This window comes from Molothrus ater, chromosome 33, assembly GCF_012460135.2.
Source record: "Molothrus ater isolate BHLD 08-10-18 breed brown headed cowbird chromosome 33, BPBGC_Mater_1.1, whole genome shotgun sequence".
Lineage (NCBI taxonomy): Eukaryota > Metazoa > Chordata > Aves > Passeriformes > Icteridae > Molothrus > Molothrus ater.
Genome location: NC_071660.1, coordinates 11,462 through 79,979, shown reverse-complemented (window position 1 = coordinate 79,979; position 68,518 = coordinate 11,462). Strand labels below are relative to the sequence as shown.

The 68,518-nt window shown below is 54.2% G+C and overlaps 4 protein-coding genes and 1 long non-coding RNA gene across 5 annotated transcripts; 3 read left to right on the top strand and 2 right to left on the bottom strand.

The window, feature by feature from the left end:
• Nucleotides 1-491: 491 nt before the first annotated feature.
• On the bottom strand, nt 492-3,038 carry LOC118700964 (class II histocompatibility antigen, B-L beta chain-like). Its single transcript, XM_036405558.2, has 5 exons — nt 2,928-3,038; nt 2,186-2,455; nt 1,482-1,766; nt 772-878; nt 492-671 (listed from the first exon to the last, which is right to left on the bottom strand). Exons 1-5 carry the CDS (start codon nt 3,010-3,012, stop codon nt 663-665), a joined length of 756 nt encoding a protein of 251 aa, XP_036261451.1. The 5' UTR covers nt 3,013-3,038; the 3' UTR covers nt 492-662.
• Nucleotides 3,039-5,821: 2,783 nt separating this feature from the next.
• LOC118700957 (class II histocompatibility antigen, B-L beta chain-like) lies at nt 5,822-9,305 on the bottom strand. The gene is made up of 4 exons (XM_036405548.1): nt 9,210-9,305; nt 6,811-7,033; nt 6,101-6,207; nt 5,822-6,000 (listed from the first exon to the last, which is right to left on the bottom strand). The coding sequence occupies exons 1-4, from the start codon at nt 9,303-9,305 to the stop codon at nt 5,992-5,994; spliced, it is 435 nt and encodes a 144-aa protein (XP_036261441.1). The 3' UTR covers nt 5,822-5,991.
• Nucleotides 9,306-21,477: 12,172 nt separating this feature from the next.
• On the top strand, nt 21,478-25,679 carry LOC118700967 (class II histocompatibility antigen, B-L beta chain-like). The gene is given in 6 exon segments (XM_036405560.1): nt 21,478-21,568; nt 22,043-22,117; nt 22,120-22,308; nt 22,955-23,239; nt 23,843-23,949; nt 24,050-25,679. Coding segments are annotated over 6 exon segments (750 nt in total). The 5' UTR covers nt 21,478-21,483; the 3' UTR covers nt 24,059-25,679.
• A 1,517-nt stretch (nt 25,680-27,196) lies between these two features.
• On the top strand, nt 27,197-65,558 carry LOC129047047 (uncharacterized). The gene is made up of 2 exons (XR_008509015.1): nt 27,197-28,240; nt 64,787-65,558. It is a non-coding gene; the product is annotated as an uncharacterized LOC129047047 (long non-coding RNA).
• LOC118700960 (zinc finger protein 501-like) lies at nt 44,180-48,177 on the top strand. The gene is made up of 3 exons (XM_036405553.2): nt 44,180-44,315; nt 45,593-45,658; nt 45,818-48,177. The coding sequence occupies exons 1-3, from the start codon at nt 44,226-44,228 to the stop codon at nt 46,985-46,987; spliced, it is 1,326 nt and encodes a 441-aa protein (XP_036261446.1). The 5' UTR covers nt 44,180-44,225; the 3' UTR covers nt 46,988-48,177.
• Nucleotides 65,559-68,518: the final 2,960 nt, after the last annotated feature.

The window sequence follows — 68,518 nt, the reverse complement described above, 5'->3', positions numbered from 1 at the left end:
TTGTGCCAGTGCCAAACCGTGACACCCGCTCCCCTTTAGGAACACAATTTTATTACAAGGGGTCAAAACAATTATTAACTACGATTAAAATTTTAAAAATACATAAATTTAAATTTTAAAACCATTGAATGATATTTTAATAAGTTATATAAATTTTAAATAATATTAAATTATTTTTTAATATTATTTAGAGATTCTTAACAAGGGCTGAGCTCGCCCTTCATGCTCACTGTGGGATGTGGGGAGGGGGCGATGCTGATGGAGCCGGGGGGGGCTGCAGCTCCGGGGGAGCAGGGAAACCGTGGGGATCTGGTGCTGCTGCTCTTCCTCCTCCTCCTCCTCCTCCTCCTCCTCCTCCTCCTCCTCCTCCTCCTCCTCCTCCGCTCCCCCCGGGCCCAACCCCCACCCTTTCTCCCCCTCCCTTTGCCCAAATCCGTCCCATCGCCCCCCCCCAAACCCCTCCCCATCGCCCCCCAATAAACGGCCCCGGGGCCAACTGGGAAGCTTTATTGGGAGCACTGGGAGCAGGCACTGGGCGGGGGCAGAGCGCCAGCGGGGCTGGGGGGGACACGGGACCCCCCCCAAAATCAGCGGAGCGGGGACGGAGCGGGGGGTCCCGGCCGGGCCCGAGCCCACGGGGAGGGGCTGCGGCCGCCGCCGGCTCAGGAGCTCTGTGGGCAGAGAAAAGGGGGTGACACCGGGCTGGGGGCCCCGGCGGGAGCGCACACGGTCCGCCACGGCCGGGACGCCACCCCCGGCACCCGCCCTGACCTTCTTGCGCACGTAGAAGCCGAGCCCCAGCGCCAGGAAGACGAAGCCCAAGACGAAGCCCCCGATGCCCGTCAGCATCTTGTTGCGGGCGGCGTCCGGCGGCATCTCTGGGGGGTCCGCAGGGCTCAGCGCCCCCAAAACCTCTCACGGACACCCCCAGCCCCTCCCAGCGCCCTCTCTGTGGCCCCCAGCCCAGCCAGGACCCCCTGAAACCTCCCCCCGATCCCTTTTTGTCCTGGCCAGGAGCCACCAAAGCCCCTCCCGTCCCTCTGAGGATCCCACAGCCCCCTCCCAGTTGCCCCCAGCGCCCCAGGAGCCCCAAAGCCTCTCGCAGTCCCTTGGCAGCCCCAGCAGGACTCAGCCAGAGCCCTCCCAGTCTGTGCCCAGCACAACCGAGCTCATGGCGAGCCCTGCTTTGCCATCGCCGATCTCCTTCCAGCCCCTCCGGGCTCACTGCGATCCCTCCCAGTCACACCCAGCGCCCCCAAACTCCCTCCCAGTCACACCCAGCGCCCCCAAACTCCCTCCCAGTGCCCACCAGGACCCCCCAACCCCATCCCACCCTCCCCAGCATCCCCCAAACCCCTTCCCAGCCCTTGCCCAGCCCCCAGGGCCTCTCCCAGTCCCAGCCCGGCTCTCTCCAGCTCCCTCCCAGTGGCTCCCAGCACAGCCCAGTGGCTCTGCCAGCGCCCCCAGGGGCTCCCCCGTACCCCAGTGCCGGCTCAGGGGCTGCTCCAGGCTGACGTGCTCCACCTGGCAGCTGTAGGTGAGCCCGCGCCGGGGCGGGGTTTCCAGCAACACCAGCAGCTGGTAGGTCCAGTCCCCGTTGGGGACCACGTCGGTGGCCACCACGTGCTCCGAGAGCTCCTGCTGGCCCTGGAACCACCTCACCTGGATGGCAGCAGGGTAGAAATCTATCACGGAGCAGAGCAGGCGGCCGGGGCCGGGCTGGGAGCTCGAGGGGGGCACCAGCGAGATGGACACGATGGGGGGCACTGGGGGAGAGAGAGAGAGCGGGGACACACTGGGATCAGCTGGGGGGCACTGGGAGAGAGAGGGGAGGGCTGGGCTGGGGAGGGACTGGGAATGGACTGGGAGGGCTGGGAGTGAAGTGCGTGGCACTGGGAGGCCGAGTCCAGCGCGGGGCACTGGCCGCTGCGGGTCTGCCTGGCAACAGATGAGTCATTGAAATTATGCGATCTCATTGGTTGCGAAGCGTCAGCTTCACGCGTCGCTGAAATGAACGCGCGGGGGGGACCTGGGATAGACTGGGAGAGACTGGGGGAGACAGGAAGCCCCTGGGATGGGCACAAGGAGGGCTGAGCATCCGGGGTCATTCCCTGGGAGGTTTTGAGGGGCTCCAGGCTCATTGGCAGGCCAGGGCCCGAGGGCACACGGTCTGCCCCGCGCTCACCTCTGCGCTCCACGCCGAACGGGCGGAACACTTCGTAGTTGTGCCGGCAGTAGGTGTCCACCGCAGTCCGTGCGCGCTCCAGTAGATCTGGCAGGCCATTTCTGTACCGGGCCTGTTTCTCCCCATAGGGGGTGAACCCCACGTAGTGCCCCACATCGCTGTCGAACATGAAGTACTGCAGCCGGTTGTACATTTGCCTCTCCACGAACCTCACCTTCTCCGTGCCGTTAATGAAATGACACTCGGACGTAGATAGGAGCTGGAACACCCCTGTGAGTGCAGGACACAGCTCAGTGGTGCCCCCCCAGCATCCCCCAGCAGCACCCCCAGAGCTCCGGGGGCCACCCCGGATCCCCACTCCGCACCCCCTGTGCCCCACGGCCGACACAGGACCCTCCTGCCCGCGCTGCCGCTTCCTCTTTGCCGCCCTTTCCCCATTTCCCCTTCCACATCCTCTCCCCTCCCACCTCCATCCTCTCCTGATACGATTTTGGAGGTCCCATTTCCCCCATTTTGCCTATTTTCCACTCTTTAAAAAAATCCCCTAATCCCCAGCCCCCTCGGGCTCGGTTTTGGGGTCCCCACCATCTCCCACCCCTCCCTCCCCTCCCCCCACCCCTCAGCCCCTCCCGCTCTCCCTTTGGGGGGTCCCCTCCTCCTCCCCCTCCATTCCGGGCTCCCCCCTTCGCCCCCTTTTCCCCCTACTCCCCCCCTGTCCCAGCGCCTCCCGCCCCCCGCTCACCCGAGAGCTCCGCGCCCGCAGCCGGGGGGGCTCCCAGCACCACCAGTGCCACCAGTAGGGCCCCAGCTGCCGCCCCTAGCCCCATGGGCAGCGACCTCCACCCCAAACCAACCGCGCTCAACTGGGAGAGCCAGCCCGAGCAGCGCGGGGTCATGAGGGACGCGCTCCCTGATTGGTCGGGCGTGGTTTTTGGCCGCGCTTTCATTGGTTGTGGGGTTTTTTTGGCTCGCTTTCATTGGCCGAAGTGATTTTTGCGCTCTCTAATTGGCCGGTTTCTTTGGGAGCCCGATTTCCAGAGGCTCTACCCAGCACCTGAGGCGTCATTTCCGCTCCTTTTTCTGATTGGTCGGAATTTCTTAGGGAGCTCAATTTTTGAACGCTCCACCCGGCAACAGGTGACGCGACATACACCCCGCTCTCCCATTGGCTGAGCGCTTTTTGGAGTGCTTCTCGCCGTTCCCAGTCCCCCCAGTTGGGATCCGCGTTCCTGGCAGCAGCACCGACCCTTCCCGGTGTGCCCGGAGCGCAATGGACGGAGCGCAGAGCCTCCCCCGGCTGCTGCCGCTGCTGGCCCTGACCCTGACCCCAATTCTGGGGGTCCAAAGTGGGGTTTGGGGGGGTCCCGTATTTGGGATTCGCTGGAATATTTTTTTAATTTTGGAAATTAAGGGGCTAAAGGAATCCATCTCAAATTTTTGGGGGGGCTTTTGGGGATTTTTTGTGACTTTTTGTGGATATTTTTGATTTTATGGGGTTTTTTTTTCAGGAATTTTCCCCCCTTTTTCGTCATTTTGGGGTGTTGGCTGTGGTCGAATTCTCCTTTTTCCAGGATTTTAGGTGTCTGGATGTTCCTAAATCCCCTTTTCCCGGGATTTTTGGAGATTCCCAGAAGCACCAGCGGCTGATAGGTCCAGTCCCCGTTGGGGACCACGTCGGTGGCCACCACGTGCTCCGAGAGCTCCTGCTGGCCCTGGAACCACCTCACCTGGATGGCAGCAGGGTAGAAATCCATCACAGAGCAGAGCAGGCGGCCGGGGCCCGGCTGGGAGCTCGAGGGGGGCACCAGCGAGATGGACACGCTGGGGGGCACTGGGAGAGAGAGAGAGAGAGAGAGCGGGGACACACTGGGATCAGCTGGGGGGCACTGGGAGAGAGAGGGGAGGGCTGGGCTGGGCTGGGGAGGGTCTGGGAATGGACTGGGATGGACTGGAAGGGCGGGCTGTGCTGGGCCGGCCAATCAGAGCTGCTCATTTCACATTTAACCCCGATTTTCTGGGACTGAGCTTGTTCAGGATTTTCTGTTCAGATCCCTTTGTCCCACTCCACTTTAGAAACAAAATTTTATTAACAAGAAAGCAAAGAAATTATTAACCCTTATTAAATTATATTATAAAATTATATACATTTTAACTATATGGACGTTTTAATAAATTTCACTAAAGTTTTATTAAAATTTAAAATTATTCGTTATTTTAAATCATTTAAAGACCCCTAACATGGGCTGAGCTCCCCCTCCCCACTCACTGTGGGATGTGGGTGTGAGACTCTGCCCGAAGTTTCCCTCATGTGCCTAACGATCGTCATTGGGGACCACTGAAGAAAAGCCCCCCACATCCGCAATCTCTGACCCTGTAGGAGAAAGGTCCACGCCGAGGGCCCCGAGACCTGAGAGTGTTGCTGTGCTGTTGTTCCCTGGTGTGTTTGCTGTGCTACAGTGAGCCCAATGAAAAGAAGAAGGGGGCATTGTGAAAAATTCTGGAATTTTTCCCCCCCTCTGCCTGGCTGGACTTCTCCTGAATTTCTGGGTGGTCCCCCAGAGAGGACCCTCACTCGTTTATAGTCACTGTGACAGACAGAGATGTGAGAAGCCTCCATCAATAACTGAGACATGAAACCCCCATGTGAAAAGACCCCTCTCACTTTTTCCAGGGATTGGGACTGAAACCCCCAACCCGGGGGGGTGTGGGGGAGGCAAGCTGGCCAAAGTGAGATGGATGTTGCAGGGGTGAGCAGTAGACCAGAAGACAATGGCTCTCGCCCACTGCTGAACATGGACTGTGTGCACCCTTCCCCAAATACCATTTTTCCCCCTGAAAATACAATAGACTGCCGTTGATTCGGTTTCAAGATTCATCCCCTTCCCCCATCAGAACAGAGGATAATTAGAGTTGGGATGAGCTGCACCCCTGAGATCTCCCCAGATGTGACCTGGTGAGCTCCATGGGCTGGACATTGAAGGACTTTGCTGTTCGATGTTTGGTACCTATAAACCTTTCTTTTCTCTCCCTCCCTCTTCTCCTTATTTTTCCCTTTTTCCCCAATTCTTCCCCAACGCATTTCACTGTGGTTGTTTCAATAAAGGTGCATTTGTTTTGATTATCACTGCAAACCCCCCATGCCATGTCGGGTTTTGCACTCTCAGATCCCCCATCAGGAAAACCATCCATGAGGAGGGATCGTGACAGAAACACAATTTTATTATCAAGGGGTCAAGGGAATTATTAAGCACTATTAAAATTATTTTTAAATGATATAAATGTAAAATATAGAGATGTTTTCATATATTAAAATAAAATTTTATTAAAATTAAAAAGTATTAGTTATTTTAAAGTAATTAGAGATTCTTAACCAGGGCTGAGCTCCCTCTCCCCGCTCACTGCGGGATGTGGGGAGGGGGCGATGCTGACAGGGCCAGGAGGGGCTGCAGCTCCGGCGGGGCGGGGAAACCGTGGGGATCTGGTGCTGCTGCTCTTCCTCCTCCTACTCCTCCTCCTCCTCCCGCTCCCCCCGGGCCCAGCCCCCACCCTTTGTCCCCCTCCCTTTGCCCAAATCCGTCCCATCACCGCCCCCCCCCCCAAATCCCTCCCCATCGCCCTCCAATAAACGGCCCCGGGGCCAACTGGGAAGCTTTATTGGGAGCACTGGGAGCAGGCACTGGGCGGGGGCAGAGCGCCAGCGGGGCTGGGGGGGACACGGGACCCCCCCAAAATCAGCGGAGCGGGGACGGAGCGGGGGGTCCCGGCCGTGCCCGAGCCCACGGGGAGGGGCTGCGGCCGCCGCCGGCTCAGGAGCTCTGTGGGCAGAGAAAAGGGGGTGACACCGGGCTGGGGGCCCCGGCGGGAGTGCACACGCTCCGCCACGGCCGGGACGCCACCCCCGGCACCCGCCCTGACCTTCTTGCGCACGTAGAAGCCGAGCCCCAGCGCCAGGAAGACGAAGCCCAAGACGAAGCCCCCGATGCCCGTCAGCATCTTGCTGCGGGCGGCGTCCGGCGGCATCTCTGGGGGATCCGCAGGGCTCAGCACTCCCAAAACCTCTCACGGACACCCCCAGCCCCTCCCAGCGCCCTCCCTGTGGCCCCCAGCCCAGCCAGGAGCCCCTGAAACCTCCCCCCGATCCCTTTTTGTCCTGGTCAGGAGCCACCAAAGCCCCTCCTGCCCCTCTGAGGATCCCACAGCCCCCTCCCAGTTGCCCCCAGCACCCCAGGAGCCCCAAAGCCTCTCGCAGTCCCTTGGCAGCCCAAGCAGGACTCAGCCAGAGCCCTCCCAGTCTGTGCCCAGCACAACCGAGCTCATGGCGAGCCCCGCTTTGCCATGGCCGATCTCCTTCCAGCCCCTCCGGGCTCACTGCGATCCCTCCCAGTCACACCCAGCAACTCCAAACTCCCTCACAGTCACATCCAGCGCCCCCAAACTCCCTCCCAGTGCCCACCAGGACCCCCCAACCCCATCCCACCCTCCCCAGCATCCCCCAAACCCCTTCCCAGCCCTTGCCCAGCCCCCAGGGCCTCTCCCAGTCCCAGCCCGGCTCTCTCCAGCTCCCTCCCAGTGGCTCCCAGCACAGCCCAGTGGCTCTGCCAGCGCCCCCAGGGGCTCCCCCGTACCCCAGTGCCGGCTCAGGGGCTGCTCCAGGCTGACGTGCTCCACCTGGCAGCTGTAGGTGAGCCCGCGCCGGGGCGGGGTTTCCAGCAGCACCAGCAGCTGGTAGGTCCAGTCCCCGTTGGTGACACCGCCCTGGTCCAGGGTGTTCTGGGGGTGATTGGTGAAGCCCTCTAGGTCCGCGTGCAGGCACTCTGGGGTCACGTCCGGCACCTCACAGCAATCGATCTTCAGTGTTGCAGTGTGATGTCATTTCCTGTTTCACCTATCCCAACCCCCCAGGTGTGCCAGTCTCTCCTTTCCCCTCCCCCTTTGCCCTCCTGCTGAGAGATGTCCATCAATCTTAACATTCCAGCAAGGGCGTCGTGCAGTTGGCAGAAGTTCAAAAGATGCCCCTCAGGTCCGGCCTCATTGGCCTGTCCAAGTGTCTTTATCCCTTGAGCCTTCCCCTCCTCCCACCTGGTTGGTCCTCACCTGTCCCTTCCCCTCCCCCTGTCCCCGGGCTTAAAAGGAGACAGGACCATGCGGTCGGGATTCGATTGGGAGCTGTTACCACATTCAGAGGTCTGTCATCCTGGAATAAAACTCTGGATTAAAACTCTATGATACAATCCTCTCCTTTCTCTTCACCGTCCCCTGAACCTTTTCCATCAGAGGTAAACTGAGTTCCTGCTATGCCTGGGTTTGTTCTGAGTGCCCAGCTGCAGCATCCAGCCGGCCAAATGTGTCTCTGAGGTGAAACATCACAGCTGCTGCCTTTGGCCCAGCAGCAAGGGTCAGACGGGGCCAGGCACGTCCCACCCAGAAATATTTGGATTAATATTCCATACTTCAGCATGGATGTGGTGGCTGCCACCTCATTCAGGGCGGTCACCACGGTGACCAGTGACTCTAGCAGGGATGGGAACAGCCGAGGAGGGGACAGGGGAGGTGTCAGGGACCTGGTGGCACTTGTGACATCCTGCGGTGGCAGCTGTGCCCTCCCAGGGTCCCCTTTGTCTCCTCCCTAGAGGTCTGTGCTGTCCCCTCTGCCCCTTTGTCACCCCCTCATCCCCTCTGCCACCGCGGGCAGGGCCAGCAGCAGGTGACCGTCCTCAGCCACCGCCAGGCACACTGTGGGGACATGGGGACACCGCACAGGTGGCACCAGGGACATGGCAGTGCCACCAGCCCAGTGCCACCAGTTCAATCCCAGTGGCACCAGTTCCATCCCAGCATCCCTGTGCCACTGCCACCAGCCCTGTCCCAGTGTCCCCAGTTCCATCCCAGTGCCACCAGCCCAGTGCCACCAGTTCAATCCCAGTGGCACCAGTTCCATCCCAGCATCCCTGTGCCACTGCCACCAGCCCTGTCCCGGTGTCCCCAGTTCCATCCCAGTGCCACCAGTCCAGTGTCCCCAGGGCTGCCTTACTGTCACCACCCCAGTGTACCCAGTTCAATCCCAGTGCCACCGGTTCTGTTCCACTGTCACCACCCCAGTGTCCCCAGGGCTGTCCCAGTGACACCAACCCAGTGTCATTATTCTAAGTGCCACCAACCCGCTGTCCCCAATTCCATTCCAGTGTCACCAACCCAGTGCCACCAGTTCTGTCCCTCTGTCACCACCCGAGTGCCACCAGCCCACTGTCAACAACCCAGTGCCAGTCCAGTGTCCCCAGTCCTGTCCTAGTGCCAACATCCCAGTGTCCCCAGTTCCATCCCAGTGCCACTGCCCCATTGTCCCCAGACCAATGTCACCATCCCAGTGTCACCAGTCCCATCCCAGTGTCCCCCATCCTGTCCCAGTGTCCCCATCCCAGTGTTCCCAGTTGTGTCCCAGTAATCCCAGTTCCATCACAGTACTCCCAGTTCCATCTCAGTGTCTCCAGTCCTGTCCCATTGCCACCAGCCCAGTGTCACAAGTTGCATCCCAGTGCTCCCAGTTCTATCGCAGTGCCACCAGTTCTGTCCCACTGTCACCACTGAGTACCATCGTGTGGAGAGCTTTGTGGACAGCTGGCCAGCTGAGAAAGGTCACGTCGACATAATAGCGTTGGTTAAGTTAGAAGGAGGCAAGTCTAGGATTCAGCAGTCAGTGTCCAACCACTGACAAGGACATTGTGCCCTTGGTGCAACAACTGGAAAGAGGAGAGGATCTCATGCCAACAATATGAGGATAGTTTCAGCAGAATAACCACAAGAATGTAGAAGTAGTAACAAAATAACCATAAGAATATAGAAGTAGACGTAGTTGGCCAATAAGTAATTAACGAATAATGAACTCAGCTTTGCAATATGTATAAGCCTCATTAACACCAATATAAATATGTGTGAACTATCAATAAAGTTGGAGACTTGCTGATCACTCATATTGTGCACTGCATTTCTTCTGCCCATCCAACCAATGGCGACCCCGACGTGATACCGGCAACGGCAACCACAGTGGATCGGTGTAGGAGTTTGGGTCCTGTCGCAGCAAGGACGGCGAATAAGCACCGCTGAAAAAGGGAAGGTGCCGCATCCTGGGTGACCTCAATGGAGAGCTCAGCTGATACGTGCTGCCAAGACCTTGTAGGGCTGCAACAGCGCTGACGTTCTTAAAATGGATAGAGAAAGGCAAGCAGCATATGATTTATTTACTAGCTTTTTACAAAAGCGTCAGATTAAGGGTATAGATTTGCAGAAAGAGCTTCCTGGGTTGTTAGCTTATGTGTGATAGGCAAGGGATAGGCGTTCAGAAGATTTCGGGCTGTGACAGAAAATTACAGGAATCCTTCTGCCCCCTCTCCCCATAGATAAGGATCACCCTTGGAATGTAGCCAAACATTTAGCCCCCCTAACCTATGCATGCCAGTAACTTTCCACTCCATACTAACCCTAGAAAGTATAGCCAAACCCCTGTCTGACATAGAGAAACCCCTTAGTCCATAAATACCCTTGAGACCCCTCAATAAACGCCTTTAACCGTCCACCACATTGGTGTCAGCGTCCGTTATTGGCCACGAGGGATCCCAAGGAGGAGATCGCCGTGCTGGACTCCGAAACCAGGTCATCGCGGCCTTCACAAGAAGGCAACATAGTGGTGCCGAAACCCGGGACGACGACATGTCCGGGCGACGGGGATACTCCTGGCCAGGGGACAGCGTCCACAGCGCTGGAACGACTGTGGCGAAGCAGGGGGATGCCTCGAGACACGCGATTCATATGGAAGCGATAGCAAAGGTCGTAAGTTCGATACATATGCAATGGGGAATCAAATGTGAGCTCAGGAATTTTAATCTCGCTTTAACGAGACTCCTCGAGCTTGGGGTCATTGACCGACCCATAGATATATTGCATTCTGAGGCGTGGAAGAAATGCACTGTCGCATTAGCAGAGGACACAAAAGCCACGGGCAGCAGCAAAAGCCTGAAAGCGTGGGGAAGGCAGAAGCAGCCCTACGCAAAGCATTAGAAGAACGGGAGACGTGGAACGCTGCGCGTTCCCGTCTGTTAATCACGCCACAGCTGGGGGAGGGCGCGATGGCACGAACCCCTCCTGGTGGCGACCCGATTGAAAGCGGGGAGACGCGGGGGCTGGGCACACCCTATCCCTCCCCGAGCCCAGAGCCCCCAGAGCCCCCGGGGGACCCCCTGACCCTTTCGGGGGACCCGCCAGGGCCCAGACCCCCTCCGGAGCCCCCCGGGGTGCCCGTGGGCCCCTCGCCCATCCCTTCCCCGCCGATAGCCGACTTAGCGCAAGAAGCGGAGGGACTCACACGGTCCTTTTGGGAGGGGTTGACGGCAGAAGCCCGAAATATCGAGAGGGCTGGCGCGCAGACGAGCGGCGGAGGGGATCTGCCGCCCTACCCGTTTGAATATGGCACGGGTGGCCGGGAGGAGGGGCGGAGCCCGCCAGCCCGCGGCGGGAAGAACCCAGAAACGCGGCCAGCCGCGGACACGCATGCGCGGGAAACCAGCGCTGAGCCCATGCCCAGCCGGGAGCTGTGGATCCCAGCAGACGCGCATGCGTGGGGGTGCGACAGAGGGCGGGCACTCGCTCGGGAACCGCGCCCACTGATGCCACCATATATGGGAGAGATCCCTCCCTGCGGGAGGCAGGGCGAGCCCAGGGGGCGGGAGCGGCACCGCCCCCGAGGGGAGGAGCGGGGCCGAAGCCGAACAAAACGGCAGCAGAGACCGGAAGTTCATTGGCAGTCGACTTCCGACTCTGAAGGGAGCCACAGCTCCTCGGATTGCTCTACAGAGCCCACCGAGTCCAGCAGCAACTCAGAAGCAGAGAAAACAGAATCAATGCGGTTTCAGACAAAACCAAATAAAACTTTTAACACAGTCGGGAACCAGCCCCAATACGAACTCACCGATTGGGGCAAAATCAAAATCGAATGCGCGGGATGGGCGCCCGCAGCATCGGTGCATGCCCTCCCGGTGAGAATTACAGGACCCCAGGGGAACCAGCAAAGAACGTATACTCCCGTTAATTCCAAAGACGTTCAGACAATAGTAAAAGCTATTTCAGAAAAAGGAATTAACTCAGGGGTGGTTTCCACTCTCGTGGACGGTCTTTTTAGCAATGATGATTTACTCCCTTTTGATATAGTGCAAATAAGCCGTGTGCTTTTTGAGAGGGAGGGGACGTGTGGGATTCAGCCCCCTCCCGCTATGGATGCGAGACGGCCCATCTATGCCAACCCATAGTGGGGCAGGGGATCTTCATACCCTATGCTCCCACAGATAAAAGCACACAGAAAGGGAGAAGCATGACCTACCCCAAAGCCTTGCCCACAAGGGTCACCGACGTCCCGACTGGCGATGAGGAAGCCTTCCAGATAAGCCGCTCAGCCAAGTCAAGCTCGGACCCAATCCTTCGCATGTTAGAAGCTACCTTTCTATCCCTGAATGAATCTAACCCTAACCTAACCGACTCCTGCTGGCTTTGCTACGATGTTAAACCCCCCTTTTACGAAGGAGTCGCTTTAGATACCCCCTTCAGCTATTCCACAGCCGATGCCCCTCGCCAGTGCAGATGGGACACACCCCGCAAAGGAATTACCCTGAGTCAAGTCACAGGTCAGGGCAGATGCTTTGGCAATGCAACCCTAGCTAAGCGGAAAGGCGACGTTTGCACCGAAGTAGTTGAGCCTGACAGGAAGAATAATAAGTGGGTAGTCCCATCCGCATCTGGAATGTGGGTTTGCCAGAGATCTGGAGTGAGTCCCTGCGTGTCTCTTGCCAAATTCGATAACTCTAACGACTTTTGTGTTCAAGTTCTGATCGTCCCTAGGATCCTGTACCACTCAGACGAGGAGGTGTACCACCTTTTCGAAGAAAACAGCCGGCTCCACAAGAGAGAAATACTAACAGGCATAACTATCGCAATGCTGCTCAGCCTAGGAGCAGCTGGAACGGCAACAGGTGTCTCAGCCCTAGCAACTCAACACCAAGGACTGTCCCAGCTGCAGATGACCATCAATGAGGACCTGCAGAGGATCGAGAAATCCATTTCCTTTCTAGAAAAGTCAGTCTCCTCTCTCTCAGAAGTGGTCCTGCAGAACAGGCGAGGACTGGATCTCCTGTTCATGCAACAAGGAGGCCTGTGTGCTGCCTTGAAAGAGGAATGTTGTTTCTACGCTGACCACACAGGAGTCGTTAGAGACTCCATGGCAGAACTCCGAAACAGACTGGCTCAGAGACAGAAAGACAGGGAAGCCCAACAGGGCTGGTTTGAATCCTGGTTCAATCGATCGTCATGGCTAACCACCCTAATTTCTACCCTAATAGGTCCATTGGCAATGCTGCTTTTAGCTATTACCTTTGGGCCATGCCTGCTGAGCAAGCTAGTCTCATTCGCTCAGGCCCGCCTAGAACGGGCTAGCATCCTGTTCGTGGGACAGCAACAATTACTGTGAATTCAACAGGGAACACTGCCAGTCACAAGAGACTTGCCTGACAGAAACTTACTCAGGTTTCCCAAGACCCTTTTCCCTAGTCAGATCTCAACCTCGTACCTCATTTCAGTGCCTATGTATAAGACTACCTCATTCATTTGTGAAAGAGGGGGGGGAAGTGTGGTAGGCATAGGGACAGGCGTTCGGAAGATTTCGGGCTGTGACGGAAAATTACAGCAATCCTTCTACCCCTCTCCCAATAGATAAGGATCACCCTTGGAATGTAGCCAAACGTGTAGCCCCCCTAACCTATGCATGCCAGTAACTTTCCACTCCATACTAACCCTAGAAAGTATAGCCAAACCCCTGTCTGACATAGAGAAACCCCTTAGTCCATAAATACCCTTGAGACCCCTCAATAAACGCTTTTAGCCGTCCACCACATTGGTGTTAGCGTCCATTATTGGCCACGAAGGATCCCAAGGAGGAGATGGCCGTGCTGGACTCCGATACCAGGTCATCGCGGCCTTCACAAGAAGGCAACACATTAATGCCATCTTCCCTCTCTGGGGTGTTTTAACTCTTGGCAAGATGCGTTTGCCTCTTGCTTGCTGGAAGATTCTCTGCTCCGGGGCCGGCACCGAGCTGGGCTGTGCGGGCCGGGCAGCGTGGAGAGTCCTTCCCCAAGCACTTGGCCGGGCTTGGGGAGTGTCCGGGCTTGCGTCAGACACTCGGGGCAAGGGATTCCGTCCAACCGGGGCCACCTTGGGTGGGGAGGGGCTGGCCCCGGGGCACATGGCAGCGTGTCCAAGGGCCCTTTGTGACACGGTGCAGCAGGGTCACCGAGTGGAACGGGGCGTCCGAGCAGCCCTTTGTGACACGCGCTGACATAGGTGCCGGCGGCGCCGTGGCCAAGCCACAGTGCTCGGTGCACGCAACGGGACAGGACGGGACAGAGCGGTGCTGTGAGGAGCCCCCGCACAGCCGGCTCATTCCTTGCTGACCCGGAGCTTTTCCGAGGCGTTCCTCCTGCGGCTGGCCTCACGGCCAGACCCTGGGACTCGGTGACTCGGAGCTTTTCCGAGGCATCTCCCATCCCTGCGGCCGGTGCCCTCGTGGCCAGGCCGTGGGACTTGGTGACCTCCAGCGTTCCTGAGGAGTCTCCTGTCATTGTGGCAGGAGCCCTCGAGAACAGAGTGCAGGACTTGCTGTCCTGTAATCTTCCTGAGGCTCCTCTGTCGCAGGTACCTGCAAGGCAGGACTGCGGCACTCGCTGACTTGGACCCTTGACGGGGCATCTGTGTCCAAGGTGCCCTCGAGGTCAGGCAGCGGGATGGCAGGCAGACTGCTCGGCCTGTTCGAGGGGCTTCGGGGCAAGAAAAGCAAAGGCCCTGCAGCTGCCCTAGCACAGCAGCCTGCAGAGCCGGAGCAGTTGCAGCCGCTGCAGTACGGTGAGTGGCGGAGCTGGGCCGCAGGGCTGGTGCCTGCAGCCAGTCTGGCTCCATCCCATCCCATCCCATCCCATCCCATCCCATCCCATCCCATCCCATCCCATCCCATCCCATCCCGTCCCATCCCATCCCATCCCATCCCTGTGGACATGCCCACAGACAGGATGGGACAGGGGTCGGGGCAGCCCCCGCCGATGGCCGTGCTCCGGCCCCCGGAGCTGTCCCTGCCTGGGCAGCGCAGGGCTGGGCTGTGTTCTCCGGCCTCTCCCGCCGCCCCTCAGCTCTGGCTGCGCTCGCTCTTTGACAGATGCAGCCAGGGACCGGACTCAAGTGCAGGAGCCCACCCGTGGCCGCTTCCGCAGAGCAGCACAGGTACCTGCGGCCGTCCCCACCTGGGCCGGGCCTGCTGGCACTGCCCGGCCCACCCCCGCGCTTGGAGCAGGCCATGGAACGTCCCTCTCTTCCCGCCCTTCCTTCTGCTGCAGACACTGTGGAGGCTCCTGCGCCTTCGGCGCAGAAACACCGGCGGCACCAGCACCGAGGGCACGGCCCAGCCTGACTCCAGGCCCTGCCAGCTGCAGCCAGAGCCTGCTCCCAGCTCAGCCTCCTCTGATCTGGCAGCAAGCTCAGACTGGGAAACAGACAAGGACGGCTGGGCGGAGGCTGACATGCCTCTGACTCAGGGCAGGACCACCACACACACCCAGGCTCAGGGCATCCCAGAGACCGAGGCCATGCCCACACTGACCATGACTCCTGCACCCGCTCCGGAGTTTTTCCAGCAGCGTGCTGCTTCTCTGCAGCAGGTAAGCAGCCTGGGACCAGGGCTGAAGTCCTCCTAGGATCACATGGCCCCTCAAGCTCCGTCCGCTGGCTCTCCTCAGCCTTTGAGGCCATCACAGCGGGGTGGGAAGGCAAGCACTTCTTTGGGCAAGCTGGGGAAGTTGCTCCCTTGGACAGCACTCCAAGTCTTCCCCATGCCGCCTCCTCCAGGTGCTAGCCATGGTGAGGGGCATTCTTCAGAGCCTGGCGTCCTGTGTCACCGTGGACGCCAGGCTGCAAATGCAAATTCTGGCCCTGACTGAAGAACACCCTGATCTCGTGGTGATGAGCCTGCTGTACTGCGCCCCAACGTGTGACAGGTACGGGGCACAAGTGCCTCGAGAGTCCAGTGCTCACCGGCCCGTGGGGCCCCTGGCCCTGTACAGCCTGTCCGGCGGGCTCTGCCAGACAGGCGGAGAGCTGCGGGAGCCTCGGGCCCCTCTGTTTCCTGCGCCTCTGCCACGCTCCCTCCCTGCCCCTCAGGGCACCGGGGCTCTGTCACCCGGCGCCACGCAGCCCCACGGGGCGCGGTGCTGACGCACAGCTCTGCTCCCACAGAGCCGCCGCACTGATGTGGAGAGCCATCGGCACCTCGGAAGTGGCCGCCGAGGAGGTGCTTCCAGCGCTGCTCTCTGCCGTGGAGGAGCAGCCCCCTTTCAGCAGCGTCTTCTGCAGCGGGGACAACGAGGCCATCTTTGCCCTGGCTGTGAGTTTCTGGAGCTGGCCTTTGCTGGCCCTCCAGTTTGCCTCTCCAGCAGTTCTCCATGCTCTCCCCCAGCCTGCAGCTCCCTGCCTGGGCTGAAAGCTGGCCTAGGGGCAGCAGGCTGGGTGACCCCCTGCCTCTCCCCTCGGGCCCTGCCTCAAGGACACCCTGACACGGAGTGCTGCCTCAGCGTGCTTTGTCTCTTGCAGGCAAGTCTGGTGCTGTGGAGGATCACCCCCATGTCTGAGTGGCACTATGCCCTTCTCCTCCATTCGCCCCAGCTGTTGGTGGCTCTGTTCCTGCAAATCGTTACCACCACAGAGCGCATGCCAGAGGACGATGAGGCGCAGAGCTTCTGGGGAGCGTGCCGGGAGGAACACGGCCTTCCCAGCGAGCCCAACAGGTGCCAGTTGCCCTGTCCTTCCCACGCCCTCGTGGCCAGGGCCAGCGCTCCCAGCGTGACCTGGCCTTTGCTCGGCATGCAGGTTTGCAGTGCAGACCATGAAGGCTCTGCTCTCCAGACTGGCCTTTGACAACAAGCTGGTGGCTCTGGAGCACAAGCAGCTCTGGGAGAAGCTGCTCTCTGCCGACACGCAGCAATATGCAGCAGGTCTGCTGGCAAGGTGAGATGCCCTACTCCCCACCACCACCGCCAGCATTTGTGCCCTGTGCCCGGAGTGCCCCACACAGTCCCTGCGGTTGGAAGCGAGAGGGCCTTGTCACCGAGGGAGGCTCGAGCACACTGGAAGAGGTTGGGAGAGGAGGATGCCCAGGAGCAGCCGCCTCCCAAGGGGCCCATGTGCCCTTGCAGAGCGCTGGGGAAATACCAGACCTCTGGGAGTCACTCCTGGGAGAGGTTTGCCCACCAGCTCAGGGACTTGGTGCCTTTTTCCCCTGCCAGGGAGATGCGCCATGGCTTGAGGCCCTTGTGTCCCTTCATGGCCTCGCACCTGCTCAGCCTGCTCATCGGGAAGCGGCCACGCTGGCATCTGCCTGCCCTGGTCTTCTTGGTGGAGGTGAGCCTGATGGCCAGCGCTGCCTGGCTCAGCTGCCTCCCAGCTCTCGGGCCTCTGGTAGCTGCAGCCGCCTGGGATGCCGCCCGCCCCCGCTGCTGCTGCTGCCTGGGCCCGGCCCCGTGCGGCTCCGGGCTCCTGCCGGCCGGCTCCCCTGGCACTGCCCTCCTGTGCCTTTCAGCTCCTCGAGTGCCTGGACTTGAGCAAACACGGTCCCAGTGCCCTGGCGGTGGTATCCAGGCACCTGCCCAGCCAGTGCAGGGACGGGCTGCGCCTGGCGCTCCGAGGCCTCGTGGTGCTCAGCAAGGAGCCCTCGCTGGTGAGAAGGGGGCAGTGGCTGAAGCCGCGCTGGCAGCATCGTGTGGCTGGGCAATGCAGACCTCTGGGCTTGGCTGGCCTTTGGCAGCAGAGGCAGCTGCTCCCAGCTCTCCTGCCTCCCGCTTCAGCTGCCCCAGTGGCCCAAGCGGCTGTTGGTGCTGCGGCCAGTCACGGCTTCACAGCACAGCCCCGTCTTGCACACAGGCCGGAGGAATACGCGGCCTGTATCAACACCTGCTGCAGCAGCTGGCTGATCCAGACGCAGAGATGGTCTGGATGACCCTGTGTGCGCTCAGGGATATGCTCCAGGACAAAGACCTCAAGCCACCCAGCGTCACCGCCCTGAAGCTGGCTGAGCCCCTCCTGCAACACTTTGAGAACGTAAGGCTCTGCGCCCCCAGCCAAGGGCACTGGACGCTGCCTGCAACCTTTGCGCTCTGTGTGTAGAGATTTGGGCTTTTGGCCCAATGGGCCTGCAGTAGTTGGTGCTTAGGACTTTTCCTACCCTTCCAGGACAACAGCCACGTGCGGCTGCTCTCCATTCAGCTCTTCTGCAAGGTGATGGAGCTGGTAGAGGAAGAGGGGGAAAATCCTCCCATGACAATCGTGAGCCAGAGCCTGCTCCCTCTCTTCTTGCACTGGCACGATGAGAACCTGCATGTGGCCAAGGTGAGGTTTTCCGTGATGCAGCCGCATCCCTGGCAGGGGGCTGGGCCGCCCTGGCGCCTGGCGGGCTCCAGCCTCACCTGGCCTTGGCACAGGGTCACGGGTCCCGTGCCCTGGGCTTGGGTGCCACCTGCGGCTCTCTGCTGCTCTCCAGGGCTCTGGCGAAGCCCTGCTTGGTGCGGCACGCTTCCTGAGGAGTGACCTCGAGCAGCTGCTGATGAAGGGGCAGCGGATGCAGTTCGCCGAGCGCCTGGTAAGGACAGCCCGGGAGCCCGAGCCGCAGGCTGGAGAAGCCCCCCTGCCCCCGGTGCTCGGTGCGGGGGGCCGGCAGCTGTGCCCCCGCCCGGCGCCGCAGCCGGGCCCGCCGGCCCGCGCCCCCCACGCCGCTCCCTGCCCCGGGCCGTGCGGGCCGGCTCGGCCGCTGCTGGGCGCAGGGAGCGCCCGGCCGAGGGGCAGAGGCCGCAGCGAGCCTTCCCTGTCGGTGCTCCCCGCAGCTGCTGCAGGACGAGAGCCGAGCGGCCGAGCACCTGCGCTGGGCCCTGCCGCGCCTGCGGAGCCCACAGAGGCCCGTGCGCCAGGCGGCCGTCGGGATCATCGGTGAGCCCCGAGCCCGGCGCCCCTCCCTGCCCCCGGCCTGGCTGCTGCCCCGGCTACAGCGGCAGCCGCGCCCGGGCCGCTGCAGCCCCGCCCGCCCTCGGCGCTGCCGCCGCCCTCCCGCAGCCAGCCGTGCCCTCGGGCGGCAGCGCGCAGCAGGGGCCGGCAGGAGCCCTGCCCGGCCAGGAGGGCGTGCGGCCGCAGGGCTGGCAGCGCCCGTGCCGGGCAGCTGTGCCGCCCGGCACCGACACGGGCTCTGTCTTGCCAGGGCTGGCCGGAGTGCTCGTCACGGGGCAGAAGGAGGAGCTCCAGGTCATCAGCGAGGGTGAGTCAGGGCAGCCGCGGGGCAGCGAGCATCGCCGGGGGCAGCTGCACATCCCGGCCCCGGAGCTACAACCCCTGCCCGGGCTGCGGAGGGCCCTGCTCCCTGTGCGGGCGAGGGGCGGCGGGGGCACGGCCCAGAGAGCTGCCAGCGAAACGTGGGCGATCCGTGACCAACACCTTCCGGCCGAAGCCCTGGCAAGAGCCGGCTGGGATGCGCCTGGCAGGAGGCTTTCCTTGGATTCCCTCAATCTGGCCTCTGACCGTGGCTCTGTTCCTCTCTCTTCCAGCTCTTCAAGCCCTGAGAGAAGATGACAGCCCATCCTGCATCAGCGTCCTCATTCAGCTGACCTTCCAAAGAAGATCTGCAGGACTTCTTGCGTCTGCTGGATCAGATGTACCGGCATCCGTCGGCCATCTGCAGCTCCCGTTGCAGATGGGAGCAGCTGCAGAGCAGGATGCACCAGCTGCAGCTCCAGGCACAGCTCTAGCTGCTCAGAGCTGAGCCTGTGGGAAGCTCCAGGAGCTCCTGCCATCTCTCTCCCTGTTGGCAGCTCCCTCCCTCCAGCTCTCAGACCCTGCCCATCCGCTTTTTTTGTCTCCCAGATCACCCCTTTGCTTTGCTTTCCCTTAATAAAGAGTTTGGATTTTTCCAAAACCTTTTCCAAAACCTTAAGAATGTCTTGGTGTTCCCTGGGAAATGCAGGCATTTGGAGAAATGCCTTTGGAAGAGAGGAGCTTGCTTCTCAAGCAAAGTGCTTCCCCAGGCGCCCCCAATGAGGTAGTGAGCCGTCTCCCTTTGGCTCCCTGCGCTCCTTTCCGTCTTTGAGGCCCCTCGCACTTGGCGGAGGGGCCTGGCAAGGGAGAAGACTGTGAGAGCAGCTTTGGCATCTGCCTGGGCCTGCGGAGACCCCGCCAAGCAGCAGCGGCAGGGCGTGTTCCCTGCCTTTGAGCCCAGCACAGAGCAGGATCATCTCTGTCCAGCCGAGAGCCCCAAATCTCTCTCAGAGAGCTGTGAATTCAAAGGCCTTTATGCACACATTAATGCCATCTTCCCTCTCTGGTGTGTTTTAACTCTTGGCAAGATGCGTTTGCCTCTTGCTTGCTGGAAGCTGCTCTGCTCCAGGGCCGGCACCGAGCTGGGCTGTGCGGGCCGGGCAGCATCGAGACTTGTGAACATGGTCAGAAGGGTTTTCAGGATGAAGAAGAGACAAGAATATTGACTCCATGATCAGAAGGCTTGATTTATTATTTTATGACATATGTTACATTAAGACTATACTAAAAAGAAATAGACATGGAAAGGTTTCTTCAGAAGCTAGCTAAGCAAAGAATAGAAAAGAATGAATAACAAAGATCTGTGTCTCAGACAGAGAGCAAGAGCCAGCTCTGCCATGAGTGGTCAGGAAATCCAAACATCCACAGGAGACCAATCACGAGTCTACCTGTTGCATTCCACAGCAGCAGATAACTATTGTTTACTTTTGGTTGCTGAAACTGCAGCTTCTAACAAGGAAAAATCCTAAGAAAGGATTTTTCATGAAAGAAGTCTGCGACCCCTTTGGAACCCCAAAAGTGGAGAGATCAGCAATAGAAAACTCCTGGGAGAGTTTTTTCTGGCTGAATGTTGATATCTGGAGATTTTCATGGACACAAGACTCCTGCTGAGTTCTAGAGATGGACCTGGCCAGGAGGAGCCTCTACTCCAAGGCACTCCCACCTTGGTTTCCCCCAAACCAGGGTTTGTCATTCCCAAGCTGTGGCCGGATGGAGGAGGAGGAAAAGGCCCAGAGATCCCTCACGAGGAGGGGCTGCAAACCCAGCCCAGGGAGGTGTGAGGAGGAAAGAGCCCCCCTGAGCCAGGAAGGCGGCCGGAGATCCAGCCCGAGCTCAGAGCTGGTGGAGAAGCCTCATGGCAGGGAGAAGCCCCACAAGTGCTTGGAATGTGGGAAGGGTTTCAGCTACAGCTCCATCCTGATGGAACACCTGAACATCCACACTGGGGAGAGGCCCTGGGAGTGTGGGGAATGTGGGAAGAGCTTCAGTGGGACCTCTGACCTGAGCAAGCACCACGAGATCCACACTGGGGAATGGCCCTAGGAGTGCTTGGAAGGTCAGAGGAGCTTCAGGTGGCATTCAGAGATCATCACTCACCAGCACTTCCACACCAGGGAGAGGCCCTGCGAGTGTCCCGAGTGTGGGAAGAGCTTTGTGCGCTGCTGCAGCTCCATCCCCCATGGGAGGATCCGCGCTGGATGATCCCCAGTGACCCCCGTTGGGCAGAGCCCTGGTGACCCCTGTTCTGGGTGATCCGTGTTGGGATGGGGGGAAGGCGTTGGAGAGATTTCTTTCCCTTCTCCTTGTGCTGCTGTGATTTGGTTGGTAATAAATTCCCTCCGTGTGCCCAGGCCGGCTCTGTTGTGCTCGTGCGGGATTTGCTGAGGGATCTCTCCCGGTCCTTGTCCCCAGCCAGGAACCCTCGGTTCCATTTTCTGTCCCTGTGCGGCTGCGGGGGCAGGGACAGAGCGGCTCTGGGGGTGCCTGGCACCGGGCAGGCGTCACCGCTCGCCACGGGCACCGCTGAGATCCCGCGCCCCTGGGCACGCATTGCTGGGCTCACCTGAGCTCCCACCGGCCCAGCGCCCCAAGGTTCCCCCTCCCCAAAAAACCCCCAGCCCGAGGCTGCAGCGTCCCGGAAAGGCCTCAGCCAATGGCAGCGCAGGCAGGAGGCGTTGCAGCCAATGAGATCTCGGGGCGTTGTATTGCGTCATCGGTTTTCGGGCAGAGCCCGTGGCCGATCGCTGTCCAAAAGTGGCGGCAGCCAATGAGAGCGCGCGGCGCTGCCGAGCCCGCCCTGCTCCGGACTGGTGCTCCCAGCGCAGCGCGGCTGCTTTGGGGCTGCTGCTCCCTGACCCGCCCCGGCCATGGGGCGAGGGACGGCAGCTGGGGCCCTACTGGTGGCACTGGTGGTGCTGGGAGCCCCCCCGGCTGCGGGCGCGGAGCTCTCGGGTGAGCGGGGGGCGGGAGGCGCTGGGACGGGGGGGAGAAGGGGGAAAAGGGGGCGAAGGGGGGAGCCCGGAATGGAGGGGGAGGAGGAGGGGACCCCCCAAAGGGAGAGCGGGAGGGGCTGAGGGATGGGGGGAGGGGAGGGAGGGGTGGGAGATGGTGGGGAAGGGGAGAAAAGGGGAGGGAGGGACCCCAAAACCGAGCGGGAGGGGGCTGGGGATTGAGGGATTCGTGGGAAAATGGGGAAATGGGACTCCAGAAGTGATTTGGGAACGGCCGGAGGTGGGAGGGGAGAGGATGTGGAAGGGGAAAGGGGGGAAGGGCGGCAAAGAGGAAGCGGCAGCGCGGGCAGGAGGGTCCCGTGGCGGCCGTGGGGCACAGAGGGTGCGGAGTAGGGATCCGGGGTGGGCCCTGGAGCTCTGGAGGTGTTGTTGGGACGCTGGGGGGACATCCCTGAGCTGTGTGCTGCACTCACAGGGGTGTTCCAGTGGATGCATAAGGCCGATTGTCTCTTCATTAACGGCACGGAGAAGGTGAGGTTGGTGGTGAGGTTCACTACAACCGGGAGCAGTTCCTGATGTTCGACAGCGACGTGGGGCACTTTGTGGGGTTCACCCCCTTAGGGGAGAAGAATGCCAAGATGTGGAACAGCGACCCAGCTATAATGGAGTTCGTGCGGGCTCACGTGGACAGGTGCCGGCACAACTACGAGATTGTTGCCTCGATCACCGTGGAGCGCCGAGGTGAGCGCGGGGCAGAGCGTGTCCCTTCGGGCCCTGCCCTGCCAATGACCCTGGAGCCCCTCAAAACCTCCCTGGGAATCGCCCCAGAGCCCTCAGCCCTCTTTGTACCCATCACCGGGTCCTCCTGTCCTTTCCCAGTCCCTCCCAGTCCCTCCCAGTGCCCCCCGCGCGTCCATGTCATCGACCCGTAAAGCTGACGCTTTCCAACCAATCAGATCGCGTCTTTCTAATGACTCATCCGTTGCCAGGCAGACCCGCAGCGCCCAGTGCTCCGCGCTGGGCTCGGCCTCGCAGTGCCGTGCTCTTCATTCCCAGTTCCGGCCAATGCCACCAAAATCCCTCCCAGTGCCATCCCAGTCCCTCCCAGACCATTCCCAGTCGCTCCCATTGTGTTCGCAGTCCCTCCCAGTCATTCTCAGTCCCACTCACCTCCTCCAAGTCGATTCCCAGTCTGTTCCCAGTTCACTCTCAAAACTCTACCCTCTCTCCCAGTGCCCACCCATTCCCTCCCATCTCTCTCAGAGTCACCCAAGTCCCTCCCAGTCCGTTCCCCGTCCCTCCCCAGCCCAGCCCAGCCCTCCCCTCTCTCTCCCAGTGCCCCCCAGCTGATCCCAGTGTGTCCCCGCTCTCTCTCTCTCTCTCCCAGTGCCCCCCAGCGTGTCCATCTCGCTGGTGCCCCCCTCGAGCTCCCAGCCGGGCCCCGGCCGCCTGCTCTGCTCCGTGATGGATTTCTACCCTGCTGCCATCCAGGTGAGGTGGTTCCAGGGCCAGCAGGAGCTCTCGGAGCACGTGGTGGCCACCGACGTGGTCCCCAACGGGGACTGGACCTACCAGCTGCTGGTGCTGCTGGAAACCCCGCCCCGGCGCGGGCTCGCCTACAGCTGCCAGGTGGAGCACGTCAGCCTGGAGCAGCCCCTGAGCCGGCACTGGGGTACGGGGGAGCCCCTGGGGGTGCTGGCAGAGCCACTGGGCTGTGCTGGGAGCCACTGGGAGGGAGCTGGAGAGAGCCGGGCTGGGACTGGGAGAGGCCCTGGGGGCTGGGCAAGGGCTGGGAAGGGGTTTGGGGGATGCTGGGGAGGGTGGGATGGAGTTGGGGGGTCCTGGTGGGCACTGGGAGGGAGTTTGGGGGCGCTGGATGTGACTGTGAGGGAGTTTGGGGTTGCTGCGTGTGACTGGAAGGGATCGCAGTGAGCCCGGAGGGGCTGGAAGGAGATCGGCCATGGCAAAGCGGGGCTCGCCATGAGCTCGGTTGTGCTGGGCACAGACTGGGAGGGCTCTGGCTGAGTCCTGCTTGGGCTGCCAAGGGACTGCGAGAGGCTTTGGGGCTTCTGGGGCGCTGGGGACAACTGGGAGGGGGCTGTGGGATCCTCAGAGGGACGGGAGGGGCTTTGGTGGCTCCTGGCAAGGACCAAAAGGGATCGGGGGGAGGTTTCAGGGGCTCCTGGCTGGGCTGGAGGCCACAGGGAGGGCGCTGGGAGGGGCTGGGGGTGTCCGTGAGAGGTTTTGGGGGTGCTGAGCCCTGTGGACCCCCCAGAGATGCCGCCGGACGCCGCCCGCAGCAAGATGCTGACGGGCATCGGGGGCTTCGTCTTGGGCTTCGTCTTCCTGGCGCTGGGGCTCGGCTTCTACGTGCGCAAGAAGGTCAGGGCGGGTGCCGGGGGTGGCGTCCCGGCCGTGGCGGACCGTGTGCGCTCCCGCCGGGGCCCCCAGCCCGGTGTCACCCCCTTTTCTCTGCCCACAGAGCTCCTGAGCCGGCGGCGGCCGCAGCCCCTCCCCGTGGGCTCGGGCCCGGCCGGGACCCCCCGCTCCGTCCCCGCTCCGCTGATTTTGGGGGGGTCCCGTGTTCCCCCCAGCCCCTGAGGAGAGGAGCAGAAACCAGAGAAGCAGCGGAGATCCTCCGGCCTTCACCCAGGTGTCCACGCGGGGAGCCAGGAAGATGTGGAGCCCCCAGCCAGGTGTGTTCCCAACGCGGGGGGCTCTGACCCTGGGGGTCACCTGGGATTATCCAGCGTGGATCGTCCAAAGAGGGGTGGACCTGGAGCGGGGCACGGAGCTCTTCCCGCACCGGGGCACGGCGGGATCCACGGGCATCGACCCCTCCCTCATCAAAGGACAGCTTTCAGTTACAGTGGTTAGGACAACTAGTTATTTATGGGAGTTAGCACTGCTAGTTAGTTATGGTAGTTAGCACTGCCTGTTTGTTATGGCAGTTTTTCAAATACAAACTCTCTCAAACCTCAACTCCCCTGATGTGTCCCTTCCCTCTCCCGCTGTGACTCAGCTGCCCGGAGCAATGTGAGGGGAGAGCGGGCCCAGCCTGGCCCAGAGCTGAGCCCCAGCAGAGCCCTGGCAGAGCCCAGAGCAGCCTCGGCACCTGCAGAGTCAGACTGGAAGGAGGCGCTTGGAGCTTTCTCGGCTGCACCCGGCTCTTGGTTACAAACTGTGTGTGCTGGAAAATGCCACCGGCTCTGCAGGAGGGCAGAAGGGGCCCGGGGAACGCCCAGGTGCTCCATGCAAGGGAAAAACCTGCCCTGGGTTTGTTATAAATAACTAGGTAGTGTTGGCTTTTGCTATTATGTATTGACTTCTGCAAAATATTCTTAATCACAACAATTTTGATAGAGTACAGTTTGTAATCACTTTTCACTGCTGTTGCTACAGTATAATTTGTCAGCTTTTTGTGGCCAATGCCTGGCCCCTGTGTAGCTCATATCCTCAGAACATCATTTATGGATGATATTTCAGTTTGACGACAGTGTGAAAAACATACATTATAGTTTTGGCTTTTGCAAAATATTCAAGTGGATGCCATGTGTTGTGCATTAGAATGTTAACTTTTGCAGAAGTAGCTGTAGTTGTGAAATAATAACTAATGCTTTTATTTTTGTAACTAACTGACAATAATAACTCAGAGATATTTCTGAAAGAGCTAATGTTCATTTAAAGTACTTGTGGAAATAGCTAAAAGCGTCTGCATGGTCAGGTAACATTTAAGGAAGGGATGTGATGAGGCCCCTGCCACTGACCCTTCCACTGTCAATAACTGTCACCTGCTGAAACCACAGAACAGGGGCCCTTGTGAGGCAGTGACACACAACCCTCAGAACAGCAATCCACGATTCCTGCACGTGCTCTAAAAGGGTGAGTTGGGGGTCAAACCAACCTAAAGAATTCCTGGAACATGTAAACGAGTCCAAAGAAATGTTTGAATATGTACAATCATTATGAATATGTATTTGAACAATACAATGGAGAAACTAGACAAGAAGAGTTGCTGTGGTTAACCGGTGTGCCTCTGGCCATTGCCAACACCCAGCGCTATTACTGATTTGTCCCTTCTTATTCCTTATTAAACTTTCAAAAATTCTAAAGAGTGAGGCTCATTTCTCACAAAACCCAAGGTGCTCACCCCTTGTTCTTCCCCCAAAGCCAGGATTTGTCAATCCTAAACTTTGTCTGAATGGAGAAGAGGAAGACTGCAAAGAAAAGAAAAATGCATTCATGTGGAGGCTCATGTGCCTACCACCAGAGTTCCAATCCCCCAGCTGTGGTGCACTGGTCCCCAGTGAGAAGAATAGATTTCAAAGTTATGGTGAGAAGCTTGCTTCTCCCACAGATCTTTGCAGGCACATGCTGATTTATGGAAAGTTATGTTACCCCATTGGCCCGTTGGCCTAATTACCCTAGTTCACCCCCTGTTACCCATCTCTGGTTAGTCCCTAGAATGTTCTCCCTCTCTGTCCCTCCATTGGCCCCAGTTTACTGCATTCCTCTGCCCCTGTTTCCCTATTAGCTGTCCCGACCCTTAACCCCTCCTTTGCCCCATTTTCCCCCATATCCATTGGACCCTGACCCTCAGCTCCACCCTCACTACCCCATATAAAAACCCCTGTGCCCTCGGCTTGCTCCCTGTCTTTGTCCCTGGACCCTGTTCAGCTCTGTCCCCTGTTCCTGTACCAATAAACCCAGTTTGCTGAGATCATACCCAGACCCATCCTGCCGACTTTGTCAGCTTTATAAAGCAGCCGTGAGCTCTGGGCTCCTGAGTGCCGGACGCTCCAAGGGCCTCGGCAGAGCCAGGACGCTCCAGACTGGGACAGCCAGGCAGGGCAGGAGGAATCACTGCCCCTTTCCCCTCCCTGCTGCTCCATCTCCCAGCCCAGCATCGCTGCAGGACAGCCTCACTGCCAACGCCATCCTGCCAGGGATGGACTGGGGGGATCTCCTTCCCCTTCCCTCTGGCATGGAGGCAAATCCCATCTTCTCCTTGTCCACCCTCCTTCTTCTCCTCATTCTGTCCTTCATCCATCCACGTTCCTTTCCTATCTCCTTCCTCCCTTGTTCCTTCCTCTCCTCCTGCCTTTTCCTTTTCCCTTCTCCCTGTCTCTTCCTCTCCTTGTCCTTCCTCCCCCAGGCACTGAGCTGCAGACAGAGACCAGGGAGAAGAAATCCCTGCCACAGAACCTCGTGGAAGAGGCTATTTGGAACGGCTCCACAGCGCAGGAATCCAACAGGGAGGAAAAGCCTCAAAGATCCCACACGAGGAGGGGCTGCAAACCCAGCCTGGAGAGTTGTGAGGAGGTAAAACCCTCCCTGTGCCGAGAAGAGTTTGGGGAATGTGAGAAGAGCTTCAGGCAGAGCTCAGCCTTTTCCCGGCTCCTCCAAAAACGGCAGTGCCAGATGCCGAGATCCATGGGGATGCAGAGATCCCCCCGCAGATCCGTGGGGATGCAGAGATCCCCCCGCAGATCCGTGGGAGGCAGACATCCCCCTGTAGATCCATGGGGATGCAGAGATCCCCCTGCAGATCCATGGGAATGCAGAGATCTCCCCGCAGATCCATGCGGCAGCAGACATCGCCCTGCAGATCCATGGGGATGCAGAGATCCCCCCGCAGATCCATGGGGATGCGGAGATCCCCCCGCAGATCCATGGGGATGCAGAGATCCCCCTGCAGATCCATGGGGATGCAGAGATCCCCCTGCAGCCCCCGGAGCAGCCACGCTGGAGCACGGGGATGCCTCAGAGGAGGCTGTGCCCCCGTGGCCAGAGGGGCCCCGCTGGAGCAGCCTGTCCTGGCAGGACTGACCCCGGGGCACAGTGACCCACGCTGCAGCACTTGGAGGGGGGCTGTGCCCCGTGGGATGGACTCAGCTTGGAGAAGTTCCTGGAGAAGTCTCCGGTGGGAGAGAGACCAGGGTGCAGCAGGGGAACGACTCCTGTCCCCGAGCAGAGGGAGAAGCTCCGGGGCATGAAGTGAGCACGGCCCCATTCCCTGTCTCCGGCACTGCCGGGGTAGGAGGTGCAGCTGGAAGGAGGGAGGCGTGGGGGAAGGCTGGATTTAAGGCTCTTCACTTACTTCTCATTATCCTGCTCTGAGGTTTTGGAGTTTTCTGTCAGAAATCTCTCCCCTCCCCCACTCATCCACAGGCGTTTGGGGTGGTTTTCCCTTTTTGGGGGAAATCAAAGCGATGCACTGCTGCTCCTAATTAGAGGTAGGAGAAGTGAGGCTCCAGGGCTTCCCGCTGAGCCAAAGCCACCGAAGCCGCAGTGCCGGGAAAGCCGCGGCGGGATGTGCGGAGAAGTTTGTTTGTGTTTTCAGCTCAATCCCCTCGGGCCCGGGCCCGTTCCAGGGCTGTTCCTCACCTCCGGCTCTGCCCTCACGCAGCCCGGGGGACCCTGAGAGCGCGGGGCGAGGCTGTGCCGTGTGCAGAGCCCGCCCCCGGCTGCGATTGGGTGACGGTGCCGTCAGTCGTGGTTCTGGAGCGCTGATTGGTGGGAGCGGGGCGGGGCAGGGCCCCAGTGGCGGCCTGAGGGCGGCCGTGGCTCGGCGGCGGCGCCATTGGCGGAGCGTCTGTGCGGGCCCGGGATCGGTGGCAGCGGCCGGAGCGCGGTGAGGCGGCGGCGGAGCTGGGAGGCGGCCGCAGCGCAGGTGGGAGCCGCGCTGGGTTGTGCGGTGCTCAGGGCTCGCTGCGGGCCTCGGGGGCGGCAGGGGGCTCAGGCGGGTTCGTTGTGCCGTGTCCGGCGCGTGTTGCCGCTGGCGTGAGGGCGCTGCGGGAGCGGCTGCCCGCGGTCTCCTTGCGGCCGCTGCCTCGGCAGGAGCCGCTGCCGGAGCAGCGTTGGCTCGGCCCGGTTGCTGTGGCCGGGACAGAGGCGGCTGCCCCGTGCCCGGGGCTGTGCGGGGACATTCACGTGGCCGGAGGTTTCTGTGCCCAGAGGAGTCAGAGGAGTCCTGTACAAGTGACTTTATTGCTGAGCAGAGGGAGAGGCCGTGGGGCATTTGCCGTGCGCTCTCTGCCATTGTTGTAGTTCGCAGCCTCCTTTTTATCCTCATTTCCCCGGCCTCATCTCCCTCTCCCTTTGCCCACTGGCTGAGGTACTTGGAAGGTTCAGACTTCCCGATCCGCCAACTGCATGTCCTCGTTAATGTGCACCCCCACTTTTGTAGAACAGCCGATATTCACGGCTCTGTTAAGTCTTTGTTTTTCTGGAAGTTCCGGAATTTAGCGGGACTTTGTCTGAGCAGCAGTCCATGTTAATTAGTAACAATTATTGAAGCTGGTGGTTTCGCCCATTACTTCCTTATCTACAAGTCCCTGGCCCCTCGCTCAGCTGCTGAATGAGCTGCACTCTCAAGGTGTGGAGCATGGTAAAAAGGTGAGAGTTGCTGTAGCACATCAGAGCAGAAACAGCATTCGTTTAACCCATGGTCTGCCAGAGAGCCACAAAACCGTGACCCCTTCCCATCCTTTCCACGTTTGGGGTGGAACATGAGCTGCTTTCTTGTTTCCTTTGTTATCTGTTTCACCACTTTTCCTTTGTCAGCTGTTGGCCAACAGCAGTTGGAGTAATTTAATTTTCCACAAACTCCTCTTTTTTCTGCTAACAGTTGATCTGATGCCATCCCATGGTGAAATGTTGTGTTCCTCATTTTAGTGGATAGCTCAGCAGGAAGGTCAGGAGCTGGAGCTGTCTGGTTGGTTATTCCGAGGACAGCTTGTAATCTAATGATGCCATTGAAATGAGAAATGGGTTCTGTGGCTCCTGATATGAATTGGTTCGGGTTTTTCCAGGGGCTGGTCCAAGGTGTTGTAGGATTTGTTTTGGTGGGCGTTGATGTTTTTCCCATTGTTTGCACTGCCTCAGGAGCCAGGGCTGCATCAATTGGCCGATTTTTTTGTAATTTAAACATCAAATACTTGGATTCCCAACTGATTTCTCTGAATTTCTGGTAGCAAAAAATCCCCAGTGCTCTAATATACCCTGTATATAACATAGACAGTGACAGCACATGTTGGAGTGGGCAGAGGGATGATTCCCCCCCATTTATTTGTAGTGAAGTTTTCCCAACATTCTTCATTTGCTGTTTCCCTTTGCAGCTTCGTCCGTTTCGCTCTTGTAATTTTTTCCAGAATTCAGCCTAAAGGTGAACATGGACAAACCCTGACCAAAACTTGATTCTCACACTTCTGTCCCAAACCTTCCTGACAAAATAAAGGAGAAAGCATATTATGAAAAATTTTTCTTTTGTTGTAATTTTGTCAGTGAAGCTGCAGGGAAAACAAAAACTCTCCAAGAATCTCTTTAGTGTTAGAGAGTCAAGGCATTGCTTGTTTCTGGCCAGGATGTGCAACAGAAATAATTTCTTTCACAAATAGCCCGGCTGTGCAGAGAAAATCATTCCATGGCATGTGAGTTTTACTAGATTTTTCCTAAACTTTATGTAGTCTGAACCAATCTAAATCGCCTGGTTTAATGTTCATTGCTTCCCAGTTGTGTAAGTTTTTAGTATTTGGTTTCCTGTTGGACCCGGATTTCTTCCCCTCTGCTGTGAATTCGGTCCACACTCCTGGATTTCCTTCTCAGCCTTTTCCAGACCAGGTGTCTCCAGCTGTGCCGGGGGCAGTGTCTGGGGTAGCTGTTGGTTGCTGTTTGCTGCTGGGCGTTGATGTTTTGTTGCTGGTCGTTATCCCTGTGGGTGTCTGTTAAAAACGCCAATCACTTGTTTCCAAAATTTTAAAAGTTTAATAGTAATAAAATGGTTATAAAAATAGTAATACAATTGGAGTAATAATATTTTGGACAAACTGAATTAGGACAATATGAGACAATAAAGACAAACAGTTACGGATGTCCCGGTACCTTTTGCTGGGCAGCATGAGCCCTGAAAAGGACACCCGTTAACAAAGGATTAACCCTTAAAAACCATAGCCTGTTGCATATTCATACACTTCATACATGATGCATAAATTCCATTCAAATACAGGATTCTGTCTGGTCATCGGCAACTTCTTCCTCCAAATCCTAACAGCGCCTTCGAGGAGGGAAGAAGTTGGTTTCTTCTGATAAGAGGGCAATAAATTCTTCTTCTCTGAAAGATTTATGTGTCCTGTGGCTGCTATCTCGCTGCGAGTCCTTGCTTTTTAAAAAAGTATCCTGCATAGCATCGTTTCTATTTTAACAATTTTTTATAACTTAAAACTACATTTAATACAGTACTTAAGAAAACTAATACAGCATTACCTTCTAACACAACACATATAATATTCATTTTAATATTTGCGAAAAGCCAATCATAAAATACATGCGTTTTTCACAATCCCTACTCTTATTCTTTGTAAATCATTTGGCTTGAGCAATATTTCTTATCTACTTGCATCTTCTGGACTATGCTGGCAGAATAAAACAGGGGATTACACAAGGAAGAGATATAAAAACAGTTGTAACACATAAAATGAAAGATCTTAATTTCTTCTAATACATTACCCCACCAGCTAGGTTTTAACATTGTTTTCTAATTATTTTGGGCTGGTACCTGGGTTATTGTATGCATATATATATATTTTTTTTTTCTTCTTTCATTTCTTTCGCTTTTGCTAGAATGACTTTTCTGTGGTCATCAATATTCAACAATCTGATATATTAAACTTTCCACAAACACTCCCTTCTTTTGCCAATAAATAGTCTAAAGCCAACCTATTCTGATACACTACAGGTTTTGTTTGGCTTAGCTGACTTGATATTAACTCTAATGCCTGGGCGGCTCCATTTGCTGTCATTTCCATAACTGCTTGGAGTCTTGTAATACGACTCAATCGATAATTTGGGGTCAATACAGAGTTAAATTGCTGTGCTGGTTTTACCTTTTCATTTACTATTTGTTTTTTTACCAAATCTTGAACTGTATCTTTAAGATTAAATGTAAAACAAATCCATCTCTCTCCTTTTGGACATTCAATTCCAAATCTATTACCACTTTTTCCTAAGTTTCTTGTAATCCAATAATTTACTCCGTTTTGCCTACAGGTTCTTAATTTGGATGGGTTATAACAGTGGCTGTTGACATAGGTGTGTGTAATAGAAGAGGAACTTTGGTTTCTTTCCATGTGATGCTTTCTGCAGCATTTGTGACACGATCTTGCTGGTATCCCGAAAGGGAAAAGAGAACAAATGAGTGCCAGAAACAGGAATAGCAGAGGTCCAGTATGGCTTATACTCCCACCTCCCATCCCTGTGAGGTTGCAGCCCACAGCAGGTGTATTTGATCTTCTCGGTGGCGAAAAACAGAGGCCAATCTGGTCTTGCCCTCTATTTCCTTGTCACTTTCTCTTAACAAATTTCCAGGCAAATTGTTTTTGAGACCCTTTAACTGTGGTCTCTTACTGTTCCTCAGGTATCTCTCATTCAACAGGCACTAATAATTCCCATCCACAAAACAAAGTTATTACTTTAACACTTTTTGCAGTAAGAGCATAAATTTTGTGAACCACAATACTAATTATTCTCACAATTCAAGCATTTACTTATAACCCAGCTAGCACGTCCAGTATTGGAATGAATCAAATAAAGTTTACTAATGGAAATGGTAATTCCCCTTCTCCCCTGTACAATTCACAGGCTTAGGTCAAAATACAAAAACAGTCTTGATCTTTTTATCTGAAGTATTCCTCCCCAAAGGAGATGTTTTATTCAGGTAGTGCTTGAAACCAGTGATATAAGCATTGTCTTACTTCTTACTTCAGTGTTATTCTTTGTACATTTCTTGGATCATTTGGGTTTTTCTAAACTATGACCACTCAGTCCCCATTGGAAAGTCAGTTCGGTATCACCTGGTTTAAATGTGATAGTCTATTCTTCAGGTTTCTTCACAAGTCTTTTGATTCTGCTGGCATTAATTCACCCTCTTTCTGTGATTCTGATTGTTGCTTCAATAGTACCTGGAAAGGAATTCTTAATAGCATAGTAATAAAAGAAAGACAATTCTGCATTAACTTCTATCATTCACTTTTCTTCCAAACTTTCTGGGCTTAGCTAAAAGCTTTCTCTACAGCAGCCTCTTCTTCTTCAATCTGGCTGTGCTAATAGCTACAGAGGCAAATTCTTCTTTCTGTGAGTTACAGTTAGTTAAATAAGAAAAGCCTGACCAATTTCAACACGAGATGTATCACATCTATTGCTTTTTACTTTTTGGGCAGCATTTAATTGTTTTAGCCTTACAAACCCATTCTTCAAAAAAAAAAAAAAAAAAACAACTTCTTTTTAACAGCAAACAAAACACAGAAAAGAAAAAAAAAAACCAACAAAAAACCAAAAAAAACTTCTTACTTAAAAAAAACAACGCACTTTGTGAGGTTTGGAGAGTCATCAATCTCTGCTTTGATTCTATCTTTTAGTGCTAGCCCCCTCTCCCTCTGTTCCCGGCCTTGCTGTCAATGCCGTGCTGCTGCCACTTGGCTGCGGGGCCGGAGCAGGGGAGAGCAGCCACGGGCATGGGGACCCTGGGCCAGCCTTGGGTCTCTTTTGCCCCCTCTCTCTCTCTCTCTTCTCTCTCTCTCTCTAGTCCCGCTTACCGGGGCCGACGCTGCCATCCTGGGCTCGGGCCCCCGGCAGTGTGGGAGCCCCCCGGCAGTTCCGCCGCGGAGCCAGCCCCGCTCCTGCCCGGCAAACCCGTGTGTCCCCTGCTGCCAGCGCCGGGCCACCTCCATGGATCGGTGCCTGCCGCAGCCCCGAGACCCCGCCGCTCCTGGGGAGCGCTCAGACACCTCCCAGCCCTGACAGCCCCAAACTTGGCATCCCCAGGTGCTCCTGACATTCTTTTTCTTTCTCTAGTCAACTTATCCTCTTTCCTCTTCAAGGAGGGTCCGTCCTGCTAAACCCTTTCTGGACCCCAGTTCGGCATTGAATAACCCCCTAAACAACCATGTGTTGAAACACTTCCTGCCTTTCATGTAAAAACCCGCATTCACACTCCTGCTCTCTTCTAGCACCAGGATGTCACCACTCCACACTCTCACATCTCAGACTTTGCTAACCACCCTCCTACTTCAACTTCTCTCTTTCTTTCCTTCTTAGGCTAGCTGTGGCTTACTGGGTCTAACATCTTTTGATATATAAGCTACTAGATATTTTTTTTTACTCTTCTTTACTCCTGAATTGAAATTTTATGAGCTACTCCATTTTCTGTATTTATGTATAAATGATAAAGGATTTTTCAAACAAGGGTAAGCTTAAAGCTAGTACTTAGGCTAGTTTTAACTCTTTTAATTTAACAATATCTTCTTTGGTCTGTTTTATATCATCTCCTTCTGTCAATTTTTTTTTTTATACACAAATTTCGCTACCTGTGTGTACCCCTCAATCTATAATCTATAATATTTCAATAATCTAGGTAATTTTCTGATCTCCCTCTTTGAAGAGGGAGGGAGAAGGAATAAAATTCTTGCAATTTTCTCATGGTTGGGTTTCCAGCTACTTTTATTTATTAAGTGTCTAAGATATTTTACCACTGGGTAGTGAGTCTGAGTTCTTTTATTAAGCTCCCTTAAATCTTGTACTAGTCTATAACTCCCATCAGACTTTACTGGGGGAATAGGGATATTATGAGGAGACATACAAGGTTCTAATGCCCCATCCTTTATTAGTCCTTCTACTACTGGCCTCAAACCTTCCTGTCCTTCTAAAGATACAGGATACTGACGTACACGTATGGGACAATCTTCTCTCTCAGCTGTAACCCTTATGGGGTTGATATTTAATCCTCTCCTCTTTCCTTCTCCAGCCCAAACTTCTTTGCTGATTTTTTTTCCTCATCTTCTTGGCCTAATTTTAAAACTCTAGCTGTCATTTTCCCATTTTCTGATATAACTCCTATTCTTAATTGCACTTGTAAGACTCGTTCCAATAAATTGCTACCTGCCCCTGGGACCAATAAGACATCTCCCATCCAAATTCTAGTTTTTCCTCTCAATTACCACATCTTTAATGACCAGAAATGTAAAACTTTCTCTTTTTGCCTCTGTTGCTTTCACCATATGTTTGCTCACACTATAACTTTTTGGAACATATAACAGGCAGGTTCTCTCTGTCCCTGTGTCTATTACAAATTCTAATTCTTCTTCTTGGGGACCCACTTTTAAAGTTATCACAGGCTCCAGATGATATTTGTCCCCCCCACAAAAAAAGTAGAGCTTATGACCTCCTTATTCCTCCTATGTGTCCATCTCTTTAAAGATTTTCAGATCTTCTGCTTACTTAGAATCATTTTCTTATTTCTTTTAAGTTTGTTTATCTATTTAGTTGGAGTTTCTTCTTTCTCTTCTAAAAGCTGTCCCTCAAAAACCTTTTGTTTTTGCATTTCGCCTTTGATATGCTGTCTCATTTATTCCCTTGGTTATGTAATTACGAGAATTATTCATGTGTTTACACCCCTCCTCAATATTTTAACTTTATTTAGGAGGTACAGTTGACATTTTGTCTTCTCTGGGGGTCCCCATGGATTATCTTTTTCCTAAGCTTTTATTTCAGTTGCTCTGATTAATTACCTTTCTTCTTGAGAAAAATATTATTTTCATTACAGACCGCATCTCTTCTCAAGTATAAATGTTTGGACCTAAAATTGGTCTAATTGTTCAGCTATGCCAATGGAGTCTTCTAAATATCTTTTATATTTATTTCTTAAAATTTCAGACTTCAGACGAAATCAAAGGAGCGTTTGCAAACTCTGGTCCATCCCTTCCTATGAGAACCTCTCTTAATGGAAATGGACTAATCCCTTTATCCCATTCTTTTTGGATTTTTATCTTCTATAGCCTTTCTCCCATATTTTTAGGAAGAATCAGGAGAGGGCTTTCTTTTAACTGAACTTTTAGTGTTTCGATGAGGTGATTCCTTTAGAGAGTTCCCCTGAGCAGCCGGAGCTGTGCTTACCAAGGGAACGGAGCTCAGGGCAGGACGGGGGACTCGGCCCAGCTCCGGGTCTGGGTGCTCCAAAGGCGGGGTGTGCAGGGGGAATCGCCCGAGGGGATCGGCCCAGCTCCGGGTCTGGGTGCTCCAAAGGTGGGGTGTGCAGGGGGAATCACCCGAGGGGATCGGCACAGCTCCGGGTCTGGGTGCTCCAAAGGCGGGGTGTGCAGGGGGATCGCCCGAGGGGATCGGCCCAGCTCCGGGTCTGGGTGCTCCAAAGGCGGGGTCTGCAGGGGGAATCGCCCGAGGGATCGGCCCAGCTCCGGGTCTGGGTGCTCCAAAGGCGGGGTGTGCAGGGGGAATCGCCCGAGGGGATCGGCACAGCTCCGGGTCTGGGTGCTCCAAAGGCGGGGTCTGCAGGGGGAATCGCCCGAGGGGATGGGCCCAGCTCCGGGTCTGGGTGCTCCAAAGGTGGGGTGTGCAGGGGGAATCACCCGAGGGGATCGGCACAGCTCCGGGTCTGGGTGCTCCAAAGGCGGGGTGTGCAGGGGGATCGCCCGAGGGGATCGGCCCAGCTCCGGGTCTGGGTGCTCCAAAGGCGGGGTCTGCAGGGGGAATCGCCCGAGGGATCGGCCCAGCTCCGGGTCTGGGTGCTCCAAAGGCGGGGTGTGCAGCCGGAATCGCCCGAGGGGCTGTGTCGGTGCAGACCGAGCTGGAGCGTGGATCGGCCCCACATGGCTGATCCGGCAGAGACAGAGCCGGGACTGACCCCGGCTGCAGCGGCGGCAGGCGAGCAGAGTCAGGGCAGCCGGGATGGGACAGACGGGACAGACGGGACCCCCCCTCGGTGCGGTCAGCGCGGTGACCACGGTGCACACGGCAGGACAGACAGACACCCCCCGGCACGGCCAGCGGAGCGGCTGCGGGCCAGGCGGCCGGACTGGGACAGACGGACTGGGACAGACGGGCTGGGACAGACGGACTGGGACAGACGGACTGTGCCGGAGCCGGCACAGGGGCTGGGGGGTGGTGCGGCCGCGAACGAGTGGGGGAACAAACAGGGATGGATGAGGTAATATTTTTGTTCTGAGCTTTATACTTTCCCTGCTTTGTTCTTTTATTGGTTTTCAAAAATGTTATTTTCTTACAACCTCCCCCCTCCCCAGCAGGTGGTGTACTCTTTTTCTTCTGGATTAAACGGTTTTTACAAATAAATCCAGAGCTTAACAAATCCAGACTTCTGCTTGGTTACTTTGAAATGGTCGACGAGCTAACTCACGACCTTCTCATGTTGTTTTTCTCATCACCCTTTTATCTATCTTTTAGCAAATTATACATCTTTCAGTTACTTGCTTTTCTACTCCAAAAATCCCAATGCACCCATAGTTCCTTAAAAAAAAGGATCACACAAAGCCTGAGTATCCTACTGGGCTTTTTGATACATGTCCTCTGCTATTCCCTAGTAAGCATTTTATTATCTAATTGTCTTTCATCAGGATGTTTCTATTTCCCCGATTTATCTTGTTCGCCATCTGTCTTGTTTTAATTCCCCCTTTTTTTTTTTTTGCTTCCCTAAACTTTGGAATTTCCAATTTTTCCTCATTTGGAGTTAATATTAACTCTTTCAGCTCCATTTTCTGCTGCATCTTTAGCTTCTTGATCCGCCAAATTATTTCCCCTTATTTCTGGGGTCTTTACCTTTTGGTGTCCCTTAATATGTACTACAGCTACCTCTCTTAGGTAATTTTAATGCCTCTAAAACCTCTAAGATAGGTTTCTCATATACTAATCCTTTTCCTCTTGAATTAAGTAATCTCTCTTTTAAAATTTTTCTTAAGGTATGTGCTACTCTAAAGGCATACCTTGAATCAATATATAACTCCTTTCTTTTGTGTTAAATATTCTAATGCTCTTTTTAGAGTATGTAATTGACAAGTTTGCATGTTTTGGGGGTTTTTTTTTGTTTTTATTTTTTTTTTCTCATTAACATCTACATACTCTGTATTTTGCAAGGAGTTGTATTTCTGTTTGCTAACATAACTCCCAAAGGGCTATCTTGGGGTATTTCTGTTGGTAATTTTTTTTCCACTTTTCTTTCCCGTATCCACCTTACTGGATTTCTGCCCCATTTCTCAATATTCTATCTATTTTTCCCCTGCTTCTGTTTTCCACTTTTTACTAACAACTTAAATACCAGTTTTCTTTCAACTACTTACACTCAAAAAAACCCCACCTTTTTCTCACACTGCTTTTGAATACAATACACTTCCCTCCAAGGAGATATAGTAAGGCTTAAAATGCACAATCCACATTACCTATACTTTCATTCATCTACATTCACTCACTTTTATTTCTCATTCACTTTCACACATTCCTTCACACTATCAAGACACAAAGTGGGTCTCTGTCGCCAGAAAATCTCGGGTCTCTGTGGCCCCCCCTCGCCTTGGGGTTGGCCTCTGGGTCTCAGTATCTCCGGGCCTCCTGTAAGGACCCTGACTCTGCTGCCTCCGGTGCCCGTTCACCTGTGAGGCTGATTTGTATCACTCACACTCTTCAGCTACGGCCCCCTCACACACCGGGGAACACCAGCTTGGTTTGCAGGTCACTCACTCCCTTCGGCCCAAGAGTCCCCACCTGCCCGGGAACAATGGCCTGGTGTGCAGGTCACTCACTCCCTTCGGCCCAAGAGTCCCCACCTGCCCGGGAACAATGGCCTGGTGTGCAGGTCACTCACTCCCTTCGGCCCAAGAGTCCCCACCTGCCTGGGAACAATGGCCTGGTGTGCAGGTCACTCACTCCCTTCGGCCCAAGAGTCCCCACCTGCCCGGGAACAATGGCCTGGTGTGCAGGTCACTCACTCTCTTCGGCCCAAGAGTCCCCACCTGCCCGGGAACAATGGCCTGGTGTGCAGGTCACTCACTCTCTTCGGCCCAAGAGTCCCCACCTGCCCGGGAACAATGGCCTGGTGTGCAGGTCACTCACTCCTCTTTCCACTGCCTCCCCCTTCCCACCCGCTCGGGAAGTTGAGGCCGACTTTGTGTGTGTCTCACTCTCACACACCACAAAACAACAATAAGGTACCTTTTACTTTCACATCACCTATTACAAGTTTAGTTGTTACTGGCCAGTCCCGGTGCTATTGGATATCCCTCAACCCAGCTGTGTTGTCCAACCCCAGATGCTCTTGGGCAATTTTCCCTCAGTCCTGCCGTGTTGTCCAACCCCAGATGCTTTTGGGTATTTTTCCCTCAATCCAGCTGTGTTCAACCCCAGATGCTCTTGGGCATTTTCTGTCCCTCAACCCAGCGGTGTGATACAACTCCAGATGCTCTTGGGCATTTAATTTGTTTTGCTGTGTTGTCCAACCCTGGATATTCTTGGGCATTTTTTTAATCCCTCAATCTGGCTGTGTTATTCAACCCTGGATCCTGTTGGGCAAAAATTTTCCTTCAATCTGGCTGTGTTGTCCAACCCCGGATACTGTTGGGCAAAATTTTCATCCCTCAATCTAGCTGCATTGTCCCACCCTGAGTGTCCTTGGGCATATCCTCACTCCGACAGAATTCTGCTCCACCCTGCTCTTGGATGCTCTTGGAATATAAATCCCTCAACCCAGCAGGTTTTTAGGGGCCCCTACTGTCCTGTTTCCTAGTGGATTGGGCTAGGAAACCTTGCTCCCTACCTCCGAGGGGTCCAACCCCTCCCTGAGACCCAGTCCCAGTAACCCCGGGGGATTCTTTCACTCTCTTACCACTCGCTTCGTCTCTTTACCGGCCGCTTCCCTCGCGGAAAGTCGGAAACGCAGCATGGGAGACTCCAGCACTCACTTGGCAGCTCTGGGACAACCAGCCTGCCTCTCATTCACACACATTCATCCCCCGTACCTGCCCCCCGAGAAATACTTACCAATCCCTTTTCCTTCCCGGGTTCTTCATGCGCACTACTAGTCTTAGGGGGCCAATTACCGCGGTTGTAGGGAGCCTTTTTCCCTTCTCTTTGTTTTATTGCCTCCTTTTGTCCACAGATCCTAACCTGCTTCTGTCGGTCACTTCAGAGCAGACAGAGCAAGGCTGCCAAAGAGGGCAGGGGGCACCTTCCCCACTCTGACTCTCCTAAAGCACCGGCAGCGAGGTGTTAACCATCCTCTGCTACCAAATTGTTAAAAACGCCAATCACTTGTTTCCAAAATTTTAAAAATTTAATAGTAATAAAATGGTTATAAAAATAGTTATACAATTAGAGTAATAATAATTTGGACAAACTGAATTAGGACAATATGAGACAATAAAGACAAACAGTTACGGACATCCGGGTACCTTTTTCTGGCCAGCACGAGCCTGAAAAAGGACACCCGAAAAAGGACACCCGTTAACAAAGGATTAACCCTTAAAAACCATAGCCTGTTGCATATTCATACACTTCATACATGATGCATAAATTCCATTCAAATTCAGGATTCTGTCTGGTCATCGTCAATTTCTTCCTCCAAATCCTAATAGCACCTTCGAGGCAGGACGAAGTTGGTTTCTTCTGATAAGAGGGCCATAAATTCTTCTTCTCTGAAAGATTTAGGTGTCCTGTGGCTGCTATCTCACTGCGAGTCCTTTCTTTTTAAAAAAAGTATCCTACATAGCATCATTTCTATTTTAACAATTTTTTATAACTTAAAACTATATTTAACCCACTACTTCAGAAAACTAATACAGCATTACCTTCTAACACAACACATATAATATTCATTTTAATATTTGCAAAAAGCCAATCATAAAATACATGTGTTTTTCACAGTGTCTTTTGGGCTAGTCCCAGTCAGTTGAGATGTTGAACTCATCTCCATTGAGTGGTGTAACACCCCTTAAATAAAACCTTTAAAATTCCTTTCCCCAAGGCAAAGACAAACCAAGCCTGAGGAGAGAAAGAAGATTTAAAAGAACCAAAATGGGTACATTTTGCAGCAATGCAGTCGCAGTCAGCCCAGAGTGTGGGTGTGAGTGAGCCCCAGAGTGGAATTGTGCCGTGGTGCTCCCCAGCAGCTGTGGCAGTGCAGGCCCAGCCAGCGCTGAAGCTGCAGCAGTGGCAGCAAGGCTTGGCCCCAGTGGCTGGAGGTGCCAGAGGAGGGTGGCCAGGATTTCCCAGGGTTTGAGCAGAGGATCTGTGGGCAGGCCCAGGGGCTTGGCCCGCTGTGGAGCCCTGGCTGCTGCTGCGTTGCCTTCAGGGCAGGCTCGGGGGCGGCTCCCATGGTCCTGCTGCAGGCGGGAAGTGCAAATCTCCGGGGCTTCAGAGCCCCTGAGGCCAGGCTGAGGGGTCCCCCCGTGTTCAGCTGTGCTGGCGGCTGTTTCTGGCCTCAGGGACACTTGACATGGGCCCCTTGGCCACCAGTGGTGCTGCTTTGCACTCCTTAGGCAGGAGCCGATGTCCTGGCTGGGTGTTGGCAACAGCAAAGTCCCAGGGCAGGCTCTGTGCCAGCCCAGCTTCCTGTGGGAGAATATACCTTGATCTCTGATCCAGTGGTGTCTGAAGCAGTCAGAATTGCTTTTGCCCCCCTGTTAGGTGCCATGGTGTCAGCAGAAGATATTGAAGCCTTCCTGCCCAGGGCATTTCAGTGCCAGGCTCTTACAAGCACCCAGAGCTCCTTGGGTTGAGCTGAGCATGGGGCGGTGACCTGCGCTTTGTCTGATTCCCCTTCCTTCCCTCCCCTGGAACAGGCTGTTGCTTTTAGACACCACTTGTCCTGGTTGCTTCAGAGTACTTTGGAGAGGCTCCATATCTGATTTTCCCTCTTTCCTTGGGGCTGCCCACACTTCTGGTTTCACTTCAGCATAGGCCTTGCCAGACATTTGACACAGAGGTACAACAGAACTGGCCTCTGTATCACCTTTTATAATATTAATTTGTGTCCTGAGTTTAGTGATCAAATCCCTTCCCAGTAAATCATGATAGCAATTAGGAGCAAATAAAAATTCATGGATTTCCAATCCATCTCCCAGATCTACTAATAGTGGTTGAATAAAACCATGCATCTTTCCCACTTATCCCCTCACTAATCAAACAAATCTTTTGCATTTTTCCCCCTTAGGTCTAAGATTCAGAGTGCATTGAGAGGCTCCTGTGTCCATGAGGAGAGGCCTCCTCTCAATGCAGACCCACCTGAATGTTCTCAAGGGCTCCAGTGTGGAGGGTCCCTGGTGTGATGGGAGCTGTGACAGCCCTGCCAATCCATGTCCATCAAGGGGTGGACTTGCTGGTCCTGAGGGTGCTGCTGTCTGTGCTTGCAGTGTCCTTGTGCCCTGCAGCTGGAGCCCTGATTCCTTGCCAGGGGCTGTTTGGGTGGGCTGTCCCCTGCCGAGGAGGGCAATGCCTCTGCCGGGTGCTTGTGGCCGAGCCCGTGCCCTGGGTGCTGGGGCCCCCTTGGGCCCTGGGGCTGATCCCTCAGGGGCTGTAGGAACTCTGCCCTGGCCTTTGCCTTCAGCTTGGCCTTTTGCTGCTCCCTTCTTGCATTCACCTGCTGGGCCTTTGTGCCCAAGTGCTGCTGCAGGGCCTTCTTCTGCCCCTCCTGCAGCCCCCCTCAGTGCCTGTGGGTGCTTGTCTTGCTTTACAAGACAGGTGTCTGCTTGGGAAGGCAGAAAAAGCCTCTCTTGGAATGGAGAATGCAAAGCCCCTCCCTCTTAATTTTTAGAATAGTGAAATCAAGGGGCTCTCAGGCAAAGCTATGAGAATAGGAATACCAGTTCTTTTCTAGTGTGTAAATAAAGCAAACAAAGAACAACAGCTCCGGCAGTGACAACAAACAGAGCCCGGAGCCAGTCCCGGCCTTTCGGCTGCGGCGCTTTCCCCTTGGGTGCAGTTCCGGGCACGGCCGGCAGGGGCGCTGGTGGCTCCCGCGGGGCAGGGCAGCGCATCCCTGCCATGGGAACCTCTCTTAACGGAAATAGAGCAATCCCTTCATCTAACTCTTTCACATTTTACCTTCTTTAGCCTTTCTCCCGTGTTTTGGGAAAGAATTTGGAGAGGGCTGCCTTTTAACTGAGCTCCTAGTGTTTCAATAAGGTGCTTCCTGTAGAGAGAGAGAGAGTTTACCTGAACAGCCGGAGCTGTGGTTACCAAGGGGATGTAACTCAGAGCAGGACGGGGTCAGGGGAGGATATCCCACCGAGGCTCGGTGGGAGTGTGGGCAGGGTCTGCTGCCGGAATCGCCAGAGGGGGATCTTCCCGTGGAGGCTGAGCTGGAGCGCGGGCAGCCCCCACATGGCTTATGGCGGCTGATCCGGCAGCTCCCGGCAGAGAAAAGGCAGGTGGGAGACCCCGGCAGCAGCGGCGGTGCCCAGCGCAGCTGGCACGGGCAGGGCAGCCGGGGATGGGATGGCTGGGACCCGCCCTCGGTGCGGTCGGCGCGGTGACCTCGGCCCACGCGGCAGGACAGAGCAACCCCATCTTCCCCAGCATGGCCGGCAGAGCGGCCGCGGGCCGGGCAGTGGGAGCAGGGCACACAAATTCACCGCCAGCGCTGGGGCAGGTGGAGCTGCCCTGGGCAGTGAGCCCGCACCTGGGATGGAAACCGGGGCAGGCGGAGCTGAGGCGGGCAGCGAGCCGGGACCTGGGACAGGCGCCTCGGCCGCGAACGGAGGGGGCAAGAGCTGCAAAGGATCCCACTCTCTTTCTGATTTTTCCTCTTGTTCCCCTCCCTTTCATTTCCCCTTTTTCTTTCCTTGTTTTGTCTCAGGTGTTTCTAATACTTTAAAGATTTTTATTCTCCTAAAATCTCCTGTCTAACATATGGCATATTCTCTTTCTTCTAGATCAAATGGGGTTTTTTTACAAATAAATCCAGAGCCTAACAAATCTAAACTTCTGCTTGGATACTTTGAAATTGTCAATGAGCTAACTCACAACCGCCTAATGTTGTTTTTCTCATCACCTTTTTATTTATCCTTTGGCAAATTAAGCATCTTTCAGTAACTTGCTTTGCTACTCCAAAAATCCCAGTGCACCCATAGTTCCTTAAAAAACGATCACACAAAGCTTGAGCCCTCCATTCGTTTTTCTGATGCATGTCTTCTAATATTTTCCTAGAAGCATATTTTATTAAGTAATTGTCTTCCATCAAGAAGTTTCCATTTCTTTGATTTATCTTGTTCACTTCCTTACTAGTTTGATTCTTTTTTCTTGGCTTCCGTAACCTTTGGAATTTCCAGTTTTTCCTTGTTTGGAGTTAATATTAACATAACTCTTTCAGCTCCATTTTCTGCTGCATCCTTAGCTTTGTGATGTGCCCCCAGTTTGCCCAGTTTGCCTCTCCTTTGGCCCGGGCCGGGTTCCCCCTGCCCGCAGCGGCTGGGAGCAGCGGAGAGCCCCGCGCTGCCCATCCCGACCTGTCCCGGCTCCATCGCCGCTCCTGCCGCGGGCTGCGAGGGCTGCGAGAACGGGGCACCGAGGGTGTGGCTGCTGCTGGGGGAGGAGGAGGAGGCAGGGAAGGGCAGGGATGAAGGGGGAGGAGGAGGTGGGGTTAGGGAGGAGGAGGAGCAGGGGGAGGAGGGATGGAAGAGGAGGGATGACGGCAGAGAGAGAGCAGCGATGGAAGGAGGAGAAGGAGGTGGGGTTAGGGAGGAGGAGGAGAAGGGATGGAAGGGGAGGGATGGAAGAGGAGAAGGAGGTGGAGATAAGACAGAGGGGGAGGAAGAGAGGGGATGGAAGAGGAGGAGCAGGAGGAAGGGGAAGGGGAGGGACAAAGGCGGATGGAGGCTGAGCTGAGGGAGCCAGGCCGTCCATCCCTGCCTGAATTCGCAGCCCCCACCTGTGGGATCATCGCCCCCCCCATGGCTCCGGTGAGCGGGGAGGGGGAGCTCGGCCCGGATATCCCGGGGGGGTCCCTGGGTTGGGGTTTTGGGGGGATGTTTGGAGAATGAAGAAGTCCAAGGCTGAGCGGAAAAGGCCCCTTGGGGGGACATCGGGGGGTGGCGGTGGTGGCTGCCGGCAGAGGCAGCCTGGAGGAGCAGAGCCCTGTGTGCCCCAGGAGCCCAAAGTGGGGAGCCCAGAGAGGGGGGAGCGCCGCCATTGGCGGGAGCCTCAAGAGCCTGGAGAGGGGCAGGGGGGACTCCTTGGAGCCGCTGCAGCCCAGAGCAGAGAATGAGGGGAGAAGGGAGCCCGGGAGCCCAAACAGCCCCGGCATCCCGAAATGGGGAGAGCGAAGCGGGGGGAGCTTTTGGCATTGCTGGGACTGCCAGCAGCCTGGGCAGGGCGGGCACCGAGGAGAAGGGGGACCCCCAATCCAAGCGTGACCCCAGCAGCTGGGACAGGGGGGAACCCCCGAACATCAGAGGGGAGGGACCAGGGACGGGGAACTCCTGGGAGGCTTTTTCAGGGCTGAATCTTGGTGTTTGGGAGGTTTTTCTGGAGCCCAGATGGCCGCTGACTTGTAGAGATGGACTCGGGCAGAGGGACCTTCAAACTCAATGTGTGTTGGGGAAGATGAAATAGGAAAGCCTTATAAATATGATTGTCTGGCAAAAGATTTTGAGAATATAGAAACTATAAGCAAGATTGAGATGAAAGCAAGCTTTGAGATACCTTAGTTACTTAGCAGCTGGAAACAATGGTGTGGCCGGCTGAAGGTAATCCCCTTTTGATGAAACAATTCCCTCTGCTTGCAGACAGATCCAAGGGTCACAGCAGACCCTACTAGCTCAGCAGAGGGGTCCAAAGAGGAGATTTAGGGTTTAAAATATAACAGGATATGGTGATGTAGTGATTCTTACAGGCTGTATATAAATGCTCTAGGATTTGTATCTTGTACTAGATTGGTTAGTGAGAAATAGAATATTCAACACATTAGAAGATTTATTGTATTTTAACAGGAACCTTACTCTCTTACACTCTTCCCCTCTTACTCTCTTACCCTCTCACCCTCTCTACCCCTCTCTTCTCTCGGGCCTGCTCCGAGCCGTGCCTGGCAGCTCCAAGCAGGGCCCTGCACCCAGGCCCTTTGCAATAAACCGCAAGTTCCACAGCCTGGCTGCAGAGATCTCTCATCTCCGTTCGTCCCGACCATCCTACCCCGCAACGCTCCTACAAACGCGCTCATCCCTTGTTTTCCCCAAACCAGGATTTCCCATTGGCAACCCCAGGGAGGCTGCGAGGAAGAGGAAGATGTCCCAGGACACTGAGGCAGGTGAGGAGGAAGTCAGTGCCCCTTTCCCCTCTGTGCTGCTCCATCTCCCAGCCCAGCAGGGCCCCTGTCTGCAGCTCAGCCCTGGGGGGATCTCCTTGCCCTTGCCTGTGGCACGGAGGCAAATCCCATGCTGTCCTTGTCCTTCCTCCCCCAGAGCAGGAGCTGAGCATGGAGAGTAGGGAGGACAAATCCCCACGGCAGAACCTGGTGGCAGAGGCCGTTTTGAGCGGCTCCACGGCGCAGGAAGCCAACGGGGAGGAAAAGGCCCGGAGCTGCCGCACGAGGAGGGGCTGCAAACGCAGATGGCGGGGATGTGAGGGGGAAAGAGCCAGCCTGGGCCGGGAAGGCGGCCGGAGATGGAGCCAGAGCTCGGAGCTGGTGCTCCATGAGCAGCTCCATGATGGGGAGAAGCCCCACAGGTGCATGGAGTGTGGGAAGAGCTTCAGGTGGAACTGCGACCTGATCAAGCACCAGAGGATCCACACTGGGGAGAGGCCCTACGAGTGTGGGGAGTGTGGGAAGAGCTTCAGCGACAGCTCCACCCTGATCAGGCACCAGAGGACCCACACTGGGGAGAAGCCCTATGAGTGTGGGGAGTGTGGGAAGAGCTTCAGCGACAGCTCCAACCTGATGAAGCACCAGAGGACCCACACTGGGGAGAAGCCCTATGAGTGTGGGGACTGTGGGAAGAGCTTCACCATGAGCTCCCACCTGATAAGGCACCAGAGGACCCACACTGGGGAAATGCCCTATGAGTGTGGGGACTGTGGGAAGAGCTTTAGGTGCAGCTCCGTCCTGATCAGCCACCAGAGGATCCACACTGGAGAAAGCCCGTACAACTGTTCTGAGTGTGGGATGTGCTTCAGCCAGAGCTCCAGCCTGATCAGGCACCAGAGGACCCACACTGGGGAGAGGCCCTATGAGTGTTCCAAGTGTGGGAAGAGGTTTCTGACCAGCTCCCATCTCCTCCAGCACTATCAGAGTCACACAGAGGAGAGGCCCTTCCAATGCCCTGAGTGTGGGAAGGGATTCAAGTACAAGTCCACCGTCATCACCCACCAGCGCATCCACACTGGGGAGAGGCCCTACGAGTGTGATAAATGCAGGAAGAGGTTTCAGACCAGGTCCTGTCTCCTCCGGCACTATTGGATTCACAGAGAGGAGAGGCCCTTCCAATGCCCTGACTGTGGGAAGGGATTCAAGCGCAACTCCACCCTCATCACCCACCGGCGCATCCACACAGGGGAGAGGCCCTATGAGTGTCCTCAGTGTGGGAAGAGCTTCTCCATCAACTCTAACTTGACTAAACACCAACGGAGGCACCGGTAAGGGAAGCCCTGCAAGTGCCCCGAGTGCGGGCAGAGCTTCGTGCGCTGCTCCAGCTCCATCCCCCACTGGAGGCACAGCCCTGGTCACTCACATTCCCTGTGATCCATGTTGGGAGCACACCTGGCTGCTTCTCCTTTTGGTTTTGCCTTAATTTTCCTCTGCTTCACCTTCATCCTTTAAAAACACCCCAAGCTGTGTTAAATGAAGGAAATTGATTGAATATATCTGAAGTTCCATAATTTCTCAGTTGTTTTAGAGGGAATTTAGGATTTGGGGACAGGTTCTTTGTGGAGTGCTGCTGTTGCTAAGAGGCAGGAATTTGATCTCACCCTTCTTGTGTTGCTGAGAACTCCTCCCCTGACCCAAACCCCAACTCCACCCTTGGGATACCCTATAAAAACTCCATGGCCCTGCCTTTGCCCTGTCTTTGGGGGGGTAAGAAATGGATTCCCAAAGGATCAGCCCTTTTCCCACTGGATTCCCAGAGGATCAGCTGTTTCCCCACTGGATTCCCAAAGGATCAGCCTTTTTCCCACTGGATTCCCAAAATTTCAGCTTTTCCCACTGGATTCCCAGAGGATAAATTTTTTCCCACGGGATTCCCAGGGGATCAGCCTCATTCTCCGCTGGATTCCTAGAGGATCAAGCTTTTCCCACTGGATTCCCAAGGATTAACCTTTTTTCCACTGGATTCCCAGAGGATCAGCCTTTTCCCACTGGATTCCCAGAGGATCAGCCCTTTTCCCTGTTGCCTCTGCTTGAGGCGTGACGACCTGGATCGGGAATGGCACGGCAGCAACCCTCCTGCCGCTCGGACCAAGTACTCGCATGCACCAACGTGGTGGACGGTGAATGGCGTTTATTGACTGTTCCATGGGGTTATAGATAACGGGGGTTAACGGCCAAAAAAACGGGGGCTAAGTAACTTTAACGGCAAAGGGGAGGGGTTCTGTCTGCCCCAACATCGCGAGATCTTGCGGTCGGTGCCTAATCTCCCACATTTCCCACTGGATAAATCTTTTCCCATTGGATTCCCATAGGATAAATCTTTTCCCACTGAATTCCAAGAGGATCAACCTTTTTCACTGGATTCTCAGAGGATTCTGACTCTGTCACTGCTTTTTTTTGTTTGTACTACTGCATTTGTATTTTGAATTTTTCCTAATAAAGAACTGTTATTTCTACTCCCATATCTTTGCCTGAGAGCTCCTTAATTCCAAAATTAATTCTTATTTTAATTTAGTAGTAGTAGTAGTAGCAGTATTAGTAGTAGTAGTAGTAGTAGTAGTATTAATCAAAGGGAGAGGGTTTAAATTTTCCATTTCAGTGGAGGCTCCTGAAATGGGGAGACATCCCCAAGGACAAGCCATGTAAAATAGTTCCTGAAATATGTAAAGTAGTTTATGGATATGCATGAGGGTCTATGAATATGCAAGAGGCTGATGTAATTAAAACCAGATTAATTAAGAGGTGTCCCCGAAATTACTGGGGGGTCTTGGTGGCCATAACAACCTTTGCTCGATGGTCCTTGTCTCCCATGACATCAGCCTGTTGCATATTCATAGATCCTCATGAATATCCATAAACTACTTTACATATTCCAGGCACAAACTTGGCTTCATCCTGTTTGGGGTTCCCACCCCCCTCCCAGCTCAATTTGGGGTATTCCATCCCCCTCCCAGCTCAGTTTTGGGATCCCATTCCCCTCCCAGCTTACTTTAGGGGTCCCATACCCCTCCCACCTCGTCCTTGTCTCCCATGACATCAGCCTGTTGCATATTCATAGACCCTCATGAATATCCATAAACTACTTTACATATTCCAGGCACAAACTTGGCTTCATCCTGTTTGGGGTTCCCACCCCCCTCCCAGCTCAATTTGGGGTATTCCATCCCCCTCCCAGCTCAGTTTTGGGATCCCATTCCCCTCCCAGCTTACTTTAGGGGTCCCATACCCCTCCCACCTCGATTTGGGGGTCCCACCCCCCTCTTTTCCCCACTCTCCCTCCCCTTTCCGATCCTTCCCCCAGTCCCCTCCCCCGTGTTTGGTTTTGGGGGCTCCAGGCCCCTCCTGCTCCGTTTTGGGGTCCCGACCCCGTTTTGCATTAATTTGGGGTCCCCAGCCCATCCCCAAGGTCACCTTCTCCCCCTCCCCAAATTCCACTCCTGACAACTGATGAGTCATCAGCGAGACGCGCTCTGATTGGCTGGAAATTACGCCACGCGGTCTCTGAGTATTTAACGCAGTGAGAGGCCTTGGTCTGTGCCTGGCAACTGATGAGTCAGAGTCGGGCCGGGCGCTGATTGGCTGAAAATCGCTGAGCGGGGCCAGTGCTCTGGATTTCTGCCCAGCGAGTGGATCGTCATCAGTGCTGCGCGTTCTGATTGGTCGGGATCAGTTTTGAGGTGGGGACGGGAGGAACTGGGGTTACTTGGAGTTTCTTTGGGTTTATTTAGGGATTGTTTGGGGTTGATTTGGGGGTATATATGGACTATTTGGGGTTTATCTTAGGTTTTACTTGGTTTATTTCTGTTTATTTGGGGTTATTTGGAGATATTTAGGTTTATTTGAAAGTATTTGGGTTTATTTGGGCTTATTTGGGCTGATTTGGAATTATTTGGGGTTCTTGGGGTTTATGTTGGTGTATATGGGGTTTTTTTTTAGGTGTACTTGAAATCATTTGGGGTTGTTTGGGGGTTTAATTTGGGGTTTTCTTGTTTTGTTTTTTGGGGGTTATTGTATTTCTTTGGGCTTATTTGGGGGACTTTTAGGTATTGTTTGGGGTTATTTGGGGTTATTTGGAGTTTATTTCAAGTGTTTTGGGGTCATGTAGGGTCAAAAATGTCGGGAATGTTTCTCCTGCAAAGAACGGGAATTTTTCCTTAAAAATCCAAGAGTTTTTCCCCCCAAAAAATGGGAATGTTCCCTTAAAAATCCCGTACTTTTCCCAGCCAATAGCGGCGCGGCCCGCCCCAACAATCCAATCACTGTGCTTAATCTCCCAAATTAACGAATCACGCGCACCCTGCCCCAAACGAACCAATCACCATGGGTCTCCCCTCAGGAACACCGGCCTCCCCGTGCGCCGATCCAACCAATCACCGCACGCCTCCCTTCAGCTACTCCCGCCTCCTTCGAGCTGAACCAACCAATCACCGGGCGTCTCCCCTCAGAAACTCCCTCCTTTTTTGCCTCTATCCGACCAATCACTGCGCGCCTTCCCTTTGCCAAAGCCCGCCTCCCCCACCCCTCTCCTGTCAATCACCCTACCCTCTACGAAAACAACCAATCACTGGGCGTCTCCCCTCAGCAACTCCCGCCCGCGCCGCTCCAGCCAATCAGAGCCGATCCCGAAGCGTCGCCCCCTGACCCAGTCCTTGGAAGGAGCAGAGGGGCCTTTTCACATGGGGGTTTCGTGTCTCAGTCCTTGATGGAGAGGCTCCTTACATCTCAGTCTGTCTGTCACGGTGGTTGTAAAACAGGTGAGGGTCTTCTGTGGGGGGACCACCCAGAACTCAGGAGAAGTCCAGCCAGGCCGAGAGGTGGGACAGCTCCCAAGGCTGTTGTTGCACAAAGGGCACGGTGCTTCCTTCTTCTTCTCATTGGGCTCAGTGCAGCACACAGCAAACAACACCTGTGAAAACAATGGCTTGGCAACGCTCTCAGGTCTCAGGCACATGACTTTCTCCCTTGGAGCCAGAGATTTAAGACAGGGGGGGTCTTCTCTTCAGTGGTCCCCAATGGTGATCATGAGGCAGATGAGGGAAAATTCGGACAGACTCTCACACGACCCCGTGACTCACGATTGTCTTGAGGGATCTTCATCAGCAGAACTCTGGAGTGTTGCTGGTGGGTCTTTATGATTTGCTGTACATTGGTAGTATACTTGGAAATGTAGAGACAGTATGACAGAGAGAGAGAGAAAAGAGAGAGAGAGAGAAAGGAGGAAAAGAAAGGATAGGAAAAAGAGGGGAAAAAGGGAAACAATAAACAAACATACTTCATATTGATTATAACAATATTATTTTTATAACAATTTACAAGTGGTTAATTAATTAAAATAGTAATATTTTTATAACAATTCTCAAATTGTCAAAAGAAATCACAAATAATCAAAAGCAAAAAGCAATAAATCATAATACAAGCTTTAACTTAAAAATTATTTTCTAAAATAATTCACTAAAAGTGGAAAATAATTTTCACAAAATCATAAATGAAAATCCAGGATTACTCTAAAACTCATATGCTTCATTCATAATTGCCTTGTGTCAAAGGCTTGGGGATGTCCACAGTGCATGGGACATCAGCCAAGTTGTGTGCATTAACTATAGAGGTCAATCTTGTCAGCTGTTTCAAGCTCCAATTCATAACAAATGGGACTGCTGATAAAATAAAACCAAGCAGAATTGGTATCAAAAGGATAACAATGGGATGACACAGACTGCTCAGGACACCCGTGGCAGTAGGAGACCACCTAAAAGAGTATCCCACCCCCTGTGCTCGGCATCTTTCTCCACCCTTTCCATGACACGGGGTATCTGTCTCACATTGTGATGAACAGTCACCAGGGCTTTCTGTGCGTTTTTCTCAATCTTCTCAAGGATTTCAACTAAGTCTCGATGGAGCAGCAGTTGTCTTACCAAAGTGAGATCCATCACAATAGAAGTAGGCATCAGTTTGAGAATCAGTGTGTAGTTGGATTGCAATGGGTAGTGAGAGGTAACTGGAGCTTCATAAGAGAAATCCCATCCTGCAATTTTGGTAAAGTTCCAAGCACAGAAATTTGAAATATTTTTAGTATCTCCTACCACGTTTTCTACGAATACAAAATGACAAGCAGTTCTAAGCATGCACATCTATTGCCTATGTATGTAAGGACTGTTTCAGAAGTCTTGTTAGGACAAATTTCAAAATGACAGATATTTTGCTCTGTGTCTAAACGAATGTCTTGAGCTATGATTGCATTGCTTTCACAGATGAGCCCTTGTTGTTCTCGGACAATACAAGATTCTAAATTAACAGTTTGCCATTTCTCACCAATTTGACGGGCCCATTCTCTATGGGATAGAGAACAGCTCCACTGTAATTCAGTTCTATTGCTATAACAGGGAAAATCAAATGCTCTGAGGCATTGTGTATGGTTAACACAAAAGCTGTGGCTGTATTTGCAATGGGCTCATAGGTAAAATTCACCAAGTTCCACCAGGATTGGAATTCTCTTTCAAAGTCAGTGGCACTGTCCCAAATTATTTTCCAAATTTCAGTGGGAAAAGTGCCTTCTTCACCTTCTCTCATAATTGAGGCAGTGACTGACTGCATCCACAATTGTGCCTGGATACAGCTGAGAGCCAAAGAAACGTTGTTTTGTGTAGCACCAAGTGCATCAATTATCAATTTGTGATCATTTACATTTACTTTTTCCCAAGCCAACCACAAACAACCCCCCTTCCCAGGCTGTGTACCTTTTTTCAGTATCTTTGAAACCACGGGAATAAAAACCAACAGGCTTTGTCAGACCCTCAGGACCCCGCTGCCATATATGAACGGAAAGCTGTGAGGAGGCAAATCCGTATTCCAGCTGAAAGGGATCTGTGGGATGGACAGGGTCCAGTGCTTGGTGTGCTGTCACTTCAAAAATCAGTAATTGCAATGTTTCCTCCTGAAAAGAAGTCCAATCCCATTTTATTCTTTTTCTCAGCAAGACATAAAGGGGAACAAAAGGGTCATTCTGGTTACTGAGAGGTTTATCTGGTCTTTCTATAGGAGACATAGCTACTGTGGTTTTCTGAAGGAGAATTGCTGTAGGTTTAAGTGTTCCTGGAAGCCCTTGAATGAGAGCTCATATTTTCAGGCTTTACAGGTGATTGCATTGGTGACTCAAAACCAGGAATTTGTTGGATCGGCGGAAGAAATGCGGCACACAATATGCGTGATCAGCAAGTCTCCAACTTTATTGACTGTTCACACATATTTATATTGGTGTTAATGAAGCTTATACATATTGCAAAGCTGAGCTCATTATTGGTTAATTACTTATTGATCAACCATGCCTACGTCTATATTCTTATGGTTATTTTGTTATTGCTTCTACATTCTTGTGGTTATTCTCCTGAAACTATCCTCATATTTTTGGCAAAAGATCCTCTCCTCTATCCAGTTGTTGCACCAAGGGCACAATGTCCTTGTCAGTGGTTGGACACTGACTGCTGAATCCTAGACTTGCCTCCTTCTAACTTAACCAACGCTATTATGTCGACGTGACCTTTCTCAGCTGGCCAGCTGTCCACAAAGCTCTCCACATTGGAGCCGTTAACTGGAAACCTACAGGTAGAATCAGGCTTTGGTATTGATGGATGGCTCAAATCTTTAGGCCTGGGATCATGGTTATGCTCTATTGTTAAGGTCAGCATTATAGTGGGCATTATAGCTTTGTTAGTAGTATTAATTTTGCCGTGCTTTTGCATATGCCTACAGAACATGGTGCAAAAGATGGTATCTGCTGCATTTAATCAGACCATGCTTGTTCAACAGAAAAACGGGGGAAATGTGGAGAGCTTTGTGGAAGCCGAGCCCCAGTGCCAGGAAGACGAAGCCCAAGACGAAGCCCCCGATGCCCGTCAGCATCTTGCTGCCGGCGGCGTCCGGCGGCATCTCTGGGGGGTCCGCAGGGCTCAGCACCCTCAAAACCTCTCAGGGACACCCCCAGCCCCTCCCAGTGCCCTCCCTGTGGCCCCCAGCCCAGCCAGGACCCCCTGAAACCTCCCCCCGATCCCTTTTTGTCCTGGCCAGGAGCCACCAAAGCCCCTCCCGTCCCTCTCAGCATCCCACAGCCCCCTCCTGATGGCGGCGAGGGAAGACAAGCAACCAATCAATATGATTGGTAAAGCAAGCTTCGGTTTATCTTGAGTACATCAGTACTTTTATATTGTTTTCCAGTAATTATGCATACCTGTCTTTAGTTTATTGGTTTAATTGCTCATACATGTCATGAGTTTCTTGGTTTAAAGCAAGAGATTACATTTACATATTCCTCCTACTTTGTGGTTATGCATACTTTATGGTTTCTGTTCTCGTTGCTGTCTTTGCATGTTCGACCTTGTCAGCAGGCAGGACACAGCATCTTCCTATCATGGCGTGGGGCCTGGTTATGCTAAGTGCGGCCCACTTATGCCAAGCTGCTAAGTTAACATGTATGCTCAGTTATCATGGGGCTTGCTTGTACAACATTTCCACGGATCCATGGCCCTTTTCCTCCAGCCATTCTTCCACACTTTCCCTTCCACACCGCACACTTGGGCAAATTGCGCAGACCAAGCAGCCTTTTCCCCCTCTTCCCCATTGGCCTGAAGACACTCTGCACCAAGAGAAAGCTCCTGGACAGGCGACTATCCAACAACAGCAATTTAATGTTCCTCTAGGGGGTGAAGGGAAAGGAAGTGCTGGCAGAGGAGAGGTGTTCCCCGCAGGCTCAGGTGGCCCCAGCAGACGCAGCCTCCCGGAGCAGTTCTGCACAGCGTCGCAGCAGGACACTCAGCCACGGCCACACAGCAAAGGCCGCGAGTGCCAGAGGCGGCGCAGTTGGTCTCGCATCTTCTGGAGTCGGGAGCAGGGAACGCTCTGTAGAGCTAAAAGGATGTACAGAGCTTGAAGCGCCAGGCATGAGATGGAAGGGCTGGTGTCATCCGTCATGTCCTGAAGGGCTGCAGAGAGAGAAACAGAGGCCCAGTCAGAGGCTGGATCTGCGGGGAGCTGGGGAGAGCCTCCAGCCTCGTGCATAGCACGCAGCTCCTGGCACGGCCTGGAGGAAGCAGGAGGCAAGAAGGACGAGCTGGCAGCTGCTGGCCAGGAATGTCCCCCAGGCGGCTGCAAGGTGTCTGTGCTGTGGGCACCTTGGGGCGTGCAGGGAGCGGAGCCGTCCGCGGGCGGGCCAGGGAACGCAGGTGCCAGCGGCAGCCCCCGGCGAGAGCCCGCGGGCCTCACTCACCCCTGCAGATGATGCGGAAGTGCGGCTGCTGCCCTGTCAGGAAGCGCCCGGCCATGCCTGGGGAACACAGAGCGTGTCCTGCCTTCAGAGCCACAGCTGCCGCCCACGGGCGCTGCCAGCCCCGAGGCCACACGCCCTGCTGGCCCGGCAGGGCTCAGCCCGGGCCCCTGGCGCACGCTGCCGCCCCAGGGCACGGCTGCCAGAGGGCGGCAGCAGCAATGCCGAGCCCCGCCGGGGCTGCACATGCCCGCGCCCGGATCCTGCTGCCGGGGCAGCAGGCGGGGCTGGGGCCGAGCTGCGGCGGGCCGGGCTGGGGAGGGAGCCGGCCTTGGCGCTCACCCATGAACCTGACGGCCGCCTCTCGCAGGGGCTCCTGTGCGCTCCGCACGTAGGGCAGGGCCAGGCGCAGCTGCTCGGCCGCTCGGCTCCTGTCCTCTGCCAGCTGCAGAGAGCGGCGGGGCACGGAGGGAAAGAGTTGATGCGGGCCCTGCCCCTGGGCCGGGCGCTGCCTACGGCCGCCACTGCTCCCCCTGCCCACAGAGCCCTGAGGCCCGGCCAGCAGCCGCAGGCGCCGGGCTCGGCACGGGGCGGAGGGCCCGGCGAGCCGCGGTGCCGCCCCGCAGCAGAGCCCGGCTGGCTCGGGGCTCCATCGGCACCGGCCTTGGGGCCACAGGAGCCTGGAGAAGAGCCCGCACGGCCCAGGCAAGGGAGCGGCGTGTGGGGCGCAGGCTGGTGCCCCTGCCTGCGGCACTGGGCAGGGGCCACAGCTGCGAGCCCCACAGACCGGGCGCCGTGGGCAGGCGGCTTCTGCAGGGATTGGGCTGGGCGTTCCAGGCTGTCCTTACCAAGCACTCGGCAAATCTCCACATCTGATCTGTCTGCAGCAGCTGCTTGAGAGCCTTCCTCTTCAGGAAGCTTACTGCAGAAAGCAGCGTTTCCCGAGAGGCCTGCAGAGCAGCAGAGACCCAGAGATGGCACCGCAGCCCAGGGCACCAGACCCGCATCTCTGTGCCAGGGCCGGGAGGAGGCTGGAGCCCGTCAGGTGCCAGGGGCTGGGGAGAGAGCTGAGCTCCTTCCATGGGGACACCCAGGAGGCCTCACCTGTGCCACACGCCCGTTCTCATCGTGGCAGTGGAAGAAGAGTGGGAGCAGGCTCTGGCTCACGTGCTTCTTCAGGGCCTTTTCTCCCTTTGCCACTACCAAGGCGATCACGTCTTGGAAGAGGCGAATGGAGAGCAGCTGCACAAGGCTGTTGTCCTGTTGAAAAGGAAGCCAAAGCCCTCCACATCAGCTGCTCCAGGCCTCCCTGTGCCCAGGCCCAAGGCAGCACCCAAGTGCCCGTGGCTGGGGGCACAGAGCCTCACATTGTCAAAGAGGTGCCAGAGCGCCTCAGCCAGCTGCAGGGCAATGGGGCTGGCTATTGCCAGGTCTTTCTGCAGCATCAGGAGGCTGAGCACAATGAGGGTCTTCTCCACGATGTCTTCATCCCTATCCCACAGTAGCTTCCCAAGGCTTTCAGTCAGGCTGTACATGCTTGGATCCTGTGTGCAAAACAAGGCTGGGCAACCCCACGCTGCTGCTGCTGCTGCTGCTGCTGCTGCTGCTGCAGGGCTCAGAGGCCCAAGGCCTGTCCCAAAGCACTCAGGCAGCTGAACAGAGACCCTGGAGAGCTGGGAGCAGCTGCCACAGCTGCCAAAGCCCAGCTAAGCCCAAGGGACTGCTTGCCCCAGCCCCACGCTGCCAGCACAGCTTCAGCTGCTTCCTCCTTCTCACCATCGAGGTGAGCACCACGAGGCCTCGCAGCGCCACGCCACGCATCTGCCTGGACTCGCTCTGCAGGTGCCTTGTCAAGATCTCCAGGACTTTTTTACAGCATTCGCTCAAGTCCAGGCAATCCAGGACCTGAAAGGCACAGAGCAGGCACAGAGCAGGCACAGAGGTGCCCAGCTGGCAGGAGCTCAGAAGTGCACAGGGCCGAGCCAAGGCAGCAGCACAGGGCACGGGCAGTGTCCCAGGCAGCTGCGGCTACGAGAGGGCAGTGGGCTGGGAGGCAGCTCAGCCAGGCAGCGCTGGCCATGGGGCTCACCTCCACCAGGAAGGCCAGGGCGGGCAGCTCCCAGTCTGAAATGCCTTGGCTGAGCAGGTCAAAGAGGCAGGATGCCATGCCGCAACACCAGATGATGGAGACACGGCGCATCTCCCTGGCAGGGAGAAAAAGGCACCATTGCTCCTGGGCCGGGCGGGCAAACCTCTCCCAGGGCTGGCTCGCAGAGCTCTGGTCTGCTCCCGAGCATCCCGAGGGCGCTTTGGGAGGCAGCTGTTCCCAGGCAGCCTCCTGTGCCGGCCTTTTCCAGTCTGCTCATCCCTCCCTTGGTGACAAGGCCCGGCTGCCCATGAGCACAGGGACTGTGTGGGGCATTGCAGGCACAAAGGAGAGGGGCGGTGGGGAGAACGAGGTCTCACCTGGCCAGCAGACTCACTGCACAGTGGTGGGTGTCGGCACAGAGCAGCGTGTCCCAGGCACGCTTGCGTTCCATGGACAGCACCACGTGCTCATAGCGCATTTGGCAGAGCAGGGCCTTCAGGGTCTGCAGCGCAAAGCTGTGTGCAGAGCAAAGCCCAGGTCACGCTGGGAGCCCCGGCTCCTGCCCTGGGGGCGTGGGAGGGATGGGGAGACTGGGAGGACGGGCATGGAGCACCTGTTGGGGTTGGCGGAGAGGCCGTGTTGCTCCTGGCATCCCTTCCAGAAGGTCTCAACCTCTTCTGGCATATCCTGCATGCTGATGTAAGCTTGGAAGAGCAGACGCAGAAAGAGATTGGAGAAATACTCCAGCACCACAGGCGAGCGCCAGGCCAGATTGAAGACTCTCCACAGGGCCACGGTTGCCTGCAAGAAATAAAACAGCCAGAGACAAGGTTCAGTGCCAAGACATCCATGTGGCAGGGCCTGAGCATGCCAGGGAGAGGCCAGGGGAGACATGGGGGGAGCAGCCAGCCTGGTGCCCCTGAACCCCTCTCCTAAGGCAGGATTCAGTCCAGTGCCTGAGGCAGGGAGATGCAGCTGGGGGGAGGACAGAGAGCTGGGTGCTGGAGAGGCGGCCTGGGGGCTGGCAAAGGCCGGCACCAGAAACTCACAGCCAGGGCAAAGACTCCTGCGTTGTCCCCATCGGAGGTGTACACGCTATGCACTGGCCAGGCGCTCAGCACATCGAGGAGTAGCCGCAGCGCCGGCTCCGCAGTCCTGCTCGAGGACATGATGGTTCCCCACATGGTGGCGGCAGCTCTGTGGGGTCAGAGCTCTGTGTCAGGGCGGGCTCGGCCACAGCACCGTGGCCTGGGCAGCTGCAGGGCCCCGCGCTGGCCCTCAGCCCTGCCTCTGCCCACTGCCCCTGGCCGGCAGCGGCCAGCCAGCCCACGTGGGTACAGGCCCCGAGGGGCAGGGAGGGAGCGTGGCACCAGGCTCAGGAGCTGCCATGGCAGCCCTGGAAAACCGAGGAGCCAGAGGATCCTGGAACTGCCCGCCTGTCTGGCAGTCAGCAGGGACAGGCTCTACAGGGTGATGGGCCGGTGAACCCGAAGCCCTCAAGGCATGTGCGGCTGCCCCACCTGTCACACGATGGGGCCCAGCGCAAGAGGGTGATCAGCACGTCAGAGGGGTATTCCTCGGTCAGCTCCAGAAGGGCCTTGTCCAGCCTGTGCCCAGCAGCCTCATTGGCCATGAGCCACTGGTGGATGGACCTCACCATGGCGGGCACCTGCAGAGGGCACGGGGAGACTTGGAGAGCTGCCAGAGCAGCAACTCCCCCTGAGAAGTGCTTCCCTTCCAACCGCATTGGGCCGGGCCTCAAAGGCCGAGGGAGCCCGGCAGAGCCGGCTCGAGGCGCCGCACCACTGCTGGGGCCATTGAGCCCTTGCCCCAGGCTGCTTACTTGCATTGGATTGGAGACACCTTTCTCCACAAGCAAATCCAGCATGGCAGCATCGATCTCGGCATCAAGGAACGGAAGGTTGGCCAAGACACCCGTGCCCACACCGGCGGTCTCTTCCTGTCAAAGGCACGTGATGAATTCACAGAGGGTCGGCAGGAGAAGGGCAGCAAGAGAGGGAGAATCCATGGAGCGCTCCAAGCCTGGTGCTTGGCTGAGCAGTCCCAGCAGGCCCAGCCCAGGTGGGGATGGCCTCAGGTACCTGCGCCGTTCTGCCCAAGAGGCCACGGGCGGCTTCCTGTTCTTGTGTCCGGTCCTGGGCTGCATCTGGCAAAGAGCGAGCGCAGACAGAGCTGAGGGGCTGCGGGAGAGGCCGGAGAACACAGCCCAGCCCTGCGCTCCCCAGGCAGGGAGAGCCTCGGGATGCCCCGGGGGATGGAGCGTGGATGCCAGGTGCTCCAGCCCAGCTTCTGTCCTATCCATGGATATGTCCACAGGGATGGGATGGGATGGGATGGGATGGGATGGGATGGGATGGGATGGGATGGGATGGGATGGGATGGGATGGGATGGGATGGGATGGGATGTGATGGGGCCAGGCTGGCTACAGGCACCAGCCCTGTGGCCCAGCTCTGACACTCACGCTCCTGCAGCAGCTGGAACTGCTCCAGTTCTTCAGGCTGCTGTGCTGAGGTAGCTCCAGCCTCTTCCTCCTCCACCCAGGCCAGCCTGGGCACGCTGGGGGGTCTCTGCTCCATGTCACTCTTTGCAGTTATGAGTGCTTGCTGAAGCAGAGAGGCCTCGGAAGAGCTGAAGATGAGCAAGTGCTGCAGTTGTGCCTTGAAGGCACCTGCAAGAGAGGAGCCTCGGGAAGGCTACAGGACAGGAACTCCTGCAGTCTGTCCTCGAGGGCAGCAGCAAGAGAGAAGTCTCAAAAGGGAAATAGGACTGCAAGTCCCGCAGTCTGTCCTTGAGGGCACCGGCTGCAGGGATGGCAGACGCTTGGGAAATGCTCCACGTCACCGAGTCCCGCAGCCTGGCCTCGAGGTCACCCGCACAGGGAACGCCTGGGAAAAGCTCCGGGTCAGCAAGGAACGAGTTGGCTGTGTGGGGGCTCCTCACAGCACTGCTCTGTCCCGTCCTGTCCCGTCGCGTGCACCCAGCACTGTGGTGTGGCTGTGGCGCCACCAGCACCTATGTCACGACGTGTCACAAAGGGTCACCCTTGCACACTCTGTCCCTTTCCATCCCACGGTGACCACGGTGCACTGTGTCACAGAGAGCCCCAGGACACACCTCCACGTGCCCTGGGGACACCCCCACGCCACCCAAACTGCCCCAGCTTGCAGGCAAGACCTTGCCCCAAGTGTTGAAGACACAGCCCAGCAGGAACTTTAGCAACGGCCCAAACAAGAAGCAGCTGCTCCTCTGCTCTGCCCGCTCAGGGCAGCAGAATGAGCCCCCATGGCTGCCACCACAGCTGAGCAGGAAGGGCTCCGGGGCCTTCCACAGGCCCTGCCACAGCCTCTTTGGGACCAGTCCCGGTGCTGGGTGGCCGGCACAGTCGCAGGGGCGTGACACAGACACGGGACGTGTGGCTGTCTTGGTTTGGAAAGACAGGAGTCTGCTAAGGAAGGCAGGAGCCTCCCCTGAAATGGAGAATGTAAACCCTCCCCACCCTTCCTGACTGCTATAAATTTTAAATTTAGGGGCTCTCAGGCAAAAATATGGGAGCAGGAAATAACAGTTCTTTAATAGGGAAGGAAAAAAATTAAAGGATAAAGTAAAGAATGCAGTACACTAGAACAACACTGACAGAGTCAGAACCCAAGCTGACACCCTGTGGGTAAAGGTGTGGTAGCAGTGCAATTGGAAATGTGGCTGCAGCCCTCCTGAAGTGTCAGGGGTGATTCTGTTGGAGCAGAGGGGGTCCTCTAGAGAAGGATGTGTTCTTCCTCCAAAGATCCAGTGGAAGAAGAGGCAGCTGCTGTTCCTCTGGGGAATCCAGTGGAGAAAGCCGTGCTGGTGTCTCAAAAACCTCTGGATTATATCTGGGTAGCAATGCTTGGCTCCTCCCTCTGGGCAGAGCATCTCCCAATGGGATGTTACAGTTCTTATCAGTCATGCATTGACATTCAATAGTCTGTTATCAACAGATGTCCCCTCCCCAGGGAGGTGTGAATGTGGTCACTCTAAGAGAGAGATAAGGCAAACTGCCCGCTTGACAAAGATAATCTGCCATACAGATGGTCATGGAAAACATCTTGCCTTGCAATCTGGAACAGCATCTATAACAAACTCCCCTCTTATTCTTTATAAAACATTTAGCTTGAGCAATGTTTCTTATGCTTTGGACTACGCTGATAATTACCTGAATAAAACAAGGAATCAAACAAGGAAGAAATAGCCAAACAGCTGTAACACATAAAAGGAAGAAGCCCAATTTCTTCCACCATTCTATACATGATCTCACCAGCTAGTTTTTTTAACATTGGTTCCCAGTTTTGGATCAGTATGTGGGCTATTTTTCCTTGTGGTCATCTATTTTAATATATCTACACCTGATATATTAAATTTTCCACAAACACTCCCTTCTTTAGCCAATAGTCTAAAGCAAATCTATTCTGATATATTATCATTTTGTTTGGCTTTGTTGACTTGATATTAATTCTAATGCCCATCTGGTTATGTTTGTTATTATCTCTACAACTGTTTGGAGTCTTATAATGAGATTCAGCTTATTAATTGGGGCTGATACAGAGTTAGATTGCTGTGCTGGTTTTCCCTTTTTGTTTACTGATTGTTCTTTTACCAAATCTTGGACTCTACCCTTAAAGGCAAATGTGAAACAAATCCATCTCTCCCCTTTTGGACATTCACTTCCCAATATATTCTCACTTTTTCCTAAGTTTCTAGCAATGCAGTATTTTCCCCATTTTGCATACAGGTACTTAATTTGGATGGATCATAGCAGTGACTGCTGACATGGGTGTGTGTAATAAAAGAGGAACTTTGATTTCTTTCCCTGTAATGCTTTTGATAGCATTTGTGACACGATTTTGCTGGTATCCCCAAAGGGAAAAGACAGAAGATGAGTGACAGAAAAAGGAATAACAGAGGTCTGGTATGGCTTATACCCCCACCTGCCATGCCTATGGGGTTGCTGCCCATAGCAGGTGTATTTGATCTTCTCGGGGGCGAGCACAGTGGCCAATCCAGTCTTGCCCTCTTCTCTTTGTCACTCCCTTTTTGCTAATTTCCAGGCAAATCATTTTTGACACTCTGTAATTGTAGTTTCCCACTGTTCCTCAGGTATCTCCCACTCAACAGGCACTAATAACTCCTATCCACAAAACAAATTATTATTTCAGCTGTTTTGAGTTCTGTCTGGATAGGGGATAGATTTGGTGCTCGACACTTCCTGCAACATGAGCATCGATTGTGTAAACTACAAGACCAATTTTTCCCACAATTTAAACATTTACATTTAACCCAGCATTATAACCCAGCATATCTGATATTAGGATGAAGCAAACAGGGTATATGGTATGGCCCTGATGGAAGTTGTAATTCCTCCTCCTCTTTGAAGAAGTCACAGGCCAAGGCCAGAACATGAGAATTCTCTGACTGAAATAGTCCTGATGCTCCTGTTTGGAGTGGAAGTATTCCTCCCCAAATTGGATATCTGACATGTCTCGGAACTTGTCCAGATGGCACTTGAAACCACTGATATAAACTTGGCCTTGTTTCTCAATTAGCTGTGATTCTTTGTACATTCCTTGGATCATTTGGGATTCTTTTTCTTTAATAAGCATTTGGATGAACCATCAACATATATCTTTTCCCCCTCTAGGAGGGCTTGTTCTGCTACATCCTCCTGAACTTCAGTTTGGTATTGCACAATTTCTGAACAATCATGTGTTGAAGTATCTTCTTGTTTGCCAAAAAAATTGAGCTGGATTCAAACTTTTTTTTACTTCTAGTGTTACATTATCATTATTTCACATTTTTACAGCTTAGAGTCTGTTAGCCATTCTCCCCCAGCATTTTATTTTTTTTGTTTTCGTTTTTGATTTTAACAAATTTTGGACCACATGAAGTGTACACACAACTAGTTTATTTCTAAGAGTTTGTCCACAGCCCTTTCTGCTTCTGGTATAACCTCTATTTCCAGCTGGATTTGTAAGTCTTTTCCCAAGAAGTTGACACCTGCTCCAGGAACTAATATGACATCTCCTACCCCCATTCTGGCTTCCCCATTAATTGCTACATTTTTAATGACAGGGATTTTAAACCCTTCTCCTCTTTCCCCTGCCATGTCTGCTGTGTTACCACCTACATCACATCCTCCTGGAACATCTACTACAGAAGTTCTCTCTGCATCAGTATGAACTATAAAATTTTCATAGTTCCTCTTGGGGGCCTACTTTTAAAGTTATCAAAGGCTCCAGGTGGCATTCATCCCCCAGAAAACAGAGCCCAATGTTCCTCCCACTCCCTCGCCGGGCACACCCCCTGAACCATCCCCAGGCCTCCTCCTGAGTGAGGGTGACCTCCCCCCTGCAGCAGAAACAGCACCCCCAGTCCTCTCCCGGACCCTGACCACGCCGGGCTCTGTCTCCTTCCTGAATCTTCCCCATGGATACAGAGGGAGCTGGAATCACCGAGGGAACAGAGACCAGGCTGAAAGTTGGCTGTAGAGCCAGATCCAAAAGGGGACAGAGGGAGGAGCAGAATTCAACAGTGTGGCTGAAATCAAGGAAGAAACAGGGGTAGGTGCAGGAGCAGTCAGCTGGGAGGAGCCACAGCAGGGACGGGAGTGATCATGCCCGGTGTGGGTGAGGAGGGCTGGAGCTCTTGGCTCAGACAGAGAAGCTGCTATGGGTAGGGAGACTGGAGCTTCTGGCATGAGCAGAGAAACTGGAGACAGGGAGAGACAGTATTTCCAGAGGGTCCCTGCTCTCTTCTCTGGTTCCTTATCTCATTTCCCCAGGACCCCACCCACTCATCCCTGCTGCAATCCATTCCCCTGACAGCTTGAACATTCCTCACAGCATGAAAAAACCCTTCCTTTCCAATATTATCCCACACAATCCACCTTTCTGCAGAGAATAAAGTTAAGCAATCTATATTACATGTACTTTCATTCATCCATACTCATTCACTTTTATTTATTTAATACTTCTCACTCATTCCCACTCACAAAAGGACAACACAAAAATACAAGGTACCTTTGTTCTCAAGTCACTTGTTAATATCCACCCACAGGTATTATAAAAGCTCAAAATGTTCCTGGCCAACCCCGGATTTTCTTGGGTATCCCTCAATCCAGCTGTGTTGTTGAACCCTGGATGTTCTTGGGCATCTTTATCCCTCAATCCAGCTGTGATGTTGAACCCTGGATGTTCTTGGGCATCTTTATCCCTCAATCCAGCAAAATTTTAGGGGACCCCTCCACTTTTTATCCCACTTTCCCAGTGGATTGCACCAGGAAAACCCTCGGCTCCCTCTCTCCAAGGGGTCCCACCCCTTCCCTGAGACCCAGTTCCAGTTACCCCCGGGGGATTCTCTCACTCCTTTTATCTTTCGCTTTGTCTCTTTAGTGGCCGTTTTTCTTGTGAAAGAACGGAATTGCAGCATGGGAGACTCATCACTCACTTTGCAGGTCTGGGATAACCAGCCCACCTCTCATTGATACACACATTGATCCCCCTGTACCTGCCCACCCCACAACCCCCAAAGAGTACTTACAATCCTCTTTTTCTTCTTTGAGTCTTTATGCACAACAATTTTGGGGCTACCATGGGTTTAGAGAAGAGCGTTTTCTCTTTGCTTTATGTGTCTCCTTTTGTCCATGGGGTTTCAACCTGCAACCGCTGATCTCACCAGAAGAAGCAAGAGGGTCTGCATGTGTTTCCACAGACACTGGAGTACGATGGGTACCTGCGAGGTGCGTCCACCCTGATTTGTGACACCAAAACCAGCATGTGGCCAACAGGCAGCCTCCAAATGATGATCAAGATGACAACCATCAATGACAAGTGGGGAGTGAACATTCCATCCTTTCTTGGCTTCTGAAGAAGGACTGTTTACAGGCTAAGACTGTCAGTTCTTTGAACAAATTAATGATAAGTTGTTATTATATTAGACTTAGTATTGGATTGTATTAGAATAAGTAAATGATTTTAGGATTGATAGTGCATTTCTTGTAAGAGGGAATCACAAGATCCAATCTCTCTGACCATTTTAAATCGGCATCCGATTGAGGTTCTGACTGATAACTAGCAACTGCTAGAGGAACCTGTGGAGCTGTGTTTGTTCTCCTTCCTGCAAGGGGCCCCGCAGAGGATTGCAAACACCACCTTGTCCTTTAAACAAAAAGGGGGACCTGTGAATATGACAGCCTGGTCAGAGAGTGAGAAAGCCAGGTAAGATTTCTCAGGGCCGACTTGTGAGACTTTCAGGGAGTTGTAGAGAAACAATGATAGCTTGTTATTATAAAAAAACCTGCAGATGGTGTTTTCCTACTCTCTGTTTTCCTCTTTTTCTCAAAGATGGTTTATAAGAAAGGTCTTTTTGTTAATTAGCCAATCAGGTGAAATGTATTGGAACAGTCTATAAAAAGAGAATTTTCGTATTAAAGCTGCACTGTGCAAACCAGCCTTCCTGTGAATCTGTGCTTTTTCTTACTCAATAGTGACACAATTCATTCTATAAACAGCTAGAGAATGTTTCTGGATCATCAGCCCTGTTCTTATTGGCAATTTCAAGCTGCCAGACATTTGCTGGGAACTCAATACAGCTGAAAAAAGGCAGTCCAGGAAATCTTTAGAGTTTGTGGAGGACAACGTTTGTTGCAGCTGGTGGGTGAGCCCAGCAAGGGAGGGACTATGTTAGCTCTGTTATTTGCAAATACAGATGGGTTGGTGGGAAATGTGGTGGTTGGAGGCCGCTTGGGACATAGTGACCATGGAATGCTAAAATTCTCAATATTTGGTGTAGTCAAGAGGAACATTAATAAGAGTTTCACACTGGACTTTCGGGGGGCAGATTTTGGCCTATTCAGGAGACTTATTCAGAGAGTGTCGAGACCCAAGACATTCCTCTAGCCACCCTAAGTGATTTGAGACCTTAGCAAAGAGCTCAAAGACCTTGGCACAAAAGAAGAATCTAAGCGTGTCCTGTCCTTCCTCTCCTTCTTCTTGTCCTCCATCTTCAGCTGGGATGGTGACACTTTTTGATTGGTTTAGAGTAGAGACAGACTGTCTAACATAAGTGATAAGTATTAGAAAATTATTGTAAATAAGGTACACATAGTTCGTAGTATAAAAAGTAAACACCACCCCAAAAGCAAAGACTGTGCCACAACCCGACCTGCTGGACAGATCTCAGCAGGTCAGAGAAAGAATGTAATAGATAAGAAAAAATAAGCAACCTTGAAAAGTAGAACCAACGAATCTCAACTTCTTTGTGGAGGCCCTGTGGGGCATCTCCTAAGTTACACCCAACTGGCTCCTTCCCCTGTTCCTATGTCTGTCCCTATGTTCCTGAGCCACTCCCTCCCATTTCCCTGATTGGCCCTTATCTTTGTACTGCCCCGAGACCAGGGTCAAGCCCCTGGAGAGAGAGAGCTTGACCCTCCAAGTGTGTGTGCCTGGGACCTGAACATCTCCCTGCGTGGCTGAATTAAACACCTGTAGATATTAGGCAAAAGCCTTCTTTACCTTAGACTTTACTAGCAGCTATTCAGGCTGCAACGCTTCTTCAGTCGCAAAGCTGAGAAAAAAAAAGACTTTCTAATATCTCGGGAGTCATCTCAACCACAAAAACCCAAGAAGAGAGTTCCTTGGGAAGTAGTCCTTAATTATAAAGGAGTTCAAGAAGGGTGGGCGTGCTTCAAAATGGAGATCTTGAGGGCACAGGAACAGACTGTCTGTGTGCGCCGAAAGACAAGTCAAGGAGGCAAACGTCCAGCCTGGATGGGCAAAAAGGTTTTGGAGAAATTCAGGAATAAAAAAAGAATGTATTATCTTTGGAAGGAGGGTCAGGTCTCTCAGGAAGTATTTAAGGAGGCTGCTAAGAAAAATTAGGGAGGCTAAAGTTCAGTTTGAACTTAAAATGGTAACTTTTGTAAAAGACAACAAAAAATGTTTTTACACATATATTAATGGTAAAAGGAAGAGTAAGACTAACCTTTGTTCCTTATCAGATGCAGAAGGGAACTTTGTAACTGCAGATGAGGAGAAGTCAGAGGTGCCTAACGCCTTCTTTGTCTCAGTTTTTAGTGGGAAGGCTTGCCTTCAGGATAACTGTGCTCTTGGGTTGCTCAGTGGTGTCAGGGAGCAGAATGTTTCTCCCATTATCCAAGAGGAGGCAGTCAGAGAACTGCTGAGCCACTTGGATATTCATAAATCCATGGGATCAGATGGGATCCATCCTGGGGCGATGAGGGAGTTGGCAGATGAGCTTGTGAAGCCGCTCTCCATCATTTACCAGCAGTCCTGGCTCACTGGTGAGGTTCCAGATGACTGGAAGCTGGCCAATGTGATGCCCAATCATAAAAAGGGTGGGATGGAGGATCCTGGTAATTATAGGCCACTCTGCCTGACCTCAGTAGCAGGTAAGGCTATGGAACAGTTCAAAGGAATTTTGGGCAAGTGATAAGATAAAAACTGTGAGATGAGATCAAAGAGGAATAAGAGCAAAGGATGTATTAGGTTAAGGTAGATTGATGGTGAAAATCCAGGGATAGAGGTTTACTGTAAGTTACTGTTTTAAGTAGAAGTGTGTTCAATGTAATTTTGATAATAATTTTGGAAATGTATGTTCTCAGATGTGAAGGGTGGAGTGCCCTGGGTTGATAAGGAAGTGAGGTTTTCAGGAATTTGTGCACAAACCAAGCAGTGGTCAGATTTGAATATTGGCACCTGGTGTGGCCACTGAAGACATGGATACACCTCTGAGAACACAGGGGGTTTGTAGGGGAATAGAATATAAGTAAATAAAGGTAGTATAGAAAGTAATCTTAGCCCCTAAAGTGTTGCAGCTGGGTTAATTATTAAGGATTAGGAGCAGGCCTGATGTTAACAGGCCACAGCTGTAGCCAATAAGAAGAGCATTATAGAAGAGTAGATTGGTTGGTAGAGGGGAACTGGAGTCAGTTGGCTGCTGTGAGGACAAGGAAGAGTCAGTGCCGAGAGGAGCTGCCTACAAGAAACATCAAGGAGGTACAAAACTCTAGCGATATGGAACCCTTGCAGTGTAATGACAATAGAACTTTAGCCATTTAATGACAACAGCCTGGGACCACCTGGGTCGATGCGAGAGCTGTGGCCAGCGCCTGATGAGAGTCAGCAGAGGCGCTCATGGACAGCTGGGCCCGGCTGGCCAGGGAGGCCACCGAGCTCCGTGCTACCTGCAGGGAGGTGGCCACTGCTGAGGCCACTGCCCAGGCCACTGCCACCACCCAGGCCAGGAACTGGAGGGACACAGCCATGCCCTGGGAGACAGCTCGGGAAAGCGTGGAGGCCGCAGAACGGGAGCTGCCACTGGCCCTGGAAATGGAGGTAATGGCTGCACTCGAGGCCCGGGTGGTGGTGGCCAGCAACGAGGTGCTGGTGG

What these genes read in the sequence shown, in the direction of transcription:
- LOC118700964 (XM_036405558.2), bottom strand. Translation starts at nt 3,012, where the DNA reads ATGGGGCTAGGGGCGGCAGCTGGGGCCCTACTGGTGGCACTGGTGGTG. An exon ending in TGCGGGCGCGGAGCTCTCGG is followed by an intron (nt 2,456 to 2,927) that starts GTGAGCGGGGGG and finishes CTGCACTCACAG; the next exon opens with GGGTGTTCCAGCTCCTATCT. An exon ending in GTTCGGCGTGGAGCGCAGAG is followed by an intron (nt 1,767 to 2,185) that starts GTGAGCGCGGGG and finishes TCTCTCCCCCAG; the next exon opens with TGCCCCCCATCGTGTCCATC.
- LOC118700960 (XM_036405553.2), top strand. Translation starts at nt 44,226, where the DNA reads ATGGAGGCTGAGCTGAGGGAGCCAGGCCGTCCATCCCTGCCTGAATTC. An exon ending in TCGCCCCCCCCATGGCTCCG is followed by an intron (nt 44,316 to 45,592) that starts GTGAGCGGGGAG and finishes TCCCCAAACCAG; the next exon opens with GATTTCCCATTGGCAACCCC. An exon ending in GTCCCAGGACACTGAGGCAG is followed by an intron (nt 45,659 to 45,817) that starts GTGAGGAGGAAG and finishes CCCCCAGAGCAG; the next exon opens with GAGCTGAGCATGGAGAGTAG.
- LOC118700957 (XM_036405548.1), bottom strand. Translation starts at nt 9,305, where the DNA reads ATGCGGCACCTTCCCTTTTTCAGCGGTGCTTATTCGCCGTCCTTGCTG. An exon ending in CACTGTGGTTGCCGTTGCCG is followed by an intron (nt 7,034 to 9,209) that starts GTATCACGTCGG and finishes GCAACACTGAAG; the next exon opens with ATCGATTGCTGTGAGGTGCC. An exon ending in GCCCCTGAGCCGGCACTGGG is followed by an intron (nt 6,208 to 6,810) that starts GTACGGGGGAGC and finishes CGGATCCCCCAG; the next exon opens with AGATGCCGCCGGACGCCGCC.